This window comes from Triticum dicoccoides, chromosome 3B (assembly GCF_002162155.2).
Source record: "Triticum dicoccoides isolate Atlit2015 ecotype Zavitan chromosome 3B, WEW_v2.0, whole genome shotgun sequence".
In the NCBI taxonomy this organism is placed as follows: domain Eukaryota; kingdom Viridiplantae; phylum Streptophyta; class Magnoliopsida; order Poales; family Poaceae; genus Triticum; species Triticum dicoccoides.
Window position 1 is genome coordinate 159,667,654 of NC_041385.1, and position 72,089 is coordinate 159,739,742.

A 72,089-nucleotide genomic window follows, 5' to 3' on the forward strand; every position below is an offset into this window, starting at 1 on the left:
TCTCCTTAGCATCGATAAACCCTAGATGATAAACCCAACATAGGTGGCAATAGAGCCAAGTGATTAGTGCCAAGTGATTAGGCCCAACCTAGGATGCCTCGGCATCGATAAACCCTAAATGATGAAAACTTAACTTAGCATTTAGGGTGCCTCGGCGTCGACAAACCCTAAATGATGAAACCTTGGCTTCTATAGGGTGCCTCGGTGTCGATGAGAACCTAAATGATGTACGCTTAGGCTTTTAGGGTGCCTCGGCATCGACAAACCCTAAATGATAAAAAGCTTAGCTTTTAGGATGCCTCGGTGTCGATAAACCCTAAATGATGAGACCATGATCTTGTTCCTTGACAATAACCAACTTTTTGACCAAACTTTTTTCCTATTTAGAGCGAAACATGGACAACAACGATGAGGCCTGCGGTTCGGGCGGCAAGCAATTCTGGGAGTTATCCCAGGAGTTGGAGGAAGAACCTCACTGCTATGAGGACGCCGCAGAAGACACCGATCCTCACTACACAACCCCTGGTGGCGTCGGGGATGACACCACTGATGGTGCCGCCGAGGATGCCACCACTGATGATGGTGGCGCACGCACAGATGACAGCCAACTGAAGAGGCAACGGAAGGACCGGCGCCCGAACGTGCTCGGCACCGTCAAGGAGGAATTTACTAAAGTGAACTCCGACGGGCATCCGACGGCGCCCAAAGAAGTAGTCAAGGGGTACTCGGCTCAGCTCGAGTGCATTCTCCGGAGCACCGTCTCGATCAACACCGAGAATCTAAGGCATAAGGACCAAGGGAATTTGCGCAGCCTCCTCTTCACGAAGCTGCACGAATGATACAGGTTCCCCACTGAATTTGCAAACACACGCCTCTCAGGGAACAAAGTGAACAGTGCCACCCTCACGAAGATGAGCACGGACCTATCTACTTGGAGAAGCACGGTGAAGGCAATGATTGAAAAAGGTGATAGTTATGAGAAGATCAAGGAGAAATATCCTTTGATGAGCGAAGATGACTACAAGGAGTTCAAGATCAAGTGCGAGAGCAGCGCAACCTCCGAATCAAGTCAGTGGGGGAAAGAAATGCGGCAGTTGAACTTAGGGGTCCACCAACTCGGTCCCGACGGTTATAGAGTGGCGGAGCCTATATGGGACAAGGAGGACGAGGAGCGTGCCGAGCAAGGCCTACCACCCCGCTTCGAGAAATACCGTGACAAGCAGACCAGGAACTTTCTCATGGCCCGGTACAAGGAGGACCCGGTAACAAAGGAGCTTACCACGGATCCGAAGACCAGGGTGCTCGAGCTTGTTCTAGTAAGGAATACACCCCCGCGTAATTAGCTCCATATGGTTGCATTCTAATTAATCCCCAATATTTCTAAATGGTTCACGTTCCTTTTGCAGGACACTGAAAGCAGTAGCGCGGGGTCGTCTCAGAGCTCCCCTTTTGACACCACTTTAAACAGGGCGTTGAACGTAATGAAAAACAAGGATAAGCTCAGTAAGCCGACGTTAGCTGGTCATCTGGCCGGCAAAGGCTTGTCCACAAAATGGTCGTCATACTATACCGCTGGTGGGCGAAAGGAGAAAAAGACCAGCTCGGAAAGCCAGTCGTGCGAGGTTGAAGCACTCAAGGCACAAGTGGCGCGGATTCCGGAGATTATCCAAGAGCAAGTGCAAGTACAACTGGGAACGACGCTCACCGCCATGGTGCCTACGTTGATTCAGGGGCTGACGACGTGGATTGCGGGCGGCCAACAGGGGCCTCCCCCGGTTCCCAGCTTCACGGCCAGCAACTCACACAACGCGCAGGCGGCGCCATTGGTGTCTCCGGCGGCGCCATTGGTGTCTCCGGCGGAGGCAGTATTCGTGTCTCCGGCGCCGGCACGGGCATTGGAGCTTAACGCACCCGGGTGTACGCTGGCCGGCACCTCGCCAGCAAGCGGCCCCTCCATCAGTTGCACGCCCGCTGTTGGTGGTGCCTCGACATTAGCCGAGCTCGACGGCGTCACGGTAACTAAGCCTCTCGGCCGATGACTTCATTTCCTTGCCTTTGACTGGGCATCCCTGACGCCCTACATGTTTTCGCAGGGCGCCGCCGATGTTCCTTGCACTCTCCTGCACTTCGTGGGTGGCGAGATGTCGCCAAGGGCAGAATCATTCAACTAGGCAACCCTGTGTTCGACGGTAATCCGATGCCACCCACAGTGTATAGGGTTGAACTGGTTTGGGTGCTGCCAGGCTGCGACGAGTTGTTACCTCCGATTCGACCTGCTGGGGCCGACGAAGAAGATGAGATGACCCTCAGCGCCTGCGTAAACTGGCCCTTGCTTTGGTCGAAGAGCCAGATTCGTTTGGGGGCGGGGGACACCACCCCACAGACAAGACCGCCAGTCGTGCCGGCGCTAAGCCATGGCAAGAATGCCGCAATGCTACCGGACATGCCGGACATCCCTATGGCATAGGATCCGGACATGCATATGGCACAGGATCCGGACGACGAAGACAAGGACGATGGTACATTTACCAACGTCGATAAGTACTTCGCCGAACATGGGTACGGTGACGAGTTCTACGGGCCTCCTTCTCAAGAACCCAACCAAGACGACCGCGATCTAGCTGGTACGGCGGAGAAATCCAATTGCAACAGGCGTCTTCTGGAGTTCAGTTCTCAGGAGATGCCTCCAGCTCCCGCCTTCACCGAGCCTCAGATAGCTAAGGTGCGAAATATTATCAGCCCCAACACGCTCAAGAAGGCGGTCTGTGAGCAGAATTCGGTCCCATTACAGTAGATCAAGAAGAAGGGATGGAAACGGAAAACTAACAAGGGCGCCAGTGCGAGCCAGCTGACACCGAGTACGATTCGTGCTCAGGACGGGCCACCTTCACCTAAGGATATCTTGAGGAGGGTGCATGTGGCGAGTAGGGCGATGCTACCGACAAATATGCTCAATGCTGCAACCAGTGCTATGCGGAGTCTGCATGACAGTGTTCTTTCTTTGGAGAAGCGGCGTCTCTCCCAGAATGATGTGGCATACCCGGTTTTCATGTCCAAGGTGCCAGAGGGCAAGGGCTTTGTGGATGGCGCCATCGGGGGTATGATCGTCCTGCGGTTTGATGACATCTTTGCTATGTTTAACCTTCATCCGCTGCACTACACCTTGTTCGGCTGTTTTCGCTGAGTATGGAGATGCGGATCATTCGAGACAAGACCCCGGACATCGTGATAGTCGACCCCTTCTACATGCGTGCCAAGATCTTGGGCAGCGCTGGGGACCGGCAGGTCACGAGTTCACACCTCGAAGGCGTCATTCTGGCAAACCCAGATAAGGATAACTTCCTCGTGCCTTACTATCCCGAGTAAGTCATCCCCTCACTGCCCCGTAACATATGATTTCTTAGATTTTGATCGTTCTTTTTTTTCTAACATTCCGTGTTCTGTGCAGTGACACACATTGCACACTCATCCTCTTAAGCCCGAAATATTCCACGGCCACGTATTTCGACCCGGACCATGACTCCAAGATAGACTACACAAATATCAAGAAAGTTCTTGATGATGCTCTCCCCGGCTATGCCAAATCTAGAGGCACCTTTAAGAGGCCAGTTCGTAGGTACGGCAAGCACGTGTTCACCCACAATACGACGTTCCCCTGCGTCAAGCAGCCTCCTGGTGGTCAGAAGGATGCCTACTACGCCCTCCATCACATGCGGGCGATCATACGGGACCATAATCACCTTCTGCTACCAAATAATGTCAAAGATTGGGCCGCAAGCTTGGCGGCAATCCAGGATGCGGACCTCCGACAAGAATTCTTTTGCATCCAGTCGGAGTTTGCAGAAATCATCCATCAAGATGTCCTTCATACCTCGGGGCAGTTCTACCTTAGATATCAACCGTCCAACAGTGAGATAGACACAACACTACAAATGCAGGCTGACAACGCCCGCGACTTCATGACCATCACGAAAGACGGCGGCTTCATCCACGCTCGGTCACATGAGTCGAGTCGAAAGTAGTGATGCTATTTGTAGTTCTGAAACATCGATTAGCTCATGTTGTAATTAAACTTTAATGAACTTGTATGTCTCTTTGGTTTGGACAGTCGTTCAACTTAGATGTAACCGATGCTATTTATTAGTAGGACCATGAATCATGCTATTAATGTCTTGCTTTTCTCTTCCGATCCTTTTGTTGCATACTTATATATTGCTTATGTATTGTCTGCTGTTTGGCTTGTGCATAGAGATGCCGTCGTATGTCGTGTACAAGGGTAAGGTTCCCGGAGTCTACGACGACTGGGAGGAGTGTCGGGGACAGGTTCACCGTTTCACCGGTAACAGTTACAAAGGGTACACCACTAGGGCGGAGGCAGAATCTAGATACGCCCGCTATCTAGCGGGAGAGAGGAGGGAGCATTGGAGAAATTGGATGAAGACCAGTTTCATCGCGATGATGCTCATCGTGATGACCGCAGCTCTCTTCTATGTGATGGTAGTTTAGATGATCGATATCGACTTGTAATGTGAAGACAAACTCGCTACTCGCGGTCTCCGAGACTTGTAATGTTCTATCTTTGTTTGGTCTTTTGAATTCGGAGACTAATATGATGAATTGTATTCGGAGACTAATCTTCTATTGTATTCGATGAATCTGCTGTTGTTGTGTGGTGCTGTCTATATTATGTCCAATAATACATTTTGTAACCCGTGCAAAAATCAGAAAAGTAAAAAAACAAATATTCATACTAATGGCGCATCACCACAAAGTGCGCCATTAGTATGCCTAAGGATACTAATGGCGCATCACCCTACAGTGCGCCATTAGTATGCCAAAGGATACTAATGGCGCATCATACCACAGTGCGCCATTAGTATGCCAAAGCACCTGGGTAAATATGGCCCCCTGGGAGGCATACTAATGGCGCACCATGGGCTATACTAATGGCACACCTATGGTGCGCCATTAGTATACCAGATACTAATGGCGCACCACAGGTGCGCCATTAGTAAAATATACTAGTGGCGTGGTACTAGTGGCGCACCAGTAGTGCGCCATTAGTAGGCAAAACTGGTGCGCCACTAGTAGCCCTTTTCCTAGTAGTGAGGGCAAGTCAGGGAAGCTTCGAGGAGGCCATGAGGCAGAGGACGTGCCCTCCACCCTCGTGGGCCCCTCGTGGCTCCCCTGACCGACTTCTTTCGCCTATATATTCCCATATACCCTAAAAACATCAAAGACAACAACAGATCGGGAGTTCCGCCGCCGCAAGCCTCTGTAGCCACCAAAAACCTCTCGGGAGCCCGTTCCGGCACCCTGCCGGAGGGGGAACCCATCACCGGTGGCCATCTTCATCATCCCGGCGCTCTCCATGACGAGGACGGAGTAGTTCACCCTCGGGGCTGAGGGTATGTACCAGTAGCTATGTGTTTGATCTTTCTCTCTCGTGTTCCCTCTATGGCACGATCTTGATGTATCCCGAGCTTTGCTATTGTAGTTGGATCTTATGATGTTTCTCCCCCTCTACTCTCTTGTGATGAATTGAGTTTTCCCCTTGAAGTTGTCTTGTCGGATTGAGTCTTTAAGGATTTGAGAACACTTGATGTATGTCTTGTCGTGCTTATCTGTGGTGACAATGGGATATTCACGTGATCTACTTGATGCATGTTTTGGTGATCAACTTGCGGGTTCAATGAACTTATGCATAGGGGTTGGCACACGTTTTCGTCTTGACTCTCCGGTAGAAACTTTTGGGCACTCTTTGAAGTTCTTTGTGTTGGTTGAATAGATGAATCTGAGATTGTGTGATGCATATCGTATAATCATGCCCACAGATACTAGAGGTGACAATGGAGTATCTAGGTGACATTAGGGTTTTGGTTGATTTGTGTCTTAAGGTGTTATTCTAGTATGAACTCTGTGATAGATTGAACGGAAAGAATAGCTTCATGTTATTTTACTATAGACTCCTGAATAGATAGAACATGAAGGATAACTTTGAGGTGGTTTCGTACCCTGCCATAATCTCTTCGTTTGTTCTCCGCTATTAGTGGCTTTGGAGTGACTCTTTTTTGCATGTTGAGGGATAGTTATATGATCCAGTTATGTTATTATTGTTGAGAGAACTTGCACTAGTGAAAGTATGAACCTTAGGCCTTGTTTCCTAGCATTGCAATACCGTTTATGCTTACTTTATCGCTTGCTACCTTGCTGTTTTTATATTTTCAGATTACAAATACCTATATCTACCATCCATATTGCACTTGTATCACCATCTCTTCGCCGAACTAGTGCACCTATACAATTCACTATTGTATTGGGTGTGTTGGGGACACAGGAGACTCTTTGTTATTTGGTTGCAGGGTTGTTTAAGAGAGACCATCTTCATCCTACGCCTCCCACGGGTTGATAAACCTTAGGTGGAAATTTGCTACTGTCCTACAAACCTCTGCACTTGGAGGCCCAACAATGTCTACAAGAAGAAGGTTGTGTAGTAGACATCAAGCTCTTTTCTGGCGCCGTTGCCGAGGAGGTGAGTGCTTGAAGGTATATCTTTAGATCTTGAAATCGAATCTTTTTGTTTCTTGTTTTACCACTAGTTTATTCTATAAAAGAAAACTACAAAAAATGGAATTGAGTTTGCCTCATACGCTTCATCTTTTTAATATCTTTCGTGAGAATGATGGAAAGAAAAATTGTGCTCAATTTCTAGAAGAAGAATGCGTTAAAATGTTTGGTACTAGATCTTTGTATGATAAGCATGATTGCAATGTTTTTAGTATGAACGCTTTGAATATCCATAGTACTAATGATGATTGCACTAGTTATGATGAAAATGTCTCCTATAAGCATGTCGATTTTTGTGGAGAGCATTGGGTTTGCATGGACACACCAAATAGAGAATATAGATATTGCAAGAGGCATAAACATGTAGAAACTAAATTTTTGCAAGAAAGGCTAAGGGTGAGTGCGGAAGAATTATATTTCCTTTGTCGTATGTGTGAACTTTGCAATGAAAGTGGTCATTTACATCTCCGATGCAAATTGTTTCATGGTCGAATCGTGTCCAAAAATTGTGATGACTTGATTTCCCTTGCACATCATAATGAACTTAGTTTGCTTTTGGGTTATGAAGAATTGAAACGCGCAACTAAGCATATTCCATAATTTAATCTTGAGAATTTTCTTGATATTAATCTAGAGGAAATTTATTTGTATTGTGCGGTGAATTGCATTGAAAATCCTTATATTGCTAATTACCTAAAAAACAAAGCAAATAGAAGATGAAGAGAATACTAATGAAAGGGAAGAGACTTCCCAATCTCCTCCTATTATTTCTTATGATGAATCAGGTAATGAGGAGGAGCTTTCTATTCAACCAATATCATCAATAAGGAGCTCAAAGAAGAAGGTTGAACCCACACATAATGTGAAGAAGAAAAAGAAAAGAAGGAGCAACAAAGGTAAAAAGGTATCTCTCTCAAATGATGTTGCTCCTACTACTCATTGTGATGATGATAATTTCTATACTATTGCTGCTATCCATACTATTAATGATGAGAGTGATTATGCTTATGATATGAAAAGGCCCAAGATTGGGGAAGCTATGTTTGATGAGGATGAAATATTTGAGAATATATTTGCTGAAATTAATGTTTGTCCCAAGCTTGGGGATGCTACATAATGAAGATGATATTTTTAGCCTCCCAAGTTTTGATTTGCCAAGTTGTTATGATGATAGCATGCCTTCTACCTATGATGATTATATTTATGAAAGTGGGTTTGGAAGAGTGTCAACTTTAGGAAGTAGTGATCCCACTATTTTGGAGGATGTTGAGTCTTATAATATTTATGAAAGTGGATTTGTAAGAGTGTCAACTTTATTTAGTGATGATTCCACTATCTTGGAAGAGCTTTCAATCGATTATGATGAGAACAAAGTTGCTACTTATGATGTTTATTGTGATGAAACTTATGCTATAAAAAGTAGTGATGATTATATTTATAAAACTTTTCATGATTATGATTACCCTTTTTCTGAACATTACTCTTTTAATGTGGGAACAATTTATAGTATTTGAGTCTCCTATGATACTCCCACTATTCCGAATGAGAAGAATTTTGCTTATGTGGAAAGTAGTAAATTTTCTATGCTTGTAGATCATGAAAAGAATGCTTTAGGTGCTGGTTATATTGTTGCATTCATTCATGATGCTACCAAAAATTATTATGAAGGAGCAACATATGCTTGTAGGAATTGCAATAATATCAAGTTTCCTCTCTATGTGCTTAAAATCTTGAAGTTATGCTTTTTTTGCCTTCCTATGCTAGTTGATTATTGTTACCATAAGTTGTTTGCTCACAAAATCCCTATGCATAGGAAGTGGGTTAGACTTAAATATGCTAGTCATATGCTTCATGATGCTCCCGTTATGTTTCAATTCTTATCTTTTATGTGAGCATCATTGTCATCATCATGCCTAGCTAGAAAGGCATTAAAGAAAAGCGCTTGTTGGGAGACAACCCAATATTTACCCTTACTGTTTTTGTGTGTCCACATGATTATGCTACTGTAGTAATCATGTTTTATAGCTTTTGTTTCAATAAAGTGCCAAGTAAGACCTTTAGGATAGCTTACGGTGATAGTTGTGTTGATCCTGCTGAAAATCAGAAACTTTTGCACCCAGTAAATTAGTTTTGATAATTCACAGAAACTCGATTCTGATATGATTCTTTTCGCTATGGATTATACACAAATTTCTTAGGACTTCCTAATTCCGTAGGATTTTTGCAGTTCCAGAAGTATATGTTTGATACATATTACTATAGACTGTTCTGTTTTTGACAGATTCTGTTTTCTATGTGTTGTTTGCTTATTTTGATGAATCTATGAGTAGTATCGGAGGGTATGAACCATAGAAAAGTTGTAATACAGTATATATTACACCAATATGAATTTATAATGAGTTCACAACAGTACCTAAGTGGTGGTTTATTTTCTTATACTAACAGAGCTTATGAGTTTTCTGTTGAGTTTTGTGTTGTGAAGTTTTCAAGTTTTGGGTAAGGATTCGATGGACTATGGAATAAGGAATGACAAGAGACTAATCTTGTGGATTCCCAAGTTACCTCAAGGCAATATTCAAGGACAACCAAGAGCCTAAGCTTGGGGATGCCTCGGATGGCATCCCCTCTTTCGTCTTCGTTCATCGGTAACTTTACTTGGAGCTATATTTTTATTCACCACATGATATGTGTTTTTCTTGGAGCATCATTTTAGTTTGTTAGTATTTGCTTGTTTTTATTTAGAATAATGTTTTTCATATATATTTTCAATAAAAATGTCAAGGATAGCCTTTACCATGCTTATTTTGCTAGTATACATGTTGCTGTTTGAAAACAGAAAGTTTACCGCTGTTGCAAAAATTCCCTAGAAAAGTAAGAGAATGATATAATGTTGAAACTTTTTTCATAATGATATCTGATAAATCTTCTACAGCGTAGTATTTTTCTAATAATTTTTGGAGTTAGGGAAGTATGATGAATCTTGCATTCTTTACAGACTATACTGTTTTTGGCAGATTGTTGTTATGTTTGCATTGTTTGCATATGTTTGCTTGTTTAATGATTCTATTTGAGGATAGGAGTATTAAATATGCAGAGACATTTAGTATGCAATGTTGAATAATAATTTTTGTGATTTGTTACAATATAAAATGGTAAGGTTTTGCATTGGTTTATACTAACCTATCTCACGAGTTCTTGTTGAGTTTGGTGTGGATGAAGCTTTCGAGATTTAGGAAACCGGTATATAAAAGGAATTAAGGAGACACAAAAGCTAAAGCTTGGGGATGCCCAAGGCACCCCAAGATAATATTTCAAGAAGTCTCAAGCATCTAAGCTTGGGGATGCCCCGTTAGGTATCCCACCTTTCTTCTTCAACAACTATCGGTTAGTATCGGTTGAACCTAAGTTTTTGCTTCTTCACATGAGTTGTGCTAACATTGCAATGTCATTTTATTTTGATTTGCTTGCTTTTGAATAAAATACCAAGATCTAAAATTCTTAAATGAGAGAGAGTCTTCACATAGTTACACAATTATTTAGCTACTCATTGATCTTCACTTATACCGTTTTGGTTGATTTGTGTCTTAAGGTGTTATTCTAGTATGAACTCTATGATAGATTGAATGGAAAGAATAGCTTCATGTTATTTTACTATAGACTCCCGAATAGATAGACCACAAAGTATAACTTTGAGGTGGTTTCGTACCCTACCATAATCTCTTCGTTTGTTCTCCGCTATTAGTGGATTTGGAGTGACTCTTTTTTGCATCTTGAGGAATAGTTATATGATCCAGTTATGTTATTATTGTTGAGAGAACTTGCACTAGTGAAAGTATGAACCTTAGGCCTTGTTTCCTAGCATTGCAATACCATTTACGCTTACTTTTATCGCTTGCTACCTTGCTGTTTTTATATTTTCAGATTACAAATACCTATATCTACCATCCATATTGCACTTGTATCACCATCTCTTCGCCGAACTAGTGCACCTATACAATTCACCATTGTATTGGGTGTGTTGGGGACACAAGAGACTCTTTGTTATTTTGTTGTAGGGTTGTTTGAGAGAGACCATCTTCATCCTACGCCTCCCACGGATTGATAAACCTTAGGTCATCCACTTGAGGGAAATTTGCTACTGTCCTACAAACCTCTACACTTGGAGTCCCAACAACGTCTACAAGAAGAAGGTTGTGTAGTAGACATCATGCATCTACTACTATTACTCCACACATCGACCGTTATCCAGCATGCATCTAGTATATTAAGTTCATGGAGAAACGGAGTAATGCAATAAGAACAATGACATGATGTAGACAAGATCTATTCATGTAGGAATAGACCCCATCTTGTTATCCTTAATAGCAATGATACATACGTGCCTCGCTACCCCTTCTGTCACTGGGTGAGAACACCGTAAGATCGAACCCATCACAAAGCACCTCTTCCCATGGCAAGAAAAATCAATCTAGTTGGCCTAACTAAACCAAAGATTCGAAGAAGAAATATGAGGCTATAAATAATCATGCATATAGGAGATCAAAGAAGACTCAATAATATTCATGGATATAGACCTGATGATAAAGTGGAACTTCATCGAATCCCAACAAACACACCGCGAAAAGTCATTGCATCAAATAGATCTCCAAGAGACCAGTGTATTGAGAATCAAAAAGAGAGAGGAAGTCATCTAGCTACTGCCTACGGACCCATAGATCTATGGTGGACTACTCACGCATCATCGGAGAGGCACCAATGAGGATGATGAACCCCTCCGCGATGGTGTTAGATTGGATCTTGTGGTTCTGCAACTTGCGGCGGCTGGAATTGTGTTTCAACTACTCTCCTAGGGTTTCTGGAATATTTGAGTATTTATAGAGCAAAGAGGCGATGGAGAGGACCTCTGTGGGGCCCATGATACATTAGGGTGCGCTAGGGGCCTTTGGTGCACCCTGGTGTATCATGGGCCCCACGAGCCTCCCCTCATGTGCTTCCTTGGCTCCCAAGTTGTCTTCTGGTCCAAAAAAATCTCCAAAAAGATTCACTGCATTTGGACTCCGTTTGGTACTGATATTCTGCGAAGTAAAAAACAAGCAAAAAACAGCAACTGGCACTGGGCACTATGTCAATAGGTTAGTCCCAAAAAATGATATAAAGTTGCCATAATATGATTGTAAAACATCCAAGAATGGTAATATAATAGCATGGAACAATCAAAAATTACAGATATGTTGAAGACGTATCAGGTGGCTGCCAGCTATGGGGAAGAAGATCTGAGATGGCGAAAGATGGTCTGGAGGGGGGTTCTCTGCTGCGGTGGATGCTTCCGTCGATGGAGCAGCTCGGGTGGGGTGGACGATGACACGGCAGGAGCGGGACAAACCACATCAAGTTTTCTTTCACACCTATCTGTAAATGAAGTAAATCTGTAAGGCCTCATTTGAATTGGAGAACTCTAAAAACGCAGGGATAGGAAAAACATAGGAATAGAATATGGATGCATGTGCAAAACAGGATGCAAACACATGATTCCTGTCAACCTGGTGTGACGCCCTCAATTCAATCGTACACTAATCATGCACGCAAATGTGTATGATCAAGATCAAGGACTCACGGGAAGATATCACAACACAACTCTAGACACAAATTAAAATAATACAAGCTTTATATTACAAGCCAGGGGCCTCGAGGGATCGAATACATAAGCTCGAATACACAAGAGTCAGTGGAAGCAACAATATCTGAGTACAGACATGAGTTAGACAAGTTTGCCTCAAGAAGGCTAGCACAAAAGCAACATCGATCGAAAAGGCAAGGCCTCCTGCCTGGGAGCCTCCTAACTACTCCCGGTCATCGGCGGTCTCCATGTAGTAGTAGGCATCGACGGTGGCATCTGGCTCCTGGGCTCCGGCATCTGGTTGCATCAACTGGAAAGAAGAAGAAAGGGGGAAAAGGGGGAGCAAAGAAACCATGAGTACTCATCCAAAGTACTCGCAAGCAAGGATCTACACTACATATGCAACATTATCAAAGGAAGGCTGTATATGTGGACTGGGCTGCAGAAAAGCCAGAATAGAGGGAAGAACCTAGTCCTATCGAAGACTAGCATCTTCTGGAAACCACCATCTTGCAGCAAACAGGAGGGAGTAGAGTAGCATAAAGTAAAGTAGTAGTAGTGTTATCAACCTCGGCCAGAGATCCTTTCTCGACTCCCTGCGAGAAAGCAATCCCAGAGCCATACTATCCAGTTATCACCTCATCACAATCCAATTCTCATCACAAGTATCCAGTTCTAGTTGTATCGATCGGGATACAACTCCGAGTGTCCGTTACCGTAGGACAGGCTATCGATAGATGTTTTCTTCCCTGCAGGGGTGCACCAACTTACCCACCACGCTCGATTAACTCCGGCCGGACACACTTTCCTGGGTCATGCCCGGCCTCGGCCAAACAATACGCCGCAACCCGACCTAGGCTTAATAGAGAGGCCAGCACGCCGGACTAAACCTATGCCCCCAGGGGTCATGGGCCATCTCCCCGGGAACTCCTGCACGTTGCTTGGGCGGCCGGTGAGCAAACCTAGCTACCTCCTTCAACAAGGCAGGCGCTTACGCAGTCCAACCCGGCGCGCGCCGCTCAGTCGCTAACGTCTATTAAGCTTCGGCTGATGTATACGACGCAGAACGCCCATACTATGCCCACGTGATGGTTAGTGCTATCAGGCCAAAGGCCCCTCGGATCAAATATCCAAATCGTAGTGGATTAGGAACGCGCGGTAACAAGCAGAGACTCACGAAAGATGTGACCCCGTTGCCCCATCTCGAGGACTTGTGGCAAGGGCTAGGAATGCCCGGCCACGCCTCGTAATTATCTCGCGGGCACCTTCCAGGTCAACCCGTCTCCACATCACTCACAAATATGCTCGCGCGGGTACCCCTCAGGGTCAACCCATCTTTAGTAACATGGTTCAGTGTAAAGTCATAGTAATCATAGTAACTGTGTGTCTAAACATCAAGGGGAAAACCCGAGGAATCACCCCCGGTGAATTCCACTCGATATAATCATCAAGGTGAACAAAAGAGGATTCACCCTCGAGGTCCACACTTGAGGGGTTGCACGACAGAGTCGTATCAGAAGTGGTTAAGGAGGAAATCACCCTCGATGACCACGACCGAATAGCTACATTACAGGGTTAACATCTGAAGTGATGTAGAGGTCTCACCCTCGGCACTCGATAGTAACCCAGTAGTGTCGAGCAACTAAGGGGAAGTGATGTGTGGTGTCGGGGCCTGGTCTTCGATCCCATTGATCGAGTCTTCGGTGATGAAGCAGGGGAAACAAGGGCAAGGTGGGGGTCACTGATGGATCTCTAACCAACCTATACTAAGCGGTTTAGCATAAGCAGGTAAGGTACAACAGTAGATACAAAAGCAGGCTATGCATCAGAATAGGTGCAAACAATAACAGTAGCAAATTCTAATGCAAGCATGAGAGAATGGAATGGGCGATATCGGGATGATCAAAGGGGGGGCTTGCCTGGTTGCTCTGGCAAGGAGGGGACATCGTCGACGTAGTCGATCACAGGGGCGGCATCGGTCTCGGGGCCTACCGGAGAGAAGAGGGGGAAGAAACAGTAAATATAAAGCAAACATAACATCACAAAGCGTAACATGGCAATATGTTGTGCCGGGTGTGACCTAACGTATGGCTACACGATATAGGTGCAGGGGGAAAACAACCGAGAATGTATTCCCGGTTCCGGACCTGTGTCACACATATGACCGGAGGGGAAATGTTCCATGTTCAGCATGCTAGAGGCATGTGACAGATGAATGGACCGCATATTCGGATTTGTTGGATTTTTCTGAGCAACTTTCATATAGAAAACATTTTCATCGGAGTTACGGTTTAATTTCTATGAATTTCTAAAGATTAAACCATTTTCTGGAATTATTAAATTAATAAAAAAGGAATATGACGTCAGCATGATGCCATGCTGACATCAGCAAGTCAACAGCGGCTGTACAGGTCAAACCTGACATGTGGGTCCAGTGGGACCCACATGTCAGCCTCTGTGACTTTAACAGTGTTAATTTAGACTAACAGGGGGTTAACTAGAGGGTGGGCCCCCCATGTCAGTGTCTCATTTAGTTAACTAATTAGTTTCCATTTACTAAACGGTTTAGTTAACTAACTGGGCGGTGGGGCCCGCATGTCACCGACATGGGGCGGCCACGTCAGCGCGTTGACTGGTCAAACTAGTCAATGGGGCCGGCGGGGCCCACTGGCAGCGTCACTGGGGTGGCCCCAGGCCTGTCCACGTCGGCTGGGTCGGGGGTTTCGCCGCCGGTGTCCAAAACAGCGGCGGGGGCTCGGGAGGTGGTCGGGATTCGGCTACAGGGCGTCTCCGGGCTTGTGTCCTAGCTCGATCGATCGAGCGGATTAAGCCGCGTCGTCCTGCGGTGGTGGCCCGGGCGGGGAGTGGCCGGAGCCGTCGCCGGCGACATGGACGGCGGAGACCCAAGGCACGGCGAGCTCGCAAACGGCGCAACGGCGAGCAATACAAGCGGTGCTGAGCACCTACGGCGTCTACGCGTGCAGGCGAGCATGATGGACAAGCTTGCGCGGGCGTTCGGTCACCGGAACGTGGCCGGCGACGACCTCGGCGGAGGCGAGCTCGGACACGTGGGGAACGGCACCTACGGGCGCGACAACGGCGGGAAGACGAAGGGGAGAGAGGCGAGGCTCACCGGGCGGCTACATAAAGCCCCTGGAAGGTTAGTAGCAGCAGCAGGCGTCGCCGGAGTCGAAGGGGGTCGCCGGAGCAGAGGCGGAAGGAGGGCAGCTCGATCCGTTGCCTGCCGTGCTCCCCGGCTTGCGCTCGTGGACGAGGATGAGGAAGTCGACGACGGTGGAGCTGCTGGACAGGTCGGTGAAGCGAATGGGTCCCGGTGGCCGTGAGGACGGGCGAGGCACGGCGGCGACCGCGTCGGCCTCCTCCCCAGACCGAAGGAGAGGGAGAGGGAGAGGTGGAGAGGGCGAGGGGATTCTGGGCATGGGTGGAGGTAGGTGGGGAGGAGGTCGAGGCGTCGAGGGGAGGGGTCGACCTTATCTTCCTCTTCGACGGCAAGGTGGTTCGGTGGTGACGCGCGGGCGCGCTCCCTCGGTCGGTTGAACAGGGGAAGGGGGGAGCGACCGGGGAGGTTGGGCCGGCTGGGCTGGCTGGGGTCCAAGGGGGGCAGGGGCTGTGGGCCGTCCGGCTGGCCGAGGCCCAAGGGGAGGCCAGGGCTCTCCCACCCCTTCTTCTTTTCCCTTTTTTTGCAGCTTTTCTTTTTTTCTTTTTCTGCATTGCCATTTTCTTCCTGATTGCAAATTGTTTGGCCACCAAAACATTTTTGGAAAATGTCCAATCTGGCCAAATAATTATGATGCAATATACTGCACTGCCACAACAAGTTTGGAAGCAATATAATTCCATTTGGATTTTTGCATTGCATTGAAAGAGTCGAGAAGGTGATGTTGGCTCTGTTTTTAATATGATAGAGTCATCCAGGTACTTTAGATGATGTTGCCACCCTGAACATAATTCACAATGGATTATTTACAAAATTATGAACTTTTTAGTTCCTGGATTTGGACAACTTATATTTCACCTCATAGTTGAATTTCAATTTGAGTTGGAATTTGAAATGAGATATTCCAATGTGATCAAGCACTGTTCAGTAAAATGATTATCTTAATCATAGAGGGTTACTGTAGCATGACACTGGGGGGTGTTACACCTGGGTGTTTGGTTCACAAGAATTGGAAAAATACAGAATGTAGAGAAACATGGTCAAATTAAAGTTAAACCACGTGAAAATATAAAATTAAAATCTTATTATATGCCACTAATGCACTTAGTCTTGTTCTTCATGCATGGGAATTTGAAAAGGACGTCAAAGTGGATATTAAAATTCCTACGTTTTTATTTGAAAGAGATACCAAAGGAAAAAAATCCATCAATTTTGCTTTGCTCCATTTGTTCTAATCAAATGCATGAATAGTAGTACCATAGGAAACTTTCCAGTTCCTATGTTTTCCTTCACTTTTTCTTTGAACCAGTGGTGATTCTCGTATGTAGTCTTCAACAGGCTGAAGCCTGCCCTCGAAAGATGTTTTTGTACTACCCAACCAACTAGCTCTACTTCGAGGCCCATCTACACATGCAAAGCTCCAACACGCAGAAATAAAAAATGATCGCTTCCAAGAGAGTCCAACAAGCTAACTTGTCTACTACATCACTCTTATTATATGGGAGAAACTATTTGTATTTCTCATTACTATGTGTTCTCAGTGGGTCTTCTTGCCTGCATGAACTGGATGTTTTTTGAAAAAAACCTAAAGTTTTTCAATATATACTACATGTGCTCTATTGTACTCCGAAAAAATTTGAGCTTATATGGACAACATAATTAGGTCCATCATTCTGGTTAAAAAATTATATTTTTAAAACCCCAAACAATTCAGTAATAGTACATGTTCCCATTGTAATCTGAAATTTGGTGAGCTTATTTGGTCCGCATGATTATGAGATAATGGCCATCTTACTAAACCGATTCAAATTGTGCTTCAAAAGAGCATTTAGTTTTCTCCATGTTAATTTTGAGACCACTCTTCATTTCATTCTAGATTTGCAACTGTTTTGAATCAAAGGAACCCTAAGGGATCGACATAAATGTAGAGTAAAAAACGATGCGACGAGTATACAACCTCTTTGGCGTAGCTCTGTCGACCTTAGTGTCATTGGGTTGATCGTTGAGGATGGTGCGGTTGGTGTGACTGTCGGAGGCGGGGAAAAAGATCTGAGGTGTCTAGAGACGGCGCCGAGGGTACTGCTCCGCTGTGATGCTGTGATGGACGGTTCCATCATTGGAGCAGTCCGGTGAGGTGTACGTGTTGGAAATATGAGCAATTTACCGAATGATTTTATTAACAGAAATAGTAGATAAAGCATGACTAGTATAGCAGTGATAAAACAAGCCATGCGATTTGACAAAGAGAAGGTAAACAACATGTTCATATATGAACCGTAACTAAACATATCTAGAGCAGACAGTATAGCAGGTTGCATATATGAAATAGAGCCTAACGTGTCTAGGACAAACACTAGAACAAGGAACTGTTGCAAGACTTCTAATAGGAAAAATAAGAACACGTACTAGACAACAGCAAGAGCAGAGGCACTGGACTTGGGGTCGGTGTCTTCCATGTCGTCGAGGAGGTTGTCGACATCGGGGAAGTAGTCGTCGGAGTCCGGAGTGTCTGTGACGAAGAAGTCAGTAGTCGCGCAGAGCGCTCCCCAAAAACCTTATCACCCTTCTCCCGTACATGACTTGAAAGGTGCGATTTCGGAGGCCTACTGTCCCGACCTGCGGTGCACACCGCAAGCCGGGATGGGGAAGATCGTAGCAGCAGCGCAGTGCTCAGGAACCGGTGGCGAGAGGAGGAAGTAGTTCTGGTGCGTCTCTCTGAGAGGAGCGACCTCTATTTTATAGGCGCGAGAGAAGGAGGCGAGAGGCTGCGCCGGGAGCTGAAGGGAACGCGGGAGACGAAACGAACAGGCAGCAGCTGAAGAGGCGCACCGTTCGGATTCAGTGTCCATTACAGAAAAATGTTTCAGCTTCCGAGTGACCTTTCCTATACCCGTAGTGCATGGCAAAAATTTAGACATTGGCTCGGCTCATTCCCGCAACCCACGGCGCATCGTGATGAGGTGTGGCGAGGCGGGCGGAGGAGGAGGAGCGCGCGTGGATGTCCCTCTTGTTCTCATGCTCATACATGTGGGGAAAGAACCTCCCTTATAAAGAGGTCCAACTCCCTCTAAACTAGCAATGTGGGACTAAACTTTAGTTCCACCTCTTGCCTTGCACGAATGGGCTGCGTGGGCCTCTAGGATTTATTAGGAATTTCTAAAACTGCTATTGGGCTGGCCCATAATAGACAAAATTCCAGCAATCCCCCACCAGATCCCAGAGGCACACAAAATTTGCCTTTGGTTTCAAAACACTGTTTTATATACCGGTACTGCAATGGAGGCTGCTAAGTTGAACTTCCACCTAAAACTCTATGCTACACTAGTAAGCAACTTGAATAGTGGACTGGGCCTTGAACTGCAAGTTTTCTGCGAATCTAGCTTCACATAGAGCCTTCACCGATACGTGGCTACCGTGGGTCTTCCCCGTGGGTGGAGCTTATGCGTCATACCCCGAGACCTTTCATGAGTTTACTAGAGAGAAGCCTACTCTCATAGATTGCGACGTTTAACAATCAGACTCATATAGGTGCGTTCTTCAAAAGATGTTCTGCAGGACAACATCTCTGCTTCAAAGAGCCACTTAGAACACATTAAGATATACATCAACCTGCCATGCAGATTAGGAGAGTATTACATCTTCATGGAGTGGTATTTTTAACAGTAAGGGTACTCTCCTCCCAGTTGACCAACAGCTTGTCTTCCCCATCTAATTCACGGGATCTCCGATCACAAAGAACAGGTTACCACTATGAAGAACTCATATTGAGGGTCTCATATCCATCTCCCTCGATGCATTATCTATCACATTACGTGATAGACCCTTAGTGAAAGGATCTGCCACATTTTTAGACGTTTGGATATAATCCAATGCAATAACTCCGGAGTTTCTCATTTTCCTGACAGACTTTAACCTTCTCTGAACATGTCTTGATGACTTCATGTTATCCTTTGAGCTGTTCACTTTCGTGATCACAGTTTGATTGTCGCAGTTCATAAGGATACCCGGTACAGGTTTCTCAACAACCGGCAAGTCATTCAAGAGCCGGCGAAGCCAATCTGCTTCGACCGTAGCTGTATCTAGTGTTGTGAGTTCTGCTTCCATTGTTGACCTCGTTAAGATGGTCTGCTTGCAAGACTTCCAAGAAACAACACCACCTCCATGAGTGAACACATAACCGCTCGTGGCCTTTATCTCATCAGCATCTGAGATCCAGTTTGAGTCACTATACCCTTCAAGCACCTTTGGCTGCCCAGTGTAGTGAATTCCATAATTTGCAGTGCCTTTCAAATAACACAAAACTCTCTCTAGAGCTTTCCAATGCACATCTCCTGGTTTTGAGACAAACCGGCTCAGTTTGCTAACAGCAAAAGAGATGTCAGGTCTTGTAGCACTGGCAAAGTACATAAGTGAACCAATAATCTGTGAATATTTCAATTGGTCTCTAGCAATTCTCCGATTCTTTCGAAGCAACACACTAGCATCATATGGTGTTGGAGAAGGCTTGCAGTCACTGTAGCCAAAGCGACTCAAGATCTTTTCCACGTAGTGAGATTGAAGCAATGTAATCCCACCATCACCGTCTCTCAACAACTTGATGTTCAGAATGACATCAGCCACTCCTAAATCCTTCATCTCAAAACAACGAGATAGGAAATCCTTGACCTCCTTAATAACATTCAGATTTGTTCCGAAAATCAGTATGTCATCAACATACAAGCAAAGCATAACTCCCTCGCCCCCACCATGGCGATAGTACACACATTTGTCAGCTTCATTCACAACAAAGCCTGCAGCTGTTAAAGTTCTTTCGAACTTCTCATGCCACTATTTGGGTGCTTGCTTGAGTCCATACAAAGACTTCAGCAACTTGCACACTTTCCCTTCCTGACCATCTATTACAAACCCATCTGGTTGTTCCATATAAATTTCCTCGTCCAACTCTTCATTTAGGAAAGTAGTCTTAACATCCATTTGATGAACGAGAAGACCATGTGAGGTAGCTAGTGAAAGTAGAACTCGAATAGTGGTCAGTCGAGCCACAGGTGAGTAAGTATCAAAGAAGTCTTCACCTTCCTTTTGGGTATAACCCTTAGCCATGAGCCAAGCCTTGTACTTTTCGATAGTACCATCAGGCCTAAGCTTCTTCTTGAATACCCATTTGCATCCTATAGGTTTGCACCCATAAGGATGATCAGTTATCTCCCAAGTTTCATTCGCCAAGATGGAATCCATCTCGCTACGAACCGCTTCCTTCCAGTAGTCAGCATCTTCTGATGCATAGGCCTCTGAAATAGAACTGGGAGTATCATCTATGAGATACACAAGAAAATCATCACCAAAGGACTTTGCTGTCCTATGTCTCTTGCTCCTAGTAGGAACTTCATTGTTTTCCTCCACAGGACTTTCAAAGTGTTCCATCGAAATGGCAGGTTAGGTAATTGTAACTGATTCCCGATTCGATGAACTGGGCATCTCCTGATTAGATGAGGTAGCCATATCCTTCATGGGAAAGATATCTTCAAAGAAAGTCGCGTCATTCGACTCCATGATCGTACCGATATGCATGTCAGGTACCTCAGATTTTACAACCAAGAATCTATAGCCAATGCTATGAAAAGCATATCCCAGGAAAACACAATCCACAGTCTTTGGTCCAAGCTTCCGCTTCTTTGGAATTGGAATATTGACTTTGGCCAAACAACCCCATGTTCACAGATAAGAGAGTTTTAACCTTTTCTTCTCCCATTCCTCGAATGGAGTTATCTCTTTGTTCTTTGTGGGGACTCGATTTAGGACATGACATGCTGTCAATATCGCCTCCCCCCACCATGCCTTGGAGAGACCCGATGTGCCTAACATGGCATTAACCAAATCAGTTAGAGTACGGTTCTTTCTTTCGCCATCCCATTTGACTAAGGTGAGTAGGGAGGCGTCCTCTCATGGATGATACCATGTTCCGCACAAAAAGCATCAAATTCATTGGAAAAATACTCTCCACCACGGTCGGACCTAAGCCTCTTGATTTTTCGATCAAGTTGGTTTTCCACTTTAGCTTTATAGATCTTGAAAAAGTTCAAAGCCTCATCCTTAGATTTCAGAAGATACACACGGCAATATCTAGTGGAGTCGCCAATTAACGTCATGAAATATTTCTTTCCACCTTTTGTCAAAACACCATTCATTTCACATAGATCTGAATGTATAAGTTCTAGTGGTGCAAGATTTCTCGTCTCCGCAGTCACGTGAGACTTACGAGGTTGCTTAGCTTGCACACACACTTGACACTTAGATCCCTTGACAGTGGTGAAACTAGGGATTAAGTTCAACTTCGCTAGTCGCGACATGCAACCAAAGTTAACATGACAAAGACGTGAATGCCACACATTTGATTCACTATTGTTGCAAATATGATTAACAACTTTATTGCAAACGTCTAATAAGGATAAACGAAACAGGCATCCTGACTCATAGCCTTTACCAACAAAGGTTCCATACTTGGATATTACAAATTTATTCGACTCAAAGACAAGCTTATAGCCATCTCTACACAGAAGAGATCCGCTAACAAGATTTTTATTGACGGAGGGGACATAATGCACGTTCTTCAGCCGCACGATCTTCCCCGAAGTAAACTTCAGATCGATCATGCCAACACCACGAACAGAAGCACTTGAACCGTTGCCCATCAGCACGGTTGAAGTCCCTGCGGTCTGATAAGACGAAAACATGGAAATATCACCGCATACATGCACATTAGCACCCGTGTCAATCAACCAATCAGGAGAATGACATACTGAAAGAATAGTGGGAAATATACCATACCCAGCATCCTTCATGTCAATGTCTCCGATGACAACATTAGCGGTCTTGCCGCCTTTCCCAGGATGACGCTTGTCATAGCGATTAGGACAACTAGGAGCCCAACGATCAGGATCTCCACACACATGACAAACACCTTTCTTCTTGTCACTCTTCTTCTTGAAGTTCGTGTGTTGTACAACCTTGTTCTTCCCATCAAACTTTGCTTTACCATCAAGCTTGCCCTTGTTCTTGAACTTGTGGGACTGGAAGTTTTTCTTCTATACTAGATTGGCACTAGATCCTCCCTCAATACCTCGAGCACGTGTGTCCTTTGCTCTCGCCTTTTCTTCCACATCAAGAGTACCAATGAGATCCGGGACGAAAAATTCTTGTCTATTATGCTTCAGTAAGGTAGCAAAGTTCCTCCACGAAAGAGGAAGCTTAGTGATGATACCCCCGGCAACAAACTTGTCCGGTAGGATACAATTGAAGTGCTCAAGTTCTCTAGCAAATGACTGTATCTCATGAGCTTGCTCAACCATGGAGCGCTCTTCAGTCATCCTGTAGTCATAGAATTGCTCCATGATGTACAGCTCAGTGCCAGCATCCGAGACCCCAAACTTGGCCTCGAGTGCATCCCACATATCTTTTCCATTATCAATTGACGCATAAGCATCAACTATGTTCTCACCAAGAACACTCAAGAGAGCAGCCTTAAACAAAGTATCCATTTTCTGAAAAGCTTGTGCCTGTTGAGCATCAAGTTCTCCTTCAGGTCTACCAAGAGTGGCGTCATAGCAACTCATGGTTTGAAACCATAAGACTGCTCTCACGCGCCACCTCTTATATTGGATACCCTCAAACATAGGAGGTCTCATGGAAGCAGCAAAACCATTCGAGGTAAATTGCCTATAATAAGGTTTTTGGATTGTTGGAAATATGAACAATTTACCGAATGATTTTATTAACAGAAATAGTAGATAAAGCATGACTAGTATAACAGTGATAAAACAAGCCATGCGATTTGACAAAGAGAAGGTAAACAACATGTTCATATATGAACCGTAACTAAACATATCTAGAGCAGACAGTATAGCAGGTTGCATATATGAAATAGAGCCTAACGTGTCTAGGACAAACACTAGAACAAGGAACTGTTGCAGGACTTCTAATAGGAAAAATAAGAACACGTACTGGACAGCAGCAGGAGCAGAGGCACTGGACTTGGGGTCGGTGTCTTCCATGTCGTCGAGGAGGTTGTCGATGTCGGGGAAGTAGTCGTCGTTGGGGAAGTAGTCGTCGGAGTCCGGAGCATCCGTGACGAAGAAGTCAGTAGTCGCGCAGAGCGCTCCCCAAAAACCTTATCACCCTTCTCCCGTACAGGACTCAAAAGGTGCGGTTTCGGAGGCCTACTGTCCCGACCTGCGGTGCACGCCGCAAGCCGGGATGGGGAAGATCGTAGCAGCAGCGCAGTGCTCAAGAACCGGTGGCGATAGGAGGAAGTAGTTCTGGTGCGTCTCTCTGAGAGGAGCGACCTCTGTTTTATAGGCGCAAGAGAAGGAAGCGAGAGGCTGCGCCGGGAGCTGAAGGGAACGCGGGAGATGAAACAAACAGGCAGCAGCCGAAGAGGCGCGCCGTTCGGATTCAGTGTCCACTACAGAAAAAAGTTTCAGCTTCCGAGTGACCTTTCCTATACCCATAGTGCGTGGCAAAAATTTAGACATCGGCTTGGCTCATTCCCGCAACCCGCGGCGCGTCGTGGCGAGGAGTGGCGTGGCGGGCGGCGAAGGAGGAGCGCGCGTGGATGTCCCTCTTGTTCTCATGCTCATACATGTGGGGAAAGAACCTCCCTTATAACGAGGTCCAACTCCCTCTAAACTAGCAATGTGGGACTAAACTTTAGTTTCACCTTTTGCCTTGCACGAATGGACTGCGTGGGCCTCTAGGATTTATTTTAGAAATTTCTGAAACTGCTATTGGGCTGGCCCATAATAGACAAAATTCCAGCAGTACGCCGGCATCCGAAGCAGGACAAGACAGACAACGTTATTCGGAAGTGGGATTCTAATAGAATCTGCAATAGATGATTAAAATACATCACCAAAAAATGCTAGATGTAAAATGAATCAACAGCGCGGCAGCCACTCCAACAAATGATGTAAAAACCGTTGGCTCTGAACTTAACTGAATTTTACCGTCGAAACTAAATTTTACTATCGAAACTGATTGCACTGGTAGCAGAGCACTGCACTAGTAGTTTAGGCCACTCAAGCACTAATAGCAAAGAAGCAATGATCTAAAATCAGCAACCACTTGAGCAAGGAACACACTAGTATAGAGTAGCCGAAGCAGTAGCTCGCACAGCAGCAGCAGCAGCGCCCGGAGCGACAGGTAGAATTCCTCGGAAGTTTGAGCTTTTTGTTGAACTGATTGGTGCGCGTAGTTCTACACGGTATCAAAGTCAAAAGGTCCGCCCCTCTTATACCTCGTCGGTCGCCGCTCGTGACTGCTATCGCTGCAACACTGCTGCTAGCCGCCATGGGAGAGGTGAGACGATGGGAGGCGAGGGACAGCCGATGGCGGAGATGAAGATACGCGGTTTGGCCTGACGACGCCTCAGATTGAGAGAGGGATTGTGTCGTGCAAGTATTGGGAGACCCGTAGGGATTGCCAAATGTTGGTGGCATGCCAACATATATTGGCTAGCCAAATTTTATCAGCCAGGCAGGCATGCCCTAGTGACGTAAGATTTTATGCCAGATAAATCGTACTACATTAACAAACCAAATATTAGTCAAAATCTCGTCTTAGCTAAACTATCATGCAATATGATTAGCCCACGCAGGCCATCCCAGCACATCGTCGTCAGTCCTCCCCGGGCCCACCAACACCTACCTCCGGAGAAAATGGACTGAAAACCGGGTGCCAAATCTTATCATGTCAAACTAACTACAGTAGCCAGACAACTAACTAATCGCCAGGTTAAGGTATCTACCAGTACCTCTTTCCAGTCCGTCCGCAACGCAGCGGCCGTCGACGAGTGACGCCGCCTACTCCTAGTTTAATCCGCAGGCCGATGACACGCACGCTAAAACTTGCCACGCGACCTGGCCTAACCCGTGCGCGCCTACGTGTGCACCTGACCTGTCCTCGTTTAGATCTCGCGACGTAAACAAAACTTAATCCAGGCTCAGCGTCGTGCCAGCTGAGGCAGGTCTTCCAAAGTTGTCACTTTCGAAAAGAATTAGTGTAATGTCAAAACGACCGTGTGATGCGAAATCGTGGGGCGGAAGGGGCAGTGCGACGACGTACGCGGCGCCTCCGGTTGGCCTGCCGAGATTGTTTAATCACGGGGCCGTTTTGAGCTCGTGGCTGTGAAATTTCGGAGCTGTGTTTAGTTTATCTAAAAATTATGGTCCATATATGAGATCAATAGAACATTGATACAACCGGCTGAACGGGCTCACGGACACAAAACCGACTCTAAACAAACGAGGGACTATAACTATGACTATATACCTCGTATTTTTTTTTCTAAAAGCCGTAACTAAACTTGTCATCGTCACGCGATCATTATGCTTCCCCCATAATGAACAACATCGAGAAATGCAATAACTGAGCTACCTATGAAGAATCTCGTTGCAATTGTGCTAAACGTATCGGTGTGGGGATCAACCTGATCTAGGCAAGCATCGACACTAGTATCGCCGGACCAAGCCGACAATTTATCTCGCAAACAGTTGAAAAAAGAGCTTGTTGAAGAAGGTGAAGTTATCGCCGATCAAACACATAGAACCACACCGTTCATGAAAGAATTGGGGCCGAAGAACCTTTATTACAGTGATATTGTCATCGCCTTAAACCAAGACAGAGGCAGTACTTAGGTAAGTCTAGGTGTACCCTATTTAACTAGCTGTCATAAAACTAGAAGCTATTTCAAGACAACTGGAATGGCTTTCTGGAGTTAAAACATCTCAATGTTTTTGGAACATATTGTCCTCGTTTGATTGCTATGAACTTCTTATAAATTGCGTATCATTCTCCTGGGCTAGACTGCTTCAGAACTTTAGATTATGTGCTCATTGAGTCATTGGAGAAAATATCTGGTGCTACGAGAGCACCTCACATTAGGTGCTCACGCGCGACCTCGGTCGTTGATATCACGGATGTGGACCAAAGTGTCATTTTGGAAATGTCTGGGGGATTTTCTGCAAAACATTCATGCTGGATTTGTCTTTCTTGTTTCTCAATGTGCATTTGAAATTTTGATTTGAAATTTTTAGGGATTGTACATTCATGTCATGGTAACATCCATAATTTTTTCAATTCTTTTGAAACATTTAAATATGCATTTTGGAAACTGGGAGCACCTAATGTGAGGTGCTCCCGTGGCACCCGAATTCATTGGCCCGCCAATTCTCGTATAAGTATATCAACAATTGATGTATTCCTTTCTATCCATAGTAATTATCGTTTAAGCAAATGTATGTAACATTGAAATACATCTAGATACATCTGTTTGAACGGTAAATAATATGAATCGAAGGGAGGGAGTACTAGCACGTGCATCATGTATTCATCTATGTATGACACATCAGTTTGACAGTGATCAGTACATGAAGATTATGTGGCTGTGAGGGTTTGTAACAAAAGAAATCAATTGGTTTCATTAATTTCCTTCTCAAAATATACAGTGAATTCATACATCAACAACATCAAACATCTCACACTTAACAGTTAACACACATGACCCCCTAATAATTAATTAACAACCCTCCCATTTCCCCATTTTACCCTTTACACAGTGTCATCGATGGAATGGACCTTTCAAAATAGGCACCATCCATAGCCACTGCACCGCCCCAAAAAATGGTGTATGTATGTACATACATTTTTGGTACATACATACGTATGTATTTGTGTGCCAGATATGTACGTATGTACGCACAGCCCTACGGCCAACAGGCCAAGTATACGGACGCCGTGTAGACGACTAGTCAGACAGACGTGGGTGCGTGCCTGCATGCATGGACGGCACGATCACACGCTCCGAGTGAGCTCCTTGGAGCCGCCGCGTGGCGCCGGCTCCTCGGTCATGAGCTCCCGCAGGCTGGGCTTCAGGCGCGCCCGGTAGAACTCCTCGTACTCGGCCGCGCCGCCGGACTTGCGCCGCACCTCCACGACCACCAGCTCCGGCGTCAGCTCGTAGATCTCCGCGGCCACCGCCAGCGCGCCGTTAGCGCCCTCGCGTGTTCCCTCCATGATCACCGACCCGTCCTCCCGAGCCCGCACCGCCATGCCCGCCGCCGCGGCCGTCCGCTCCAGCGCGGCCAGGATCTGCTCCACCGGCGCCGCCGACACGAACCGCGCAGCGTTCTGCTGCTGCTCGCCCTCCCCGCTGCTCCCCTCGCCGCCGCCGTCCTCGAACAGACCCGAGAGGTCGAACCCCGGGGAGAAGGAGATGAGGTCGAACGCGTTCAGGCTCGACCGCCGCCGCGAGCTCCCGCCCAGCTGCCCGAACCTCCCTTCCAGCAGCGACGGCGCCGATCCGCACGACGTCATCCCACCCGAGATTTTTTGTTGCTGATCGGTCGCGTCACCGTAGTCGCTGCCGTCCGCCGTCCGCGGGGTGTCGGGCGGCGAGGTGGGCGCATAGGCATCGCCGTCGTCGAGGTCGAAGCAGGTGAAGGAGCGGTCGTCCTCGATGCGGAAGGAGAAGCGGCGGAATCCGACCTTGAACCATTCGTTGTCCATGATCTCGTCGATGGTGGCGCGGCGCAGCGGCTTGGTGTCGAGCACGCGGTGCATGAGGCGGAGGAGCTCCGGGGAGAACCACTTGGGGCAGCGGAAGTCGCCCCTGTGGATCTTGCGGTACATGCCGACGAGGTTTCGGTCCTGGAACGGTAGGTAACCGGCGCCTAGGACGAAGAGCACGACGCCGCATGACCAGAGGTCGGCCTTGGCGGCGTCGTAGCCGCGGCGGGAGAGCACCTCGGGGGCAACGTACGCCGGGGTGCCGCAGAAGGTGTGGAAGAGCCCGTCGTGGCGCATCTGCTCGGCGACGGCGGAGAGGCCGAAGTCGGAGACCTTGAGGTCGCCGGCGTCGTCAACGAGGAGGTTCTCAGGCTTGATGTCCCGGTGGTACACCCCGCGCGCGTGGCAGAAGGCGACGGCGGAGACCAGCTGCTGGAAGTAGCGCCGGGCCTCGCCCTCCGGCAGGGGGCCCTTGGCGACCTTCGCGAACAGCTCGCCGCCGCGCACGTACTCCATGACGAAGTAGATGCGGAGCTTGGTGGCCATGACCTCGTAGAGCTGCACGATGTGCGGGTGGCGCACGCGGCGGAGCGCGGCGATCTCGCGCTTGATGTGCGCCGTGAGGCCGGACTTGAAGACCTTCTCCTTCTCGATCACCTTGATGGCCACCTCCTCGCCGGTGGCCACGTTGCGCGCCTGGTACACCTTGGCGAAGTTGCCCTGCCCCAGCATCTTCCCCACCTCGAAGCGCCCCAGCAGCAGCGCCTTCTTCCCCTCGCGCTCGCGCCCGCTGGCCCCGCCGGCCATGGCCCTGCCGCTGCTCCCCTTGCTTGCCATCCGCGCCATTGATCCACGAGCAAGAATCAAATGAAAGAACTTCACTAGCTAGCTAACTGCAAAGAATGGAGCGAGAGGAGAGAATTTCCTTCAAAAAAATTTGAAAATTTCCCTTCGACAAAAGAATGCGGAGAACTGAATGGGGGGAGAGGAGAGAATAGAATGGAGACATGGGATGCCGTTTAAATAGATGCCCCGAGGAGTGTGGTGCTTCGCGCTGGACTCTAAAGGCAAAGAGTTCCAAAAAGAAAAAACTCTTAAAGAAAAGATTGACTTTTTGGTAATGTTCTCTTTTTTCATTAGTCTGCATGAACAATTCTTATTGGTGAGATTTTGCATTTCTTTACTCCATTGTATAGTGAATTAACGCGCAAATAAGTTTTCGTTTTCTCAAGTCAATTGATTTTCCTTTTTGCATTGTAGAATTTGCCTTCTTGCACAGTTAGAGTATCTGAATATGTGACAGCCTAGAGCTAATTTGGGCATACATGATGAGAGGCCGATCCAACCGTTCATTTGTGGATTATGATGCTATATTGGCCGTCGGTTCCGAGTAAGGATCTTGATCTGCAGATGATCAGTTCAGAGTTCTCTTTTCTGCTATGATGGTACTGTTATTTAGTCGGAAAATAGTTAGATGTCAAATCCTCATTTGACAATTGGATGGAAACTAATATGAGTCCAATTCTGATTGGACCAGATGGTCGGTGCAGTATGACATTTCAACATTTGACAGGCACATTGTTGCTATCCTCCACGTAGGAGGAAGGTTGGTGGGTCACCACTTAAACAACAACAATTTCTTGTGTTAGTCAAGAAACTTTGGCACAGCGTCCTTAGATGCCACCTGTTTGTCCTGGCAACTACTCCCTCCGTTCCATAATGTAGTGCCTATAGATTTTTACAAAAGTCAAACATTACAAACTTTGACCATATATATAGAGAAAAGTAGGTACATCTAGAATACCAAATGCATCTCATTGGATACATCATGAGTGATATTTTCAAAATATACATGTTTGGTATTGTAGATGTAGACAATTTTCTCTATACACCTGATCAAAGTTGGCAAAGTTTGACTTTTACAAAAATCTATAGGCACTACATTATGGAATGGAGGGAGTACTTAACTCTTCCGAGATCTGGAAAGGAAATAGAAACCAAAAATGCGTTAGTATTATTTTGATGAATATGAGCAGTCTTAACTCGGAGTTCATACATTTCTCACACGTTGCACTTGGAGGAAAAGGGGCAATGTACATGGGAAAGGATTCTTCGGAGCCTCAGAGGTTGTTTGAAAAATTCCTTTAAAAAGGTTAATATCAGATAACACTACACTCTCTACAAGATCTTTTCAGATAGAGAATAATGGCCTTTTTGTTGCTCCAAGGTCAGTTGGTCTCAAGAAGACAAGCAGAAGGAATGTCCCAGATTGTCGTCTAGTCGTAGCAGCCTCCCAAGGTACCAGGGGACAGTTTACGGTTGAGTCTGTTCCTTACCTCTCTCCTTCGCTCAAAACAACACAAGAAACTAGTACTTTTCCACAGTGCCCTTGTCCATGTTCATTATTTGACTTTGCGTTTCTTTTCACAAATCACAAGGGCGCACTGCATGGTCGACACGATGAAACTTTCACGGGCTTAAACAAACGGAAGAAAAATCATTATGGCTACCTCTTGGAGCATAGAAAATGCCGAGAGAAAACTTCAAGAATGGATAAACATTTAGGGAAAATACTTTAAAAACGCAATAATATGGATATATAACTATGGATGGGGCGCCCGGGCCTGGCATTACACGTCAGATCCAACACAGGCCACGGGCAAGAAAATGATGTGACCACCACTAATAGCTGCCAGCCCAACAACACGGAAGGAGGCTACAGAAATTTTCCTGTCTGGCTTTTCTGCCATATATCAAAACTGGGTGCTTCTGTTCTGGTCAAATGCAATTTGCAGGTATGTTGTCGGTGTGTTTCTGGCTACAAGCGCGCGTGAGGAGCTAGATTACTGAAATTCAGCCACAGGGTCAGGGCGCACGGACAGTCAATTTGTCCATGCCCCGTAGCCTTTCTGTTATCCGCTTATTCTTTTCTCCAAATGCTAGTGCCCTAGTAGTACTATTACTATTTTGTGCATAGCCCTTTTAGGCTGGGCACTACTACCTACCTAGTATGCTCTGATGGAAGTTGAGAGTACTTGGATCTGAATGCTGGCAAAGTATATAGCCTGTCATAGTAGCATTAAGAAGGGGTACCAGTAGTAACTGAAATGTCCTGTTGAACTGTTAGTGCGGCAAGGCCAGTGGACCTGCATCATCAAAAGAAGCACATGATGAACAATGTAAGACGTAACAGCGGCATTTTGGATTTCCATCAGTGCATCAAGATAAAGAAAATACAAGGCAATGTTTTCAACATTTATCGTAGGTAATTTACATTTTAGATCTGTAAATGTGGCAGTCCGACATCGTGCATTTCATACAGAACGACAGCAGCAAACCAGAAACCATACAATACCTAGCATGATCAACAGCTGACACAAACATCCACTATCACATTTCACCGGATGCAGCAGTGGCACACAACAGAACCAACAAAAATGTTTGTGCGTTATATACCAAGAAAAATACAACAACGAGAATTAACTACACATGTTACCCTGCCAAAAAAAGATACATGTTGACACTTGTCAAACATAAGGCCTAAACAAATATATAGTCCCTCTGTCCGAAAAAACTTGTCCTTCAAATGGATGTATCTAGCACCAAGTTAGTGTTAGATACATCTATTTGAGGAACAAGCTTGGGGCAAGTTTCTTCGGACGGAGGGAGTACTGAAAAAGTTTGTTTGATGTCTGGTTCCACTGATGAGATGGGTTCAACCCGGTGGTGGCATATCTGCTCCTAACTCTACTTTCAGCCAAAAGTTACCCAGAAATGATATGATTATTTCTTCTGAAAGACACAGAGAACAATGGTAGCATATAGGCCAAGGAGATAAGTACAGATTTTGTCTATCAGAACCAACTGCTGATTTATACTGTAGGTACAAAGCAGCTACACTATTATAATTTGTCGGCAAGGATAGCATAGCACGGCACTTTAAAGGCCGACACGCTTCTCGACCTTCTGGATCTGATTCAAGAATATCCAAGTCATCTGCATACAAGATGTCATTAAGTAAGTTTGATAGACATGAAGTTGAAGAGTTGACTATTAAGTAGAGAAACACCATGTATTAGTTGCATTACCATGACATGTGGAGCAATCCTGACACAGTAGACCGGAAAGCCAGTGTAGAACTTAAATGGACCACCACTCTTCAAGGTCTTCATTGCACAGTCAAGAGACCCAGTGTATGGATACTTTCCAGTAGCATCAGGTTGCATCTTCTGAACCTGTGTCTTAACATAGTCGAAGGGCAAACTGCAAGCAGACGCGAAGAATCCTGAAACAGCACTGGCCCCTACAAGAGAAATTCAATATATCATGTAAGGAATGAGTAGAGCAAACATGAGGATAATGGGAGTATCAGGACCACGTAGTTTTAATAACAGAACGAAAAGACAAACATAACACGGTGAAAAACTACAACAAAAAAGACTGACATCAAAGTGTGTAATGAAAGGCATGTGAATGAACAGTTATTTCGGTAGCAGTGCACTGCTTACTTGACACATGTGATACAAATCTGTTTATATTTTTATGGAACAATGGCAAGTAAGGTCCATGCAAATCTGTCAACCGGAGCACAAACTAAGCAAATGGAAGGCTAGTTTCAGCATGCCTATCATCATGCAGCTAGCTTCAACAGGTCAGCAGAGCATTGAAACCTATAGGTTTTCTTTTGAAATAGAATTGACTGAAATGCTGCCTCATCTATTAAGGAAGAGTGAGTTACGCATACAGATGGGAAGATGCACCTTGCGACATGAGGTCGGCTAACGAACAAAGCAAAGAACCCTGCTAGAAATCCAGAGATCTTAACTCAAGTTTAGAACATGGCATGATAGTTGAGGTGTCCATGGTACTTCTACACTGAATCATTTCTCGGTTCTAACATTTTATTCTTTATTCTCCTCCAGACAATGCACTGAAGATGCCAGAGTCCAAGGCCTATAGATAGCATGACCAGCATACCACTCTGATTCACGTCTCAAAATGCACAGCTAATTCTCAGAAGAGAAATGATAAAACATAAATATTGCATCAAATTCAATGAAACTAAAATAACCTTACCAAGCATTGTAGAAAGTTCACCAGCACCAAGTTTGTCTCTAAGTACCTCAACACTCTGATCATAGGAGGCAAGCATGCCCATGTTTAGTGACATCGCTCTAGCTACAGTTGGACCTGCGCCCTTCCAAAGTGCCAGAACACCTTCATCAGCAATAATACGATAAAGTGCATGAAAAGCATTCTTATAGTGGCGGCGCTGGGCTGCTGGCAAGGTTGAATCAGCCTGCATCCTAATGAGTGCCAAATCCGCAGGACTACCAAAACACGCTCCAATCGCTCCAGCAGTGAGACCAATAGCAGCCTTCTGGACTAAGGGCAGTGGTTTTCCTTCGTTTGCTTCAACTGCTTTATTTGTGAGAACCCTGAGAAAATACAGCGTGAAGACATAAAATTGATTCAAACATTGAACAGCAGCTAGTGTAGTTAGGATCTAACTTCTAAGATAAAACAGAATCAAAATAGCTGACAGATTATGTGTAAGTGATTTTCCTGAATACTCTTTATAGTAATAACACGACAGATAACATATCATCTGCCTTGCAGTTAGTACAGAGTGATGTAAAAAACACAATGGTTGATGTTGTATGATGGCTTCAACTTAAATATTTTATTCCATCTCCAGGAGTGATGAGTCTTGCAGCTTCAACCTTACCTTAGTATCAGTATTTCCTCTTGGAAATCTTTTCAATAGAACTCGATAAATCATGAATAAACCATTGTTGATTCAGAAGTTATCCTACAATTGATGGGTCATGCCAAAGTGCGCACTTAGATGGTAAAAAAATGCTTATCTGTACAACGACCAACGATAGGTAGCAAGCATTACCATAAAATGTTATTAAAAATATCTAAACTACTGTTTATGCATGAGACATAATCATTTGATACAAAATGGTATTTCACGCCGTTTATGCATTTTCCATTCACCGGCTTAAAAATCAGACATACTATCAACGTCAAATTCACAAACCTTCATGTGCAAATTATTAGATCTTAAAAAAATGAAAGTTACTGATGAATTCAGTTAATGGTTTACATACAAACCTGAAGGATCCAAGTCGGGCGGTTGTGTATGTCGCTTGCCTTAGCAAGCCAGCAGATAATCCCTGCACAAATGAAATGCCAGTCATAACCGTAATAGACTAATTCTCTAGCAAATGGAGTAACACAGGTTTGTCACCAAATTGCAGTACATGCCACATTCACAAGATCAATAATTCAATCCTCAGCACGATGACCAGAATCTGTATGGCAGAAGACCTAGGAGGCCACACCTTGTAAAAGGAACCAACTCCCTCATTAGCAAGCATCTTCTTGGTGACAGAAGTTGCAGAGCCCTCGCCCAACTGGATCTTCACCTGAAACAAAATAGCAACCACCAACTAAGTGCCTGGATCCTAGAGAGTTAGATACCTAGACCAAAAAACACTCCATGAAAGAAAAAGACCTAAGAGCAGGCAGGTCTCATGGAAACCAAGGCTTTAACAACAATATTACAAGAAAAATCCCCATAAGGTATAGTACAGATGGGCTACATCCTATGATCCTAAGCCATGAACAGAAAGCAGCATCTTCTCGGAACTTGGAAGTAAACTAAATACAAGAATGTGCAATATGAACTAGACCTGATTAACCGGTTCCCCCAAGCTCTACTGTCTTTTTTCTGTTTTGGGGTTTTATCTCGGTTCCCCTAATTAACTGGGATATGTTAGACTTCTGGTTCAGGTTTTCCTTATAAACTGGACCATCTCTATTCTTCTTAATGAACTGCAGGAACTCCTGCCCTCGCAATGAGGTTATTCAAACAAAAAAAAACTAGACCTGATTAATGTACTCGTCAATACAAAAACCAATTAGAATCTTGTGAGCTCATATTCTGATGCAACACACCAGGAATAAATCAACAAAGCCTCAAATCCAGTAGGCAACATTTTTCTTTCTAAGGATAGTCAACTACAACCAAACTCCCAGACGGCCAGACCTGACTCCATAGTTTTGAAACAAACCTAGACCTGACTCCAGTTTCTCAAAATTCCAGTATACATAAGCTGCGATGCGACATTTCCAACCAAATGGAGCAACACTCTCCTTGGACGCAAAATATCAAACAGCTCGCCTACAAAGACACAACCCCGGCCCAAGCCTCAAACCCACTGTTCCGTCGGCATTCCGCAAATGAAAACGTAGAGCTAGAACTGCCCAACTCTCAAGCAGAGCGCGCAGCTCCACTAACCGGCCACCGTGCATGCATACCTTGACCATGTCGATGGGCTGGATGACGCAGGTGGCGAGCATGCCGGAGGCGCCGCCGTTCACGAAGGGCTTCACCGTCTTCCAGACGCCGCTGGCCGCCAACGCCGTCTGCGGCGGCTGCTGCTGCTTCGCATCCGCCATCTCCTCCGCCTCGTATCAACTCCCACCGATCCTGAGCTAGGAGGAGCTCCCGCGCTGCTGTCTGGGCTTCCGGAGAAGCAGAGGTGGTGGGAAACAGGGGGCTAGGAGGCGACGGGGACGTGTGGGAGTATCGTGGCTGGATACCTCGGCGTGAGCCACGAGCCCACGGGCAATTTTCCTCCTCTCGCCTCTCCCTTGGTGTGCGCGAATCATTTCCGGTGAAATGCGATAAGCCGCAGCGCCTCCGCCGTCCGCACCCGCTTCGCATCGGCAGCATGTGGCATGTGGCAATGGTGGGTGGGGCCATGGACTGGGAGGGTAGTGATATGTACTAGCGCGTTCAGGGCATCACTAAATTAGTAGCCGAGCTCCGACGCGACCCAAACAGACACTAGTTTGGTCTGAATTTTTGTTTTGTTTGGATAGGGCAATAGAACGGCGTCCGGCTGTTTTTTTTTAATGTGCTTGCCGTGGGTGGATGCATCTGGTCCGCGACAACTGCTGCATCCCATGTATTGTATACATTTTACGAACTATACACATTGTAAATAGCTTTTACAACCAAATACATTAAACATTGCAAATAGTTTTATAAACAAATCAAAATTATCTTCAATAGATGAAAAAAATGAATCGATACATTTACTGGTTGCCGATGTGATTCCACATGAGCTCAACCAAGTCAACTTGGAGTTGCATATGATATTTCATGATAGAATTGGGTGAACTGTTGAAACGTTTCCGGTTCTTGGCGCCCAGGCTCTAACATTTTGCACCCTGAAAATCCAACCCTTGGTCGTAAATGTTGTCATCACGCTCATACTCCACGATCATGTTGTGCATGATCAGACAAGCAGTCATTACCTCCCAAAGCTTCTCGGTGCTCCATGTCAGTGCAGGGTGTCAAACGACACCCCATCGAGATTGAAGCACACCAAAAGTACCCTTCACATCCTTCCTAGCACTCTTACATTTGGGCAAACTTCTATCTATTCTCTCCTTGTGGGTTGGGTATTGTCTTCACAAGAGTTGACCACTAAGGATAGATACCATCAGCTATGTAGTATATCTTGTTGTAATGGTGGTCACTGATCTCAAAGTTGACCTCTGGGGATTGGCCTTCTGCAAACCTTGCGAACACTGGAGAACGCTGATGTACGTTGATATCATTGTGAGAACCAGCCATGCCGAAGAAAGAATGACATATTCAAAAATCTTGTGAAGCCACCACTGTCGGTGTCAAAAACGGCAGATCTCGGGTAGGGGGTCCCGAACTGTGCATCTAAGGATCGAAGGTAACAGGAGGCAGGGGACACGATGTTTAACCAGGTTCGGGCCCTCTTTATGGAGGTAATACCCTACTTCCTGCTTGATTGACTTTGATGAGTATAGGGGTTACAAGAGTTGATCTACCTCGAGATCGTAATGGCTAAACCCTAGATGTCTAGCCTGTATGATTGTCCTTGCCTCTACGGACTGAACCCTCCGGTTTATATAGACACCAGAGGGGACTAAGGTCGTACAAAGTCGGTTACAGATGAAGGAAACTACACATCCGGACGCCAAGCTTGCCATCCACGCAAAGGAGAGTCCCGTCCGAACATGGGGAAAGGTCTTTAATCTCACATCTTCATGGCCCATTAGTCCGGTCCATATCACATAGCCCGGACGCCCGAGGACCCCTTAGACCAGGACTCCCTCAATAGCCCCTGAACCGAGCTTCAATGACGATGTATCCGGCGCGCAGATTGTCTTCGGCATTGCAAGGCAGGTTCCTTCTCCGAATACTCCAAAGCAGTCCTCCGCACATGATAGTTGTATCCAACTCCGTTTAATAATTACAATCTTAAGCTGTAAGGGCAAAAATACTCAAAACAAAGTAAGTCACATCCATAGGCGATTTTTCTGGCGAGGCGTTATGTCCTGGTCTTGTTAGTATTCTGAACCATTTTACAGCCCCCGCTTCGTGTTTCGAGGCACGATCATAGGCACGTCTTGTCAAAGCAGAGATCGTGCCCCCTTATCACGGGGTCCTCATCAATGCGGGTTTGGGTAATCCAACCGTGCCGTTCGCACGTATCCTTGGGAATAGGCGAGGTTTAAGGCTTATGAGGGGGCGCTTGATATTCACCACCTCTATAAGAGGACAAGGACCCATCTGTTCACCTCACGCCTTCTTCTTCCTCTGCCTTTCCGTCCCCGAGCTCCAGGGCCCAAGTTCTAAACTTTCCCTTTGCCCCAACTTCTCCAGCAATGGCCGGATCCGGTTCCCAGGGCAAGTGGATGGCCTCCTTCGTAACGGAGAAGGACATCAAAGATCTACGTGAGGCAAGGTACCTGACAGCAGAGATAAAACATAGGCTTCCAACCCCGTGGCAGATCATCCCCACCCTAGAGCCCAGTGAGAGGGTGGTTTTTATTCCCCACTTCCTCCGAGGACTTGGGTTCGCCCTCCATCCCTTTGTCGGAGGTCTCATGTACTACTACGGGCTGGATTTCCATGATCTGGCCCTGAATTCCTTCCTCCATATCTCGGCGTTTATCGTCATGTGTGAGGCATTCCTCCGCGTCCCCCCACACTTTGGCTTATGGCTCAAGGTTTTTAGTGTGAAGCCGAAGGTGGTTGAAGGCCAACACGCCGAGTGCGGTGGCGCCATGGTGAGCAAGCTCAACCACGTTACCTGGCCCAAAGGGAGATTTGTGGATACTATCAAGGTGTGGCAGCAGGAGTGGTTCTACATCACTGAACCCCGCGGCACCAAGTGGGCTGCTGCTCCTGCTTTCAGATCTGGACCTCCGTTGTGGCTCGCATCCTGGACCAACAAGGGTCTAGATTGGGGATCCCCTGATGAAGTGTCAACACTGCAGAAGCGTATCAAGAGTATGATAAAAAAAGGACATCACCCTTGCTGATGTGATTCAGGTGATGCTCATCCGCCGAGCTCTCCCTTGCCAACGATGGCCTCTCAAAATGTGGGAGTTCAATCCGGAGGGGCCACAGACTCTGCAACGATTCTTTGGCATGACGCACAAAGGGATCTGAAAGCTGCTCTTCAAGAAGCAGAAGATGTGGCCAAAGACGTCCAACGATACCGGCCTCGACTGCAACAATCCGGTATCCCCAGTAAGTATCATATTTCCGAACATTACTTAGCTTGTTAATCTTAGGGAGGGGTCCTGAAAATTCCATCTCCTAAATAGGACTGGATAAAGAAGGCCGAGCGGATTAACTGTCCGTTCCCGCTCCTCGAAAACCCAGCCGAGCCTTTGTTAATGAAGATGCTGGTCCTGGCGCCCTACCAGGCGTCGGCAAAGAAGGACAAGAAGAAGAAGAGCAAAGTAGGCCGAAGGTGGCCTCCCTCACGAAGAAACTTCGGGTGCCGTGTCCGGAGGAACCGAGGCTCCTTCCTCTCATGAGGGAGACGAAGACGAGGACAAGGAGGAGGAGGAGGAGGAGGAAGAAGAGAACCCTCCTCCCAAAGGGAAAAAGAGGGCGGCCTCCATAGATCCGGAGGAGGGGGCGTCCAAGAGGGGAAAGATATCCCTCTCGGATGATTCAAATCCGGGCACCAAAGCTGTCCCCAAGCACCGCCCCCCGAGCCAAGCCCCTTGCCGAATCGTAAGTACCTTAAGATGCCTTAGATACATCTAATCTTTTTATAGATTATAGGAATAATATCAAATTTCGCGTTCCAGTCCGGCCCGTGACATCCCTCGAGAATCATCGTCATCGGGGGATGTTTCGCCGGAGAAGATGGAGAGCAAGACACCCCCACAAGCTTCCCCGCCTCCTAGGGCGGACGACACCGAGGTGTCGTCCCAAAGGATTTCTCCAGGCTCCGGAGAAGTGTAGGAGGGGACCAAGACAGCGCCAGAGGGTAACGCCTTGGCTGCCGAGAACATGAGGGGCGCAACCCTCATGGAGACCGGCGACGGGGGTCCTGGATTATCCGACCCCCGGCCGGATACTGTTCCAGAGACACAAACAGCTCCGGAACCGAATCAGCAGCCCCCTCCACGGGAGGGGGAGACGGCTATTCCGGCAGCGACCTCTATTAATGCAGAGGCGCTGAACATGTTGATGGATGCTCTACAAAGTGCGTCCGTCTTGGAGGAGCGTCGTACCTTGATGGGTATGGTGGTTGAGAAGGTTCAGTCCGCTAAGAGCGGACTGAATGAAGCCTTCACAGTCCTGCTAACAAGCTTCAAGGTATGTGATGTAATGTTTTAGCCGCTTTCCATATAAAAGATCTGCATGTATATAGATAGTATCCCCTGAGACTCTGTTTGGCCAATGAAGGAGGGCGAACAGAGGGTCTATAGATATCCGCAGGGAATAACATACTTATCTTTTTGATAAAACATGCTTCACTGTTAGCGGCGACCGTGTAGGCCGCCAAAGTTTCCAAACTGAAGCAGAAGCTGCAGCTGGTCGACGAGGACAATATCCGGATTAATAAGCGGCTCGACGAGGCGTAGGGTATGTTTCAAGTACTCCATATACAATTGAATTAGTTTGCAAATGCTAAGTTGAAGCTTACGTGCTGCTATATGCATAATTGCAGATGGAGTTGTTGAGGTCGAGACCCTCAGGAGTGACCTTGCCCGTGCGAAGGAGCAGGCAAGGGTGAGTGATGCGGCCGCTGAGAAAGCGGTTGCTGATTTGAAGGTCGAATAGGTCTCCCAGCGCCAGTTCGAGGAGCGGGTGTCCAAAGTTGAGCAAGAGCTCAAGGATGCCACTCGCAAGTGCGAGCTCCTCGAGGAGGAGAATAAAGCTAAGGTGGCCGAACTCGCCAAGGCCCTTCAGGAGGCCCAAGAGGCGAGGTCCGAGTCACGAGCGGCTCGCGAGGAGATTCGACAGGCCGGGCAGATAACGACCGGTAAGCCCTTTCTTTTATAGTCTAAGTTTGGTGATCAGAGGTATGCCTTACTTAATCGACTATGGAGTTCTCCAGACACCTTTGTGGATCTTCCGAAGAGCACCGTCGATGCTGCGTAATTCTACCGAGCCCAGGAGGGGCATGTGACGGAGAAGCTGTTCTGGTCACAGTTCGCGATGCAGGAGCGCTCGACGCTGTTGAACGACCAAATGGCACAGTGGGCCGAGTTGCATAAGATGTACGGAGCGGACATGAAGGAGGTCATACTCTATCCGTGGCCGGCCGAACCCGTTCTGAGCAGCTATTTTGGCCTAGTGCGGCGACTCATCGATGTCGTGCCCCGAATTGATGCAATCAAATGGTCAGTGTGCATAGAAGGTGCGCAGATGGCCTTCGCCTGCGTCAAGGTGCATTGGGGAAAGATGAAGGCCGCTGTTATCGCAGTGGAGGGTCCTCCCGAAGGCAAGGACCAGTGCACGCTGGAGCGTTATTTAGACGACGTCCTAGAGGGTGCTCGCTTGATAGAGGGTCAATGCTCAAAGGACATTATATTCGAATGAATGTATCTGAACGACCCGGGCGTGTTTATTATATACATTAAGGCTTTGTAATATATTTGTGCCATTATCTGAAAGTTCTTTCTTCCAGTGCATCCATTTTTGTACTCCTGAGAGTTTTCCATTCGTCGGCTTCGGCCCCCACGTAGATGCTACGGGGGTGTTCGAAATAGCACATGAGCACTCTTGACTCAACGTCTTGGTCCGTGACAGAGGTGTTAGTGCGGCGAACCAGGAAATTGGACTATACGGCTTTACCACTCTGACTTAGCCATAGGAGTTTGACGATGGGGCTATAAAATAGCCCCTGGTACGTATGCAGCCATCCGAATGTGGATGCATTACGTATATCACTAGAAAAATGATCCTTCATTTAATACGGAAAAATCGTTAAAGATTTAGTAAGTCACCGAGTGGCTGACCAATTCTCACCGCATCATGACAGTCAGTTTTCGGCTTTCTCTACTGAGGTGCTTGACCGGACGAACCAGAAACACAATCGCAGTAGTTCTCCCTTTACTAACCTAGCCGAACAAACGGAAGGTAAGGTAGCAAACACAGGAGCAGGGCAACCCAACTATTGACCAAAGACATGATTCGGAGCCCATGCATATAATGCCAAGTTCGGGACGCCGAAGTGTGCTACAAAGTTGTTCGGGCTTTTGTTTAGCGGCACATATGTGGCCGTATAGAGCCCCTGGCAATGGGTGTCGAGGTATGTGAGAAAACTGGGGAGACGGAGTACAGTTTTATGAATAAAGTTGATACCAGAAAATTGTCCCTACTAGGATCTGATTGATACGTCAAAACGTGATCTTACAGAGGGTACCATAAGCACCAAAGTCATTTTACATGCCAGGGGTCTAATAATAAGGAGAAAAGCTCAATATAGGTCCTTTAAATAAGGTTTGGTCCGAAGAGTCCTTTGGATATCCTACCGCACGTCTGCGCCGCTTTCGCCTTGTAGAGAGGGGTTCCTTGAAGGGAACGGTCTTTGGTTACCCGCACGAAACCGGGCTCGAAGAGAGTCCTTGCAAGTCCGTAGGATATATGGGCTCGAATGCACCTGTGGTAGGAGAGAAAAGTAATCGAAGAAAGGTGGGAGGTCATACATGGTCGAACCATACTATAGACCTGTCCATATTGTGCCTCAGTTGATGCCCAAGGTATTTTGAGTGTGTAGTGATGCATGCGTGGTACAAATTTCGTGGGTGTGCGCGGCGATCGACGGAGGCGAAACTACTAGTCTAGCTTTGGAAGTACCGAGCAGTTAGCTTGCGAGACTGACCGGACTCTTTTAACAAAGTCTAGCGGCTTGATGGCCGATGAGGTGTGCGGCTTGAGGGGGGTGTTCTGTACTTCGGCTGCGAGAGCCGCGATGTGCTCCTCCATGCAGAGTGAGCGTTCTGTGTTTCCATTGACTGTTATGACGCCGCGTGGACTGATAACCCACAAGTATAGGGGATCGCAACAGTTTTCGAGGATAGAGTATTCAACCCAAATTTATTGATTCGACACAAGGGGAGCCAAAGAATATTCTCAAGTATTAGCAGTTGAGTTGTCAATTCAACCACACCTGGATAACTTAGTATCTGCAGCAAAGTATTTAGTAGCAAAGTAGTATGGAAGTAACGGTAACAGTAGCAAAAGTAACAGTAGCAGTTTTGTAGTAATTGTAACAGTGGCAACGACAAAGTAAATAAGCAAAGAACAATATGTGAAAAGCTCGTAGGCATTGGATCAGTGATGGATAATTATGTCGGATGCGATTCCTCATGTAAGGGTTATAACATAGGGTGACACAGAACTAGCTCCAATTCATCAATGTAATGTAGGCATGTATTCCGCATATAGTCATACGTGCTTATGGAAAAGAACTTGCATGACATCTTTTGTCCTACCCTCCCGTGGCAGCGGGGTCCTATTGGAAACTAAGGGATATTAAGGCCTCCTTTTAATAGAGTACCAGACCAAAGCATTAACACTTAGTGAATACATGAACTCCTCAAACTATGGCCTTCACCGGTTAGTATCCCGATTATTGTCACTTCGGGGTTAACGGATCATAACACATAATAGGTGACTATAGACTTGCAAGATAGGATCAAGAACTCACATATATTCATGAAAACATAATAGGTTCAGATCTGAAATCATGGCACTCTGGCCCTAGTGACAAGCATTAAGCATAGCAAAGTCATAACAACATCAATCTCAGAACATAGTGGATACTAGGGATCAAACCCTAACAAAACTAACTCGATTACATGGTAAATCTCATCCAACCCATCACCGTCTAGCAAGCCTATGATGGAATTACTCATGCACGGCGGTGAGCATCATGAAATTGGTGATGGAGGATGGTTGATGATGACGACGGCGACAGATCCCCCTCTACAGAGCCCCGAACAGACTCCAGATCAGCCCTCCCGAGAGAGTTTAGGGCTTGGCGGCGGCTCTGTATCGTAAAACGTGATGAAACTTTATCTCTGATTTTTTTCTCCACGAACGTGAATATATGGAGTTGGAGTTGAGGTCGGTGGAGCTTCAGGGGGCCCACGAGGCAGGGGGCGCGCCCTAGGGGGAGGGGGCGCGCCCCCACCCTCGTGGACAGGGTGTGGCCCCCCTGACATTGATTCTTTCGCCAATATTTTTTATTAATTCCAAAAAGTTGCTCCGTGGATTTTTCCGGTCATTCCAAGAACTTTTATTTCTGCACAAAAATAACACCATGGCAGTTTTGCTGAAAACAGCGTCAGTCCGGGTTAGTTCCATTCAAATCATGCAAGTTAGATTTCAAAACAAGGGCAAAAGTTTTTGGAAAAGTAGATACGATGGAGACGTATCATGGACCGGGCATCTTGAGCTTTAAATAAGCATAGTGTGGGACCGCGTTGAATCGAGCAAGAGCGGTCCGTCCGAGCATTGTGAGATAGCCACTTCGTAAGGGTACAATATCGAAGATCAAGCCGTCACTATGGAAGTTGTCGGGCGAGCCGAAGACGACTTCCAATGTTATTGAGCCCGAGCAACGGGCCTCTACGCTGGGTATTACTCCTTTAAAGGTAGTTTTAGTGGGCTTGATTCTTGACGGATCAATACCCGTTTTGCAGACAGTGTCCTGGTAAAGCAGGTTAAGACTACTGCCACCGTCCATGAGGACTCATGTGAGGTGGAATCCGTCGATGATTGGGTCGAGGAACAAAGTTGCCGAACCTCCATGACGGATACTAGTTGGGTGGTCCTTTCGATCAAAGGTGATCGGACAAGCCGACCATGGGTTGAATTTTGGGGCGGCCGGCTCTACGGTGTAGACATCCCTTAATGCATGCTTGCGCTCCCGTTTGGGGATGTGGGTGACATAGATCATATTCACCGTTTTGACCTCAGGGGGAAATTTCTTCTGCCCCCTGTGTTCGGTGGGCGAGGCTCTTCGTCGTCGTCCTTGCTGGGCGGCCTTTTCCCCGTGTGTTCGGTGTTGAGCTTGCCGGCCTGTTTAAAGACCCAACAATTTCTGTTGGTGTGATTGGCAGGTTTATCGGGGGTGCCATGAATCTGGCAAGGCCGATCAAGTATTCTGTCCAAACTGGATGGACCATCTTTGTTTCCTTTGAATGGCTTCTTCCGCTGACCGGATTTGGAGCCACTGAATCCGGCGTTGACCGCCGTGTCTTCGTTATTGTTTCGACGCTTGTGCTTGTCGCATCGTGGCTTGCCATTGCCGTCCCTAGCTTCAGATGTGCCTGGGTTGCTAGTGCTATTGCTTCTACGAGCTAGCCAGCTATCTTCTCCCGTGCAAAAGCGGGTCATAAGTGTGGTAAGGGCTGCCATGGACTTCGGCTTCTCTTGGCCGAGGTGTCGAGTGAGCCACTCATCTTAGACGTTGTGTTTGAAGGCCGCGAGGGCTTCGACGTCTAGGCAATCCACAATCTGGTTCTTTTTGATTAAGAACCTGGTCCAGAGCTTTCGGGCTGATTCGCCGGGTTGCTGGATTATGTGACTAAGGTCATCGGTGTTCGGGGCCGAACATAGGTACCTTGGAAGTTGTCTCTGAAGGCATCCTCCAAGTCTTCCCAGCTACCAATAGAGTTTTCTAGGAGGCTGTTCAGCCAATGCCGTGCTGGTCCCTTAAGTTTTAGAGGGAGGTATTTGATGGCATGTAAGTCGTCTCCGCGGGCCATGTGGATGTGGAGAAGAAAATCTTCAATACATACTACGGGATCTGTTGTGTCATTGTATGATTCAATGTTCACGGGTTTAAACCCTTCTGGGAACTGGTGCTCCATTACCTCATAGGTGAAGCATAGGGGGTGTGCGGCGCCTCTGTATCGGGAGACATCACCACACAGTTCGGATGAAGTCTGTATGCGGTTTTCAACTCTGGTGAGGTTGTGGTTGTCGCGCCAGGCTTGATGGCCGTCTTCTCGCGCTGGTGCACGCCCCCTTGATCCATAGATTGATCTGGTATGACCGGCTCTATTGTCCAGGTCATGTCGCAGGTCGTACATGTATTTTGCAGCCGCTGTCTCTCTGCCTTGAAGGCGAGGTGGTGTCGTCCGGTGTTCGGCTTGAGTTGCCGCTCTATCCCTGCCATGAGGTGGTCGGTCAGGTCCGTCCATGGTGTTACGTGTTGTCGGTATAGGTTCCGGGACCTCATCGTTAAATTGGGATAGCAGCATGCACTTTGGGTAACTCTTAGTTGGGCGCTCGAGGCCGTATTCCTCGGCTGCCAGGACATTAGTCCATCTGTCATTGAGTAAATCTTGGTCAGCTTGAAGTTGTTGTCGCTTCTTTTTCAGGCTTCTTCCCATGGCTATTAGCCGGCACTTAAAGCGCTCTTGTTCAAGGGGTTCCTTTGGCACGATGAAATCTTCATCGCCAAGGCTCTCGTCTTCTTCGGAGATCGATAAATAGTTAATGTCCTCCAAGCCCTCGTTCCCGATAGGATCATCGGGGTTGAATTGCCCATCCTCCCAATCATCATGCTCAGATGTTGGTTTGATAGGGGCTTCTTGGTCTTCGGTGTTATCCGGAGTATTATTGTCTCCGGTGCCGGTATTGCTGTCTTTTTCGTGACGCAATTTCGAGCGGCACCGCTGACGTCGACGCTTTGGTGGTGCCACGGGATGCTTGTCCTCGACTGGATCCTTCCCACCTTCGTCATCATCCTCTTTGGGTGTGTCCAACATGTACATGTCATATGTGGAAGTGGTCGTCCAATGTCCGATAAACGGCGGGTTCTGGCTTTGCTCTTCTCCGACATCGTGGTCCATGCCGTCGATGTCTTCAGAAGCGTAATCAAGCATGTCGGTTAAGTCCTCGACAATGGCTATGAAGTGGGTGGTGGGTGGGACGTAAAATTCCCCGCTCTTAGCCCTAGTGTGGGTTGGGCGTAGTTTGGCAACGATTCTTCTGCAATGGTGAGAGATCGCATTAAGTCCAGGGCCTCATTTAAGAATGAGGTTTGGAAAGGGAAGCGAGAGTCCATGGAGCAGGGCGGGACAGAAGTTCCCTGGCCAAGCTCATATAACATGGATCTCGAGAGTTCGGAGTTGGTGTTCGGAGGCGAGTCCGGCTCGATGAGGGTAGAGGGAGCCTGGCGTGACTCCAGGCCTATCGGTGATGCAATTCCCTCCGATTCTCTGGTGTCAGGCTCTATAGCTGCAGGGAGTCCGGCGGGCTTTAAACTCCCGTCTTCGGACCTGGTAGTGCGCTCTGGATCTAAGGCCAGAGCGGTGATTGGGTCCGCAAACCCTTGGAAGATCAAGTCTCCTCGGATATCAGCGACGTAGTTCTGATTTCCAAAACTGATCTGATGACCAGGGCGTAGCTGTCGATCTGCTCCAGATGGACAATCGAGTTGGCGCGCAGTGTGAAGCCGCTGAATACAAAGATTTGGCCGGGAAGAAAGGGCTCCCTCAAGGCGGTGTTGTTGTAGATGATCGATGGAGCCATCGAGCCTTCTAGCGACGGCACAATGGAACTCTCAATTAAAGCACCAATGTCGGTGTCAAAACCGGCAGATCTTGGGTAGGGGGTCCCGAACGGTGCGTCTAAGGATTGAAGGTAACAGGAGGCAGGGGACACAATGTTTACCCAGGTTCGGGCCCTCTTTATGGAGGTAATACCCTACTTCCTGCTTGATTTACTTTGATGAGTATAGGGGTTACAAGAGTTGATCTACCTCGAAATCATAATGGCTAAACCCTAGATGTCTAGCTTGTATGATTGTCCTTGCCTCTACAGACTAAACCCTCCGGTTTATATAGACATCGAAGGGGATTAAGGTCGTACAAAGTCAGTTACAGATGAAGGAAACTACACATCCGGATGCCAAAGCTTGCCATCCACGCAAAGGAGAGTTCCGTCCGGACACAGTGAAAGGTCTTTAATCTCATATCTTCACGGCCCATTAGTCCGACCCATATCACATAGCCTAGACGCCCGAGGACCCCTTAGTCCAGGACTCCCTCAACCGCTTCTAGCATGACAGTGGCACGTTTCTGGATAATTTTTCCACTTCTAGTGCATACAGTCTATATTACCAAGCATGCCCGCCCCTATAGGCATTGATCGCCAACAACAGTTCTGTATCAGCGACAGTTGGCTCTCTCGGTTACTTAGAACCAAACACTGCCACCACGGCCTTCTAGAAACTGTACATTGATTGTAGACATGTGGACTCACTCATATGTACCTACTCATCCACAAGGTCGCACGGATTTCCATATGCAAGCATGCGAATAGTCGCTGTGCATTTCTAGTAAGAGGAGAATCCAAGCTTGCCAAGGGCATCCTCTTTGCACTCAAAGTATGAGTCATATGCTAATACTCCCTCCCGAATACGGCTGAACACATGTCTCGCCATACGAAAGTGGCGGCATTATTGATGTGTTTTGAAGAGCGCGACATTATCAAAGTAATTAACATAGAGTAGGGCATGGCCGCTCTCCCTATTGCGGTTCAAGGCTGGAGCAGCCCCGAGATTGATCCCCTGAACTAAGGCCACTACCTAGCAATGTGGTCATTGATGACCAATGCAGCCATCACAAGCTCTTCATCATCCAATGAACAAATGAAGTTGTGGAAAAACTACTCGTACCCACTATCCATGGTACCTTGTGAGTGAAGTGTAGAACACCTTGCGGTCGTAGTGGAGACACGACCGGAAGAGCACCTCGGTCTTCCCTCACCGGAAACAGGCAAGGTTGGTGTTGGCGGTCGGCGACCGGTGGCTATGCAGCGCATGCCGAAAGGTGTTGGGGTCGATGGGCGTCGCCGGCGGCCGTAGCTTCCCTGGTTTCGGATGCGGCGACAAAGAGCCACAAACGCTAGCAAATACTCCTCTGAAAGGCGGGCGTGGGCGGCTATGGTGAGGGGTGGCCGTGGTTTGGGCGGCCGGGCTGAAAAGCGAGGAGGCAACTGTCATGGCAGGGGGTGGCGGGAGGGATAGGGTAATGGAAAAGGGGGCTTTTGTCCCCAGCGAGCGGGCCAGGGGAGGACATGGGCGTGCATCTTGCCCGTCCGCGCGCTATCCATTTCGGCGCAAACGCGGCCCAAATTTGGGTCGAAAATGGATCGAAAGCGGATAAAAAAATGAACATTTGTCCCTTTGCTCCCGCATGTTGGGACCTGATTTCTGTCTATTTAGCCCCAACGGACACGGCCATATCATTTGGGGTCGTGCGTTGGAGTTGGCCTTAGACACGACATCCGTCCACAAACAGTGTTACAGGAACCTACTATCCAAATGTGTATCTTAAATGTCCACACACATTTCAAACTGAATTTAAACAAACCACACAATTTTATTTAAACCAGACCTAAATCATTATATTTTCAACATATTTCATCCAAACAAATGGAGAACACTCTTTTAACCTAGGCTAAATCTTTGCCGACCATGGCGGTGTCCATGTTCCACATCTTGTCTTCCCCGTGTCTGACAAGCTCAACGGTCGAAGCTCTGGGAAGTGACTGATGACCCACAAGTATAGGGGATCAACCGTAGTCCCTTTGATAAGTAAGAGTGTCAAACCCAATGAGGAGCAGAAGGAAATGACAAGCGGTTTTCAGCAAGGTATTTTCTGCAAGCACTGAAATTATCGGTAACGAGTAGTTTGATAACAAGGTAATCTGTAACGAGAAACAAGTTGCGATTGTAAGAAAGGTGCAGCAAGGTAGCCCAATCCTTTTTGTAGCAAAGAACAGGCTGGGACGGTCTCTTATAATAAGCAAAGCGTTCCTTAGGACACACGGGAATTTCATCGAATCACTTTCATCATGTTTGTTTGATTCGCTTTCGCTACTTTGATATTTGATATGTGGGTGGACCGGTGCTTGGGTGTTGTTCTTACTTGAACAAGCCTCCCACTTATGATTACCCCCTCTCACAAGCATCTGCAGCTACGAAAGAAGAATTAAGATAAATCTAACCATAGCATGATGTTGGGAAACGTAGCATGCAATTTCAAAAAAATTCCTACGCTCACGCAAGATCTATCTAGGACATGCATAGCAATGCGAGGGGGAGAGTGTGTCTACGTACCTGATGTTTGCTTGAACTACGTCGGTATTTCCCCAAAGAGGAAGGGATGATGCAGCGCAACAACGATAGGTATTTCCCTCAGTGATGATACCAAGGTTATCGAACCAGTAGGAGAACCACGCAATACCATGTAAACAACTCCTGCACACAAAGAACAAATACTTGCAACCCACGTAAGAGAGGGGTTGTCAATCCCTCACGGGTAAAAACATAGATAAAATTGTAGTAGACCAGATAAATAGATCTCGTGGGGACGCAACATAAAATAAATTACTAAAAATTGCGGCAAGGTATTTTTGTATTTTTGGTTTAATAGATCCGAAAATAAAAGCAAATAAAATAGATCGCGAAGGCAAATATATTAAAGAAGAGACCCGGGGGCCGTATGTTTCACTAGTGGCTTCTCTCGAGAAAAATAGCAAACGGTGGGAAAACAATTACTATTGGGCAATTGATAGAACTTCAAATAGTCATGATGATATCCAGGCAATGATCATTATATAGGCATCACGTCCAAGATTAGTAGACCGACTCCTTCCTGCATCTACTACTATTACTCCACACATCGACCACTATCTAGCATGCATCTAGTGTATTAAGTTCATGGAAAAACTGAGTAATGCAATAAGAACGATGACATGATGTAGACAAGACCTATTCATGTAGAAATAGACCCCTAGCCACAAAGAAAAGAATATGTGATGAACATGTTAGGCAACATTGCACATCAAAAATTCTGTTTTTATCATTTACCTACTTGAGGACGAGTAAGAATTACCTACTTGAGGACGAGTAGAAATAGACATCCAAAACAAGACCTATTTCTACATGAACCGCCTATGAAGACTTTAATACTCAAGCATATCAACAAGCAACCATGTCTTTCAAAATATGGACACTAAAGCAAGTTATCCCTAGCCCATTATGCTCAACCATTGATCCATTCATGAAACACACTTGAATACTAGCTATACCCAATGCTCAAGTACGATCATAGTGCCCCTTAGTTGGTTCTTTATAAGATAAGATGGAGAATCAAGAAATAAAAATAACATAAAGTAAAAGAAAGGCACTTCACAGAGGGAAGTAGGGATTTGTAGAGGTGCCAGAGCTCGAGTGAAAATTGAGAGATAAAAACATTTTGGGAGGCATACTTTTCCCACCAATGAAAATGACTTAGAGTTTCCAACACTTTCCAAGCTAGATATATCATAGGCGGTTCAACATACTTTCACTTTCCATGGCTAACCGTATCCACGGGTGCCCTCCGTACCAACACTCTCCAAGAAATTTATTATTTGACAACATAAAGTAAATTCACTTTTCATTTCTGGACTAGGCATCCCTAATACCTTTGCCATACTCTCGTGCAATGACAAGTGAATAAACACTCATCGTGAGAATAACACATCTAGCACGGAAAACATCGGTCACCCCTCACCGCCTCGCAAGCGGTACGAGGACACAAAAGAGAAATTTATTTTGAACATTAGAGATGGCACATACAAATTTGCTTAGAACGGCACGGAAATACCACATATAGGTCGATATAGTGGACTCATATGGCAAAATTGGTTTAAAGGGTTTTGGATGCACAAGTAGTGATCATACTTAGTGCAAATGAAGGCTAGCAAAAAGACTGAGAAGCGTCCAACCAAGAAACAAAAAATCTCGTAAGCAAGCACTAAGCATAACTAACACCGAATAATGCACCACAAGTAGGATGTAATTTTCATTGTATAACTATTGACTTTCATGCTTGCATAGGGAATCACAAACCTTAGCACCAATATTCTTACTAAAGCATAATTACTCATCAACACGACTCACATATCATATCGTCATATCTCAAAACCATTACAAAGAACCAAGTTTATTTTGTCCGATGATCTTCATGAAAGTTTTTATTATATCCTCCTTGGATATCTATCACTTTGGGACTAATTTCATATGTTGCTTTTAATAAGCTCAAACAAATATAAGTGAAGAACATGAGCATAACATTTCTTTCTCTCAAAATAATTTAAGTGAAGAAAGAGAGAATTTCTATAAAAAATACTAACTCCCAAATAAATTTAAGTGAAGCATGAGAGAATTTCTTCAAAAATAACAAAGCACACCCTGCTCAAAAATATATAAGTGAAGCACTAGGGCAATTCCATGGTTCTAAAAATTTAAGTGAAGCATAGGAGCAAGCACATCATAATTTTTGGCTCTCTCAAAAAGGTGTGTCCAGCAAGGATTCAAGACTTAAAACACAAAGAAAAACAACCAAAGACTCATATCATACAAGACGCTCCAAGCAAAACTCATAATATGTGATGAATAAAAATATAGCTCCAAGTAAAATACCGATGGTTGTTAGAAGAAAGAGGGGATGCCACTTGGGGGCATCTCCAAGCTTAGTTGCTTGCTACTTCTTAAATATTATCCTGGGGTGCCTCGGGAATCCCCAAGCTTAGCTTTTTGCTAATCCTTATTCCTTCATCCATCGTAATATCACCCAAAACTTGAAAACTTCAATCACACAAAACTCAACAAAACCGTCGTGAGATCCATTAGTATAAGAAAGCAAACCACTACTATAAGTACTATTGAAAACCCATTCATATTTTATTCTTGCATTATATCTACTCTATTCAAAATTTTCTAAGGCAAAAACTCTTCAAAGAAAACCATAGAATCATCAAAACAAGCACACAACGCAAAGAAAACAGAATCTGTCAAAAACAGATCAGTCTGTAGCAATCTGGAAACTTCTAATACTTATGTAAATCCATAAATTCTGAAAAATAGGACAACATGAGAAATTTGTTTATTAATCTTCTGCAAAAAGAATTAGCCCAAAAGCACTCTTCTGTTAAAAATGGGAATTAGTTTCGTGAGCGCAAGAGTTTCTGTTTTTCAGCAAGATCAAATCAAGTCTCACCCAAATCATCCCAAAGGCCTTGCTTGGCACAAACACTAATTTAAACTACAAAAACACATCTAATCAGAGGCATAATTGGGTATTTTATTGAAAACATCAATAAAACAAAAAAGCAAAAAGATACAAGTTGGGTTGGCTCCCAACGAGCGCTATCATTTTACGCCCCTAGCTAGGCATAATGCGAAGGATCTAAGTGTTGTCATTTTTAGTTCTAGATCCATAAGATGCCCTCATGATTGATTCATATGGTGGCCTAATTCTTGTTCTAGGGAAGTGTTTCATACCCTTCTTTTGTGGAAATTGAATTTTAATATCGCCTTCTTTCATATCAATCACGACACCAATAGTACGTAAAAATAGTCTACCAATTATAATTGGACAAGATGGATTGCAATCAATATCAATAAAAATAAAAATCTATGGGCACATAATTCATATTTGCAAGAATAAGAACATCGTTAATTCTTCCCATATGCCTTTTAATAGTAGAATCTGCCAAGTGTAAATTTAAAGAGCATTCTTCAATATCGGTAAGACCAAGCACATCACATAAAGATTTCAGAATTGTAGAAACACTAGCACCCAAGTCACATAAAGCAAACCACTCATAATTTTTAATATTGACTTTGATAGTAGGTTCCCATTCATCATGTAATTTTCTAGGAATTGAAACTTCTAATTCCAACTTTTCTTGAAAAGCTTTCATCATAGCATCAACAATATGTTTAGTAAAAGCTTTGTTTTGTTCATAAGCATGGGGTGAATCTATCATGGGTTGCAACAAAGAAATACAATCAGAACAACTATCATAATTGAAGTCTTTGTAATACAAAATAGTGGGCACATCACTAGTTAAAGTTTTGACCTCTTCAAACCCACTTTTATCAATTTTCTCAACAAGATTTTCACCCTCCAAATTATCGTGACACATTCTAGCTAAAGTTGACTCTTCTCCAGTCCCTTTTTAATCAGTCTTAATTTTACTAAACAAAGAATAGAAGGAACATCAATTATTTTAAGATCTTCATCACTTTTATGAAAGCAATCCCTAGAAAATGCTTTTTCTAAAAATTCTCTTTTAGCTCTAAGCATTGCGGTTCTTTTCTTACTTTCATCCCTAGAAACATAAAGAGCTTTAATTGATTCTTCAGCCTTAGGCAAAAAAAAATCATCTTGAGAGTTTCTACATCATGAGAAATTCTATCAATACTCCTAGACATATCATCAACTTTATTCAAGTTTTCTTCTATCGTAGCATTGAAAACTTTTTGAGCATTGATAATTTCTTTAATATTATTCTCAAGATCAGAGGTGTTCCTATTATTATTATATGAAGGACTACCATATGAATTACCATAATTATTAGAGTAATTAATAGGAAAAGGCCTAGGATTAAAATTGCCTCTATAAGCATTGTTTTTGAAAGTGTTTCGCGCAATAAAATTCACATCTATGGCATCACTATTTTGCTCAATTAAAGTAGACAAAGGCACATCATTAAAATCAATAGGAGAACTTTTATTAGCAACCAACTTCATAAGAGCATCAACTTTTTCACTCAAAGAATTTATTTTTTTCTATTGAATTGACTTTTTTACTAGTAGGAGCTTTTTTGGTATGCCATTGTGAGCAATTTAGTAGCTTCACCAAAAGTAATTTCCATAAAAGTACCCCCCGCGGCTGAATCTAAAAGATTACGAGAAACAAAATTCAACCCCGCCTAAATTTTTTGTATGATCATGCAAAGATTTAACCCATGAGTTGGGCAAATCCTTAGCATCAATTTCATCCTTTTCTAAGATTGTGCAACTTGCTCATGTTCAAGTTGCTTGAAATTCATGATCTGGGTTCTAAGGGAAATGATTTTTGCGGGCGGAAAATACTTATTAATAAAAGCATCCTTGCACTTGTTCCAAGAATCGATACTATTGTGAGGCAAAGAAGAAAACCAAATTTTTGCGCGATTCGTAAAGAAAACGGAAATAATTTCAACTTCACAACATCATTGTCCACATCTTTTTTCTTTTGCATATCGCATGGTTGCATGAATGTTTTAAGATGGGATGCGACATCCTCATTAGGAGTACCGGAAAATTGATCTTTCATGACAAGATTAAGCAAAGCAGTACTAATATCACAAGACTCCACATTAGTGGCGGGAGGAGAAATTGGAGTGCTAATAAAATCATTGTTGTTGGTATTTGAGAAATCACACAACTTGGTGTTCTATTGAGTCATGATAACTAATTACACAACAAGATTGCACTCAAAAACATATCTGACAAGAAAACGGCGAACAAAAAAGAGGGGGCGAATAAAACGACAATTTTTTGTGAAGTAGGGAGAGGAAAATGAGAAGCAAATGGCAAATAATGTAAATTGCAAGGAGATGAGATTTGCGATTAGGAACCTAGTTGATGTTGATGACGTATCCCCAGCAATGGCGCCAGAAATTTCTTTTGATGTTTGCTTGAACTACGTCAGTATTTCCCCAAAGAGGAAGGGATGATGTGATATGTCTCCAACGTATCTATAATCTTTTATTGTTCCATGCTATTATATTATCTGTTTTGGATGTTTTATATGCATTTATATGCTTTTTTATATTATTTTCGGAACTAACCTATTAACCTAGAGCCCAGTGCCAGTTTTTGTTTTTTGCCTGTTTTAGAGTTTCGCAGAAAAGGAATACCAAACGGAGTCCAAATGAATAAAACTTCCGCGATGATCTTTCTTGGACCAGAAGCAAACCAGGAGACTTGGAGATGAAGTCGGAGACGCAACAAGGCGGCCACGAGGGTGGAGGGAGCGCCCCCTACCTCGTGGGCCCCCCGGAGCTCTCCTGGCCTAATTATTTTGCCTATATATAATCTTATACCCCAAAACCATCAGGGGGAGCCACTAAAACACTTATCCACTGCCGCAACCTTCTGTACCCGTGAGATCCCATCTAGGGACCTTTTTCAGCATCCTGTAGGAGGGGGATTCGATCATAGAGGGCTTCTACATCAACACCATTGCCCTTCTGATGAAGCGTGAGTAGTTTACCACAAACCTATGGGTCCATAGCTAGTAGCTAGATTGCTTCTTCTCTCTCTTTGATTCTCAATACCATGTTCTCCTCGTTGTTCTTGGAGATCTATTCGATGTAATATTCTTTTGCGGTGTGTTTGCCGAGATCCAATGAATTATGGATTTATGATCAGATTATCTATGAATATTATTTGAGTCTTCTCTAAATTCTTATATGCATGATTTGATATCTTTGCAAGTCTCTTCGAATTATCGGTTTAGTTTGGCCTACTATATTGGTTTTTCTTGCAATGGGAGAAGTGCTTAGCTTTGGGTTCAATCTTGCGGTGTCGTTTCCAAGTGACAGTAGGGGCAGCAAGGCACATATTGTATTGTTGCCATCGAGGATAAAAAGATGGGGTTTTCATCATATTGCTTGAGTTAATTCCTCTACATCATGTCATCTTACTTAATGCGTTACTCTGTTCTTCATGAACTTAATACTCTAGATGTAGGCAGGAGTCGGTCGACGTGTGGAGTAATAGTAGTAGATGTAGAATCATTTTGGTCTACTTGACACAGACGTGATGCCTATGTACATGATCATTGCCTTAGATATTGTCATAATTATGCGCTCTTCTATCAATTGCTCGGCAGTAGTTTGTTCACACACCGTATTATTTGCTATCTTGAGAGAAGCCACGAGTTAAACCTATGCCCCCGGGTCTCTTTTACATCATACGAGTTCTATTTTCCATCATACTAGTTTCCGATCTACTATTTTGCAATCTTTTACTTTCCGATCTATAAACCAAAAATACCAAAAATATTTACTTTACCGCTTATCTATCTCTATCAGATCTCATTTTTGCAAGTAACCGCGAAGGGATTGACAACACCTATATCGCGTTGGGTGCAAGTTGTTGATTGTTTGTGCAGGTATTCAGTGACTTGTGTGTTGTCTCCTATTAGATTGATACCTTGGTTCTCAAACTGAGGGAAATACTTACTCTAGTTTGCTGCATCACCCTTTCCTCTTCAAGGGAAAAACCAACGCAAGCTCAAGAGGTAGCAGGAAGAATTTTTGACACCGTTGCCAGGGAGATTTACGCCAACTCAAGTCAAGATTTGTCTCCCATCTACTTGCCAATTTCTGGCGCCGTTGCCACGGAGATCTACGTCAAGTCAAGCCTTATCTAGTACCCATCATAAACTCTCCTCTCTTGCATTACATTATTCGCCATTTGCCTCTCGTTTTCCTCTCTCCCACCTCTAAAACAATTTTTGAAAAGATTTGCCTTTTATTCGCCTTCCTCCCGTACGTCTTTTTGTGTGTGTTTCCATGTGCCTTCTATTTGCTTGCATCTTTGCTTGCTAAAAATCTATTGATATGGATCCACTAAAAGTGTTCTACTTGGATCATCTTCGATCTATATGTGCTCGTGCTGAAACCCCAACTAGTTTAGTTGAGGGAAAACCTTTAGATGAGCATGCTCATTTTGTGCGTCACCATTTGTCTGAAAAAGGGAGACTCTTATGGAATCAAATAAATAGTTTGTTGTGTTATGCTTGGAATCTTTGTGAAATTTATGATTTTACTTGTTGCTCTAAGAACCCTAAAAAACACCTTCCCTACCTATGTGAGTTGATAATGAAATCTTATCTTCTTATGCAAAGGGTGTTTATAGTTACTATGATATCGAACAAATTGAAGAATTTGTTGCTTTTAAGGGTGCTTAAGAAGTTTCTTCTTTGATTGAAAAGTATGATATTACTCTCTAAAAATCTGAAAATTTTGACATACTTAAATATTGCTATGAAAACTATGCTCATAATGTCTATGCCAAAGAATTTATTGAGAGAATGATCGTTGCTTTGGAAGAAAATAATGATATGAATGAATCTATGGATAATTATGATTCTGATGATTTGATTGAAATATCCCTTGATGAACATGATGCTTTCTATTCTTGTGGCTATGATGCCGATACTTATGGAGATGAATTTGCTATAGTCCCTTATGTTAAACATGAGATTGTTGCTATTGCACCCATACTTGATAGTTCCTTCGATGAAAAGCATGATTGCAATGATGTTATTATAAATTCTATTAATTTCAGTTGTGCTAGTAATATGCAAAACCCTAAGCTTGGGGATACTAGTTTTGCTATGTCTACTATTTGTTGCAATGATCATGATTGGGGTGATTCTTTTTATGATCTTGGAAACTTATTTAAGCCCCATGATGAATATGAGATTGATAATAGTGTTTGAAATATTATTTAAAGTGGGTTTGGAAGAGTGTCAACTTTAGATCCCACATATTTGGAGAATGTTCAATCTTATGAAATTTTTGATAAAAGTGGGTTTGGAGAGGTCATGACTTTAGTTAATGTTAATCCCACTATTTTGGAAGAGTGTCAACTTTGCATGCATGTGAATCATGTTGAGAATATGTTATGTGATATCTATTTTGTTGAATTTTCTTATGATCCTACATGTAATTATTATGATAGAGGAAAATATGGTTGTAGAAATTTTCATGTTATTAAATTACCTCTCTTCATGTTGAGATTGCTACCGTCTCTTTCTTCTTCCTTGCATATGCTAGTTTTTGCTTGCCTTGATAATTTGTTTGCTTATAAAATGCCTATTCAAAGGAATTATGTAAGACTTAGATGTGCTTTCATGTGTTTTATGATGCTCTCCTTGCGCTTCAATTCTTGTCTTTCATATGAGCATCATTGAAATCTCAATGCCTAGCTAAACGGCTTTAAAGAAAAGTGCTTGTTGGGAGGCAACCCAATTTTATTTTTGTTCTTTGCTTTTGTTCCTGTTTAGTAATAAATAATTCATCTAGCCTATGGGTAGATGTGGTTTTATGTTTTAATGAGTGTTTCTACCAAGTTAAACCTTTAGGATAGCTTACAATGATAGTTGTGTTGATCCTGCTGAAAAACAGAAACTTTTGCACCCAATAAATAATTTCCAGAATTCTATTGGAATGTGCTTTTGATCTGATTCTTTTTTCTCTGGATTGGTGCATAAATTTCCCTGGTCGTCCTAATTTTCTAGAATTTTTGGAGTTACAGAAGTATTCGAGAGTTATAGATTACTATAGACTGTTCTGTTTTTGACAGATTCTGTTTTCTGCATGTTGTTTGCTTATTTTGATGAATCTATGGGTAGTATCGGGGGGTATGAACCCTGGAAAAGTTGGAATACAGTAGATATTACACCAATACAAATAAATAATGAGTTTTCAACAGTACCTTAAAGTGGTGATTTATTTTCTTATACTAACGGAGCTCATGAGATTTTCTGTTGAGTTTTGTGTTGTGAAGTTTTCAAGTTTTGGGTAAGGATTTGATGGACTTTGGAATAAGGAGTGGAAAGAGCCTAAGCTTGGGGATGCCAATGGTACCCCAAGTTAATATTCAAGGACAACCAAAAGCCTAAGCTTGGGGATGCCCCGGAAGGCATCCCCTCTTTCGTCTTTGTCTATTTGTAACTTTACTTGAGGCTATATTTTTATTCACCACATGGTATGTGTTTTGCTTGGAGCGTCTTGTATGATTTGAGTCTTTGATTTTTAGTTTACCACAATAATCCTTGCTGTACACACCTTTTGGGAGAGACATGCATGAATCGTGATTTATTAGAATACTCTATGTGCTTCACTTATATCTTTTGAGCTAGGCAATATTGCTCTAGTACTTCACTTACATCTTTTTAGAGCACGGCGGTGGCTTTATTTTATAGAAATTTATGAACTCTCTTGCTTCACTTATATTATTTTGAGAGTCTTTTAGAATAGCATGGTAATTTGCTTTGGTTATAAATTTAGTCCTAATATGATAGGCATCCAAGAGGGATATAATAAAACTTTCATATAAAGTGCATTGAATACTATGAGAAGTTTGATTCTTTATGATTGTTTTGAGATATGAAGCTGGTGATATTAGAGTCATGCTAGTGGGGTAATTGTGAATTTGAGAAACACTTGTGTTGAGGTTTGTGAGTCCCGTAGCATGCACGTATGGTGAACCGTTGTGTAACGAAGTTGGAGCATGAAGTATTTATTGATTAACGTCTTACTTTTCGGCGGTATTGTTGGATGAAGCAGCCCAAACCGACATTACATGACCGTGTTCATGAGACTGGTTGTACCGACGTGCTTTTGCACATAGGTGGCTGGCGGGTGTCTGTTTCTCCAACTTTAGTTGAATCAAGTTTGACTACGGCCGGTCCTTGTTGAAGGTTAAAACAACACACTTGACAAAAAATCTTTGTGGTTTTGATGAGTAGGTAAGAATGATTCTTGCTAGAAGCCCGTAGCAGCCATGTAAAACTTGCAACAACAAAGTAGAGAACGTCTAACTTGTTTTTGTAGGGCTTGTTGTGATGTGATATGGTCAAGACATGATGAGATATAAATTGTTGTATGAGATGATCATGTTTTGTAACAGAGTTATCGGCAACTGGCAGGAGCCTTATGGTTGTCGCTTTATTGTATGAAATGCAATCTCCATGTATTGCTTTACTTTATGACTAAGCGGTAGCGATAGTCGTAGTAGCAATAGTTGGCGAGACGACAATGATACTTCGATGGAGATCAAGGTGTCAAGTCGGTGATCATGGAGATCATGACGATGCTTCGGTGATGGAGATCATGAGCACAAGATGATGATGGCCATATCATGTCACATATTTTGATTGCATGTGATGTTTATCTTTTATGCATCTTATTTTGCTTAGTACGGCGATAGCATTATAAGATGACCCCTTACTAAATTTCAAGGTATAAGTGTTCTCCCTGAGTATGCACCGTTGCTATAGTTCATCGTGCCGAGACACCACGTGATGATCGGGTGGGATAAGCTCTACATTCACATACAACGGGTGCAAGCCAGTTTTGCACACACAGAAACTCGGGTTAAACTTGACGAGCCTAGCATATGCAGATATGGCCTCAGAACACTGGAGACCGAAAGGTCGAGCGTGAATCATATAGTAGATATGATCAACATAGTGATGTTCACCATTGAAAACTACTCCATCTCACGTGATGATCGGACATGGTTTAGTTGATTTGGATCACGTTATCATTTAGATGACTAAAGGGATGTCTATCTAAGTGGGACTTCTTAAGTAATATGATTAATTGAACTTTAATTTATCATGAACTTAGTCATGATAGTATTTTGCAAATTATGTTATAGATCAATAGCTCGAGTTGTAGCTTCCCTATGTTTTTATATGTTCCTAGAGAAAACTAAGTTGAAAGATGATAGTAGCAATGATGCGGACTGGGTCCGTGATCTGAGGTTTATCCTCATTGCCGCACAGAAGAATTATATCCTTGATGCACCGCTAGGTGACAGACCTATTGCAGGAGCAGATGCAGACCTTATGAACGTTTGACTAGCTCAATGTGATGACTACTTGATAGTTTTGTTCACCATGCTTTACGACTTAGAACCGGGACTTCAAAAACATTTTGAACGCCACGAAGCATATGAGATGTTCCAAGAGCTGAAATTGGTATTTCAGACTCATGCCCGTGTCAAGAGGTATGAGACCTCTGACAAGTACTTAGCCTAAAAAGATGGAGGAGAATTGGTCAGCTAGTGAGCATGTGCTCGGAATGTCTGGGTACTACAATTGCTTGAATCAAGTGGGAGTTAATATTCCAGATAAGATAGTGATTGACAGAGTTCTCTAGTCACCATCACCAAGTTGCTGGAACTTCGTGATGAACTATAATATGCAAGGGATGACGAAAATGATTCCCTAGCTCTTCGTAATGCTGAAATCAACAAAGGTAGAAATCAAGAAAAAGCATCAAGTGTTGATGATTAAACAAGACCACTAGTTTCAAGAAAAAGGGCAAAGGAAAGAAGGGGAACTTCAAGAAGAATAGCAAGAGTTGCTACTCTCGGGAAGAAGCCCAAGTCTGGACCTAAGCCTGAAACTAAGTACTTCCTCAATCAAGATATTATAATAACAGGTCTTCCGGTTGGGTGGTGCTGGCCACGACATCCACTTTACCAGTTATCGAGGAACCAATATTATAGTTCTTGGGGAAATGTTCCAACCATCATATCTGCCTGAGATTCAGATCTGGTTGGTGTCAGAATATTCCAGACCCATCGAGTCTAGGAAGAAAAATAAAAGTTTGCAACTCAAATCGACGAAATGACATTGCGAGATTCTCGGGAAATGAACTATGATAGCGAGCTCCAAAACATGAGCTGGGTCTGCTACAACATGTGAACACGCTGTCCTAGACAAACATTATCACATGGTAGTCTTACAATAAAACACTACCGAGTTCAGGTGGGAACCATCACCGTGGATAACGAAGTCCTTGCATAAGTCATATGATTAGCTCTTATGAAGGAACTTCTTCTCCTTGAACAAATCAATCAGTGGCTTGGTGTGCTCGGGACACATGTGGAATGAAGGTTGCAAGTCTCCAGACCACAGAATACTTCGCACGTGTGCATGACTGATTTGGGATGATTCCAAGGAAACAAAACAATCTTCCTCAAATTCATGGCGGCAACTTGCATCATATGCACATGAATTAGGGAAAGTCACTACTTTCATTCAAACATATGCTTCATGAACGAAACACGAAGAAATGCTTACACAAGTTTCCAACACTAGGTTGATGTTCAACATGATTCATGGGGGGAGACAAAATGCTACTGATGGGCTCAACAGCAACTCATCGGAACTTCCATATCACTGGACTTCCACCATCATGTGAACACGGTGATAGCATTGGTCAGACCAAGATGTAATGGTGTATGCTCGAGGGATCAACCACGAGTAGGAAAACATTACGAGCATCGTTGGTACTGATTTGATTTGACGATAGCCCACACTCAAATCAAGGGATTGATAAGACAATAGGTCCAGCAACTGATCACAGGGACCAATCGATGAAGATATCATCTTCTTTCAACACACACTACACAAGAATATCCCTTTGGAACGAACTAAGTCAGGCAAGCTTTTATCTTCCAACTCTCCAAGTTGTCGTTTAGCTTAACCAACTAGCTCAGGAGTATCCAACACGGATTCTTGGAGAAAGGGTGGTTTACAATAAACCAACTTGATCACGAGCTCAACATAGCGGTCAGGTGACAACCTGGTAGTACTTCCGAGAAGATCTTCGGAAAATCACGAACCACCGATATGTTACTAAGCTCGAGAACAATCTTGCTTTTCAGGGCAAGATGATATGATCAAATGAGCGAGGACTTGACAAATCCTAACTCATCAATCAAAGAGTGCACCAGGAAATAAGGACTAGGTAGCACGATCAGTCTTAGAAGGATGATTCAAAAACCAACACGCTAAGAATGAAATTATTATCCTTTAGCTACCAAGCAACGAGGTTGCTGGGAGTATTGATTTCACACACCATGATTCACTTGTCGGCATTCCGGTTACAATAACGCGAAAACCGAGAAATTATCAATGATGATCAGAAGTATCACTGTACCAAGAGTTCATAGGATGGTGTGCAATTCCTACAACAATCCCGATATAAAATATGTAATACTCCAAGGTAGAGCAGAACAAAAGCTGGATTAGCAATTTGATCTGCGGAGCACAACTTCTTTGACCCAATCCTGGATATGGATGAGGTACCGGAGTTTGTTTCTCCTAGTCATTCCGCGATAGAATGGCTTGACGGACCACAAGAGTAATAGGCATCGATAAACGAACGCACGCATACCCTTGGACTATCAATTGATAGACGAAGGTCAGTAGACAACTAAAGAGGGACAACTCAAAGGAACATATAATTTTCTGAGTTGTGGATGCATAGATTAGTATGTCGAACAAAGTTCAACATAATTCTTCCGGATAACCCATGCCGAAAGGTTGAGCTGGCAGAGTCACAATATAACATGGAGAACTCATAGAGGGCCTGTTGTGATCTTTTGATCCAACAAACTTCTGCCATAATGGTTCGTGGTATTTGGAAGAACGATATACCATGGACCTCGAGGACTATCGCAAAGATTACTAATATCCTAAAGGAACGAGCAAAACTATCAACATGAAGCAAGTAGGGTGAATCTCGGGTTCAAAACCCAGGGATAGAATACCTACTACTAAATGGCATCACGGGATGCTTTCGTGAATGATGGCCAGAATCATCACACTGGGAACACAAATCATGGCTAAATTACTAGATGATCCCCTAAGACACCTAGGGTCATAATAATATCTCCAACATATATGTCAAGGTAACGGAGTACCTCAACTCACTGATTAGTGTGGTTAATCTGGCCCATGGGAACATTGAAACGGGAAGAAAGGATTTGCAAATGCATCAGACTACTTAGAAACCTGGGATGACTCGGACAGCATAACGGCTGTAAATGCTCAGAAAAGATTTGAGACATTCACAAAAATGGTGGCATAACCACTTAGAAGCACAATATCAAGGTCTCGAGATCAACAATTAACATACGGAAGTAGTAGGAACTGAACTGAGACTTAAATCCAACAATCTTATAAGTCCACTGATTAGTAACACGTGATCCTGATAGAAAGAAGAGATAGCCTAGTTTCTTAACCCCGTAGGAAAGATAAGATGACTCAGATCAGAAGGGCATGAGGTATACGGAGTAAAAAGAGCCTTACGTTCCATCCCACAATCAATTCCCTTATATAACTAAAGAATTTCTAGACTCAACTTCGACCAGTTTGGCTTGGTAACCTACAGGCAGTCAAGCTCTGATACCAACGCTGTCAGGACCCCGACTCAATGCCACATAGATCTAGCATGTAACACTTCATATCACTTTGCGGCCTCACGCACGGTATTCCCACGGGTGTCGCCTTACCTTTACCCGGGACCGTTTGCGCCTTTTGGCACACGTATATGACAGTGTCGCTAGCATCCATATGATAAGGAGCCCGGGCTGACATGGCTAGTCGTAAACCCAAAGTGGCACAAACTTACAGGGACAGGCATCCATGACCCAGCATCGAACGTGTCGGTCATCAGCGAGTGAATCCAGGCTGTAGCACTGGGCTAGCAGGACTCCGGTGAACCGGGCTGTAGCGGGCTAACAGGACTCCGGTATTCATCGCGTGACATTTCCCCGAAGGGACAGACACAGGAACGAAGAAGGACACATGCCGGCCAGCCTAAGTGTTCCGGAGCAGTAGCAAGCTACCATGGCTCGGTGGAAACACTAGGAGGCATTTCCCGGTAAGAGAGGCTACTAAAGATAAACAACTAGATAGTCAGATCCCACACATACCAAGCATTTCAATAACATACACACAATATGCTCGGTATGTGCAATACAACATGGCATCACAAAATGACTCTACGACTCAAGTAGTCTATTCAATAGGCTCCGAGGAGCGAGACATTACAAACATGGGTCTCATGACCCAACAATCAGAGCATACAAGTCAAAGCACAAACGGAAGCTATCATGTCTGAGTACAGACATCTATAAATGAAAAAGGCTGAGAAGCCTGACTATCGATCAGATCCTGCCGAGGGCACAAGATCGTAGCTGAGGTATCAAGCTAAACGTCGAAGTCCAAGCAGAGCTACTAGTGAGACTGAAGTCTCTCTGCAAAACATAAAATAGGCAAATGTGAGTACAAATGTACCCAGCAAGACTTACATCAGATCTATCTACACATGCATCATTAACAACAAAGGGGATGGTGGAGTTTGACTGCAGCAAGCCAGCTTTGACTCGGTGGCTATCCTGAACTATGACTGCAAGTAACTCTTTTGAGGTGGCGCACACGAGTCCACATATTCACCATATCAATACACCACTATGGATCCGCTCCCGTCTCCCTACGAGAACGCCATCCATAGCACTCACGCTTATCTTGCGTATTTTAGGGTATCCACTTTCACTTGTCTATGAACTGATATAAGCAACCCAGAAGTCCTTTTCCGCGGACACGGCTATTCGAATAGATGATGTTAACCCTGCAGGGGTGTACTTCTTCATACATGTTTCCACCACTTAGCGTCTGCACACGACATGTGCTCGACAGACTTCAAGCGAAAGCCGACGTGGGTGTAGACCACGACCTACCTAAACACTCAAGTCTCTAGTCCAGGTTTATCGCCTATTCGGGTTCCATCCATGAGGAGATCCGGCCGGAGTTTCGCTCACAGCCCCAAACAATGTGAACAGGGTTCCGTGACACCAAACGGGCGCCCGGTATACCCGGCCACGTGCCTACCGCATCACAGCCCACCCCTACGGTCAGCGCTGTCCACGGCCTCCAGCATACTACAAACACCAGAAACTACTTGCAACTCCTGGACAGAGGACAAGGGTGAATAAGAAGTCGAGCGGGGTCATATTTCAGGGCCCAATGTATGGTAGTAGCTGAATCATGGATCACCAACACAGAACTCAGTTCCTAAGGACGGCTTCAATGAGACAACCCACCATGTACTCCTACATGGCCTCTCACCGACACCTTTTACCAAATCGTGTTCACACACTTAGCTCACACACAGTAGGACATGTTCACACACCTCTGATTCATCCCGGATGAATCAGACCTGACTCGACTCTAAGCAGTAGCAGGCATGACAAACAAGCATGAATGAGTAGGCACAACAGGGCTCAAACAACTCCTACTCATGCTAGTGGGTTTCATCTATTTACTGTGGCAATGACAGGTCATGCAAAGGATAAAGGGGGTTCAGCTACCGCAGCAAGTAACAGATGAATCGGTGTTGTCCTAATGCAGTAAAAGAGAGCAGGAGCGAGAGAGTAGGATTGTATCGGAATGAACAAGGGGGGTTTTGCTTGCCTGGCACTTCTGAAGATAACATTGAGTCTTCATCAGTGTCAACGATCACATCATCGGTATCACGTCTATCGAGAGGGGACAAATACTGGCAACACAGAAGGGAACACAATCAATGCAATGCACAATATGATGCATGATCATGACATGGCAAAATGAATGTGTTTGAGCTAATGCAACTAGCAACAGATTAAATGAAGTTGGTTTGAATACAAGATTCAAATTTAAACTCCATATGTGATTATTCAAATGCCATTTAATTGATTTGTGCTATACAGTAGTGATAAGTTGTTCTAACATGCATGAAAATGGTACAGATGGATTCCTTGAATTTTTCTGATAATTTTTCATATATAAATTATTTAATTTGGAGTTACGGTTAATTTTTTATGATTTATTGAAGTTTTAGGCATTTTCTGGAATTAATAAATCATTTAAGAATTATTTAAATTCCAAAAAACATTTACTGCGTCAGCAGTGCGCCACCGTGACGTCAGCAAGTCAACAGGGGTCGGTCAGGGTCAAACCTGACGTGTGGGGTCCACACGTCAGTGTCTCAGTCAACTAACCAGGTTAGTTAGCCCTAACTAACTTAGTTAGCCGGGCGGGGCCCGCATGTCAGTGACTTACCTAATTAACTAAGTTAATTAACACGAACTAACCTAGCACTAACTAAGCAGGCGCCTGGGCCCACACGTCAGGGGGTCAAACCCCGGGTCAAACTCGCCGGAGTTGACCCGCGGCTCGTCGCCGGCGGAGCCAGAGACGGCGGAGGGGGTCGGGATTCGCCCTCCGATGACCAAAAGAGCGGCGGAGGGGCTCTACGGGATGCCCGGACTCGCGCGCATCTAATAGGGCCAACGGAAGATGCGGGGGTGGCCGGGGTTCGCCGGAGTGGAGCCCGAGGCGGCGGCCGGAGTTCGGCCATGTGCGGGGTTGGGCTGCGGCGCGCTAGGAGAGAAACTGATGGTCCAGACGGCATCCGCGGGCCACCAGAAGCGCGCTGGTGCCACGGGTTCGAGCAGAGGGGCTCGGTCAGGGGAGCTACGCGGCCATGGAGGACGGCGGTGCTCGGGAATGTGGCTGGGGGTGCTACAGCACGGGAACGAGCAAAATGAAGGAGGGGAAACAGAGTGGAGCTCACAGGGGTTGCGACGGTGGCCTCGGGGAGCTCGGGGAGGCACCGGAGCCGACGAATTTGACAAGGATGGCCGGCGGTCCCGAGGTAGAAGACGACGGCGATGACGGCGATGCAGGGCTTCCGGAGGGCTGTGGATCGGTGGGGAGGAAGAAGGGGTCGAAGCGGAGCTCCTGGGTGCATCGGCGAGGCTAGGGGTGGCCGGTGGCCATGGGTACGGCGACGATGACGGCGAGCTCCGCTCAGTGGTGTGCGCGGGAGGGAAGCAGAGGAGGGAACGGGGTCCAGGGGAAGAGAGGGGAGGTGCAGGGGGCGAGGGGGAGTGCGTGGCTCCCTCGGGTGCCTCCAGCGGCGAGCAGGTAAGCAGGAGGTGGCCGGAGCGTGCGCGCGCGCGTCGGGCACACGCCCTCCTGCCTACTGGCAGGAGGTTGAAGACGGTGGCGACCACGGTGGGCTGGGCCGCACAGTGCTGGACCAGCACAGGAGCTGGGCCGGCTCTGGTGGGCTGCACGGGTGAGGCCAGGTAGGCTTTACTCTTTTTATTTTTTTTCTCTCTGTTTTGTTTTAATTCTGTTTTCTATTTTGCAGGTTTGTTTTGAATTTGGTTTTGAAACCAATTCAATTTATTTTACTTCTGACAATATTTTTAGGAGCTAAAAGAATTAAAACAATGCTCCACAAAAATATTTCAGAATTATTGGACCTATATTTATTTAATAGTAGATATAAGTCCAATTCAAATAGCTATTGATTTAATTCAAATACCCAAAATAAATGTTTCTGAGATACCGAAAATATTGGTTTGGATTTTACCTCTTGCCAATATTTCCAGAGGATAACAAGAACATTTTCTTGGACTTATTTGAAGCAATTTTTATCTTGATCATTTTTTTAAAGGATTCTGAGGCTTTGAAAATTCCTCAATTCAAATTTCATTTGAATTTAAACATGATGCAGCAACCAAGCTAGTCCAAGGCCAGGGTAAAGCTAGGGATGTGACATATTCACTATGTGTTAATGCTTTGGTCCGGTTCTCTATTAAAAGGAGGCCTTAATATCCCTTAGTTTTCGCTAGGACCCCACTGCAATGGGAGGGTAGGACAAAAGACGTCATACAAGTTCTTTTCCATAAGCACATATGACTATTTACGGAATACATGCCTACATTACATTGATGAATTGGAGCTAGTTCTATATCACCCTATGTTATAACTATTGCATGAGGAATCGCATCCGGCATAATTATCCATCACTGACCCATTGCCTACGAGGTTTTCACATATTGTTCTTCGCTTATTTACTTTTCCGTTGCTACTGTTACAACTATTGCAAAAACCCAAAAGCATTTATATTTACTGTTGCTACGATTACCTTTATTATCATACCACTTTTGCTACTAAACACTTTGCTGCAGATACTAAGTTATCCAGGTGTGGTTGAATTGACAACTCAACTGCTAATATTCAAGAATATTCTTTGGCTCCCCTTGTGTCGAATCAATAAATTTGGGTTTAATACTCCACCCTCGAAAGCTGTTGCGATCCCCTATACTTGTGGGTTATCAAGACTAATTTCTGGCGCCGTTGCCGGGGAGCATAGCTCTATTCTCTGAGTCACTTGGGATTTATATATGTTGATCACTATGAAGAACTTGAAAGACACTAAGACCAAGATTTTGCCCTCAACTATGAGGGGAGGTAAGGAACTGCCATCTAGCTCTGCACTAGATTCTCCTTCCGTTATTAGTAGGCTTGCGACACCTAAACCTGCTACTGCTATGAATTCTGATATGTCACATGTTATTGATGATGCCACTTCTGCTATGCATGATGAAGCTACTTCTGTGCGTGATACTACTTTGCCATTAGGTGAGTTTCTAGATGAACAACTTGCTAGAGTTAGGGGGAATGAAAATATTGAACAACCTATAATTGATGATAGTGATGATGAACGTTCCCCCAATGATTATGTATTACCTGTTGTTCCTAAGGGTTATGTTATGAATGAAGCAGCTGCTATGGAAATTCTTGCTTGCAATGATAGATCTGATCTTAAGAAATTATTAGCTAAATGGAAGCAGCAGTCTCTTAATGCTAGAATGAAACCCGATCCTGCTTTTGCTACTTCACCTGTCTGTGTTACTGATAAAGATTATGAATTCTTTGTTGATCCTGAGATTATTACTTTAGTTGAATCTGATCCTTTTTATGGCCTTGAATCTGAAACTGTTGTGGCACATCTTACCAAGTTGAATGATATAGCCACCCTATTTACTCATGATGAGAAGTCTCGCTATTTATATATCCTTAAGATATTTCCGTTCTCATTAAAGGGTGATGCTAAGACTTGGTATAATTCTCTTGCTCCTGGTTGTGTGCGTAGTCCCAGGATATGATTTATTACTTCTCTGCTAAATATTTCCCTGCTCATAAGAAACAAGCTGCCTTGCGAGAAATATATAATTTTGTGCAAATTAAAGAAGAGAGTCTTCCACAAGCTTGGGGGAGGCTTCTCCGGTTACTTAATGCTTTGCCCGATCATCCTCTTAAGAAAAATGAAATACTTGATATCTTTTATAATGGACTAACCGATGCTTCCAAGGACTACTTGGATAGTTGTGCTGGTTGTGTTTTCAGGGAAAGAACAGTTGATGAAGCTGAAATATTATTGAATAATATGTTGACTAATGAAAATAATTGGACTCCTCCTGAGCCAGTTCCTGAAGTAATTCCTGAACCAATTGAGCCAACTCCTGAGCCTATTCCTAAACCCACTCCGAAGAAGAGAGGTATTTTATTTCTCAGTCCTGAAGATATGCAAGAGGCAAAGAAATCAATGAAAGAAAAAGGTATTAAAGCTGAAGATGTTAAGAATTTACCACCTATTGAAGAAATACATGGTCTTAATATACCGTCTGAAGAACCACATTGTCTTGATAACCCGGCACAGGTAGTAAAGGTAAATTCTCTCTATAGATATGATAAAGTTGAAATACCCTCTACTAAATTTCATAGCCCTTGCTTAGATGAATTTGATGACTTTATGGATAGACAATAAAGTTTTAATGCTTATGTTGGTAGAGAGTTAAAGAATAATGCTTTCGAGATAGGACGCATAGGTGATAATCTGGCTAGAGTTAAAGATGAACTTCACCATGTTAGCAAATATGCTTCTATGGTTGCTACTCAAGCTGAGCAAGTACTCAAAGCTCAAAATGATTTGCTTGATGAATTGAATAATAAAAATGACTTTGCCGTTAGAGTGGCTACTAGAACTGGTAGAATGACTCGGGAACCTTTGTATCCTAAAGGCCACCCTAAGTTAATCGAGCAAGATTCTCGGAGAAATAATTTAGAGGCACCTAGTTCTTCTAAGAAGAAGAAAAAGAAAGACGATAGAACCTTGTATGCTTCTAGTGAACCTACTGTAGACACACCTGAGAATCCCAATGATATTTCTATTTCTGATGCTGAAACACAATCAGGTGATGACCATGAACCTAGTGATAATGTTAATGATAATGTTCGTGTAGATGCTCAACCTAGCAAAAACAACGATGTCGAGATTGAACCTGCTGTTGATCTTGATAACCCACAATCAAAGAATCATTGTTATGATAAGAGAGATTTTATTGCTAGGAAGCACGGTAAAGAAAGAGAATCATGGGTTCAGAAACCCATGCCCTTTCCTCCTAAACCATCCAAGTCAAAGGATGATGAGGATTTTGAGCGCTTTACTGAAATGATTAGACCTATTTTCTTATGTATGCGCTTAACTGATATGCTTAAAGTAAATCCTTATGCTAAGTATATGAAGGATATCATCACAAATAAAAGAAAGATACCGGAAGCTGAAATTTCCACCATGCTTGCTAATTACACTTTTAAGGGTGGAATACCAAAGAAACTTGGAGATCCGAGTGTTCCAACTATACCATGCTCCATTAAAAGAAATTATGTTAGAACTACTTTATGTGATCTTGGAGCCGGTGTTAGTGTTATGCCTCTCTCTTTACATCGTAGACTTGAATTGAATAAGTTGACATCTACTGAAATATCTTTGCAAATGGCTGATAAATCAACTGCTATACCTGTCGGTGTTTGTGAGGATGTGCCTGTTGTGTTTGCAAATGTCACTATCTTAACGGACTTTGTTATTCTTGATATTCCCGAGGACGATAGTATGTCTATTATCCTTGGTAGACCTTTTCTTAATACTGTAGGGGCTGTTATTGATTGCAACAAAGGCAATGTCAGTTTTCATGTTAATGGTAATGAGCATACAATACACTTTCCGAGGAAACAATCTCAAGTTCATAGCATCAATTCTATTGAAAAAGTTCCAACTATCATTTTTGGAGGTTTTGAATTTCCTCTCCCTACTATCAAGAAAAAGTATGATATTCTTATTGTTGGGGATTTTCATATCCCCGTTGAGGTACTTAGTGTTATTCAAAATTTCTCCGGTTCCGTGTTATTCAGAATTAGTTTGTTAACAAGACTTGATCAACCTTGTTAGTGGGTTCATTTTGATGATTATGAGATGGATGAAACTAGAAGGCACAACCTTTTGTACCCTCCTCTTACTTTCTGTTATTTAGAATAAATAAAGCAAAAGTAGTATTATCTGACTGTTTCCTGATTTATCCGTGCATAAAAAAATAGTCCAAAAATAAAAGTGCTCTGAATGCCCTGCAAATTTAGTATGATTTTTTCTCGAATATTTGAGGATTTTAGGCACTGAAAACACTACAGGAGGGGCAAGCACCAGACCAAGAGAGAGGAGGGCCCCCCCATAGGGCA

At 44.6% G+C, this 72,089-nt stretch overlaps 2 protein-coding genes across 2 annotated transcripts; both read right to left on the reverse strand.

The window, feature by feature from the left end:
- Nucleotides 1-26,849: 26,849 nt before the first annotated feature.
- LOC119275327 (putative CBL-interacting protein kinase 13) lies at nucleotides 26,850-28,882 on the reverse strand. Its single transcript, XM_037556151.1, has one exon. It carries the CDS (start codon nucleotides 28,764-28,766, stop codon nucleotides 27,207-27,209), a length of 1,560 nt encoding a protein of 519 aa, XP_037412048.1. The 5' UTR covers nucleotides 28,767-28,882; the 3' UTR covers nucleotides 26,850-27,206.
- Nucleotides 28,883-31,345: 2,463 nt separating this feature from the next.
- Nucleotides 31,346-35,571, reverse strand: LOC119275329 (mitochondrial dicarboxylate/tricarboxylate transporter DTC-like). Its single transcript, XM_037556152.1, has 6 exons — nucleotides 35,250-35,571; nucleotides 34,271-34,354; nucleotides 34,041-34,102; nucleotides 32,997-33,358; nucleotides 32,009-32,223; nucleotides 31,346-31,916 (listed from the first exon to the last, which is right to left on the reverse strand). The coding sequence occupies exons 1-6, from the start codon at nucleotides 35,388-35,390 to the stop codon at nucleotides 31,860-31,862; spliced, it is 921 nt and encodes a 306-aa protein (XP_037412049.1). The 5' UTR covers nucleotides 35,391-35,571; the 3' UTR covers nucleotides 31,346-31,859.
- Nucleotides 35,572-72,089: the final 36,518 nt, after the last annotated feature.

What these genes read in the sequence shown, in the direction of transcription:
- LOC119275327 (XM_037556151.1), bottom strand. Translation starts at nt 28,766, where the DNA reads ATGGCGCGGATGGCAAGCAAGGGGAGCAGCGGCAGGGCCATGGCCGGC.
- LOC119275329 (XM_037556152.1), bottom strand. Translation starts at nt 35,390, where the DNA reads ATGGCGGATGCGAAGCAGCAGCAGCCGCCGCAGACGGCGTTGGCGGCC. An exon ending in GAGTTGGTTCCTTTTACAAG is followed by an intron (nt 34,103 to 34,270) that starts GTGTGGCCTCCT and finishes TCATTTGTGCAG; the next exon opens with GGATTATCTGCTGGCTTGCT. An exon ending in TGAACTTTCTACAATGCTTG is followed by an intron (nt 32,224 to 32,996) that starts GTAAGGTTATTT and finishes TTTCTCTTGTAG; the next exon opens with GGGCCAGTGCTGTTTCAGGA.